Raw genomic sequence first — 72,089 nt, 5'->3', positions numbered from 1 at the left:
CATCTGACCAAATGGATGAGGGGAGGGGCTGAAATGGGAATGCTTTATATAGGATTGAAATGTAACTTTGTTAGATTCCGTCTTGTATTGCCACAATCGATTCCATCCTAGTAAACATTTTCCTTTTGGACTAAACTTGCATCCAAGAGTTCTTATTTCCTAAGATGTGGATTGAGGTGGGTCCTGACAGTAGACGGAATCTGCTTTAAGAGTCAACCTGGAAGGGAAAACCTTACCGGGGGACTTTGCAACAAATACAATGTCTGGCGACGAAGCAAGAGAGGAGGGAAGCCCCATGGAGGGGGAGTCTTCCCCCCAAATGGAATCCCAGAGACAATGGGAAGCTGAAGCAGCATATTCCCCCGGGGAAGAAGCGGTGGAGCAGTATGACCGAAAACCCCGATGGTCGATGGGCGTTGGAAGGAAAAGTGAGTGGGAAAAGGCTTCGGGAGAAGCGACCCTGAGGCAGAGTAACTACCAACCGGAATGGAGGCAAGAGATGGAGAGTTCCCTGCATGCCAGTGAGGAGGAGCGGATCCTGGAAAAGGCCATTGATCTGATGAAAGCAACCCTGAGCTCACTGAGGGAGGAGAGAGCTGAAAATCGCAACCGAGGCAGCGCCTGGGGACGTAACTGGAAAGGTAACGGGGGGGATCCAACACCTGAAACCCCAGGGCCGTCCAATGGAACAGGAATTGCTGCCTAAGCAGTACCCACCCACCCCAGAACCACAGACGGGGACCAGGATGAGGAGCGATACCGGCCCCGGCGCAGACAACGCTGCAGCCAAAGACTCCCGCCCCTGGAAGTCAAATTCAAGGGGGAGCCATCACGACTGGGATTTTTCCTAACCCAAGTCCTCAGCTACATGGAAGAGTACGGACGGGACATCCCCAGTGACAAAGCACGCATCTGAATTGTGCAATCTGCCCTGGATGGGACGGCTGCAGACTGGGTGGTGAACTTGCATGACTCCAACGCCCCAGAACTCAACGACTTCAACCGATTCATGTCATCTTTGAGGCGGCGGTTTGAGGATCCTTTGGCTGACCGTAAGGCCCGGGAGAGAATCAAAACGGTGAGGCAGGGAAGGCGAGCAGTGGCTGATTATACCCAAGAATTCTGAGCCATTGCTAGCAAGCTGAACTGGCCAGAAGACATCCTCCTCAGCCACTTCAAAGACGGTCTAAACTACGACCTGTATGACGCTTGCCTGCCTCGAGGAGACCCACCCCATCTCGACGACTGGTACATCCTGGTGGAGGAAGTGGAAATAGACCTACTGAAGAGACACCGCAGAGGAAAACCATGGGGCCGCCTGCCACCCGAGCAAACACGCGAGGGGGAAAAACCACCAGCCACAGCCAAAAAATCAACAGGTTGCTTCAACTGCGTGAGAGAGGGCCACCATGATGCAGAATGTCGTTCAAAAGCCCCCCCACGAAAACCAGAGGCATCATCCTCCAAGAAGCCGGGGAAGCCCCAAGGCAACACAAAAGAATCTTCCATGAAGGGGACAGAGGCTGTAGAGTCCACAATTCCTGCCAGGAACTGGGATTGGACTCCGGCCTGCACCGCAGGGACGGTGGACAACTTGGAAGACAGCTCAGAGGGAGAACCATTGGTAAGTGGACCCCTTCCACCCATACTTAAGACAGTCACTATATTAGCTTCCCCTATGCCTGAAGCAGCCAAAATAAAAGCTCTGATAGACTCTGGGTGCATCCGCTGCCTTATCAGCCCAACACTGGTGGAGAGATTGAGCATCCCAGTGAGGAGGCTAAAACAACCAATCTCTTTTAGTCAATTAGATGGGACAATAGCAGGGGGAGGACCAGCCACCCTAGCCACTTTACCAATCCACCTATCACTGGGGCCCCATGAGGAGGACATAACGTTTATAGTGGCCCCAGGCATGGAATGCCCAATGATTCTAGGACTGGAATGGCTGAAGAAATGGAACCCCGGGATAAACTGGAGGACAGCAGAACTCAATTTCCCAAAGGGGGGGCAGAAGAACTTAGACTCCAAAAGCACCCCCCCAACCCAGAGGGAGGAGACAGCAGCGGTGGGGAAAGAGAAGGGGTTACCAGAGATACCAGAAGAATACAGGGACCTGACTGAGGTTTTCAGTGAGGAAAGAGCAGATGAGCTTCCCCCCCACCGCCCCACAGACTGCACCATAGAATTCAAACCTGGGGCAAAACTCCCAAAACCCAGGATGTATGCCATGAGCCCAAGGGAAATGGCAGAAATGGAGAGATTCATAAAGAAAAACTTAGAAAGAGGATTTATTGAGCCTGCCAAACCCAAAGTGGCCGCCCCGGTTCTGTTCAGGGAGAAGAAGGATGGGTCTTTTCGCTTGGTTGTGGACTATAGAAATTTGAACAAAATTAGTGAATGTAATCTGTACCCCCTTCCCCTAATGAAGGATATGCTATCCCACCTATCGAAAGGAAAGATTTTTACCAAACTAGACCTGAGGGAAGCATACTACCGTATTAGGATTAAGGAAGGAGACGAATGGAAGACTGCATTCAACTGCCCAATGGGGTGCTATAAATTCAAAGTATTGCCATTCGGACTGCAAGGGGCCCCCGCAGTCTTTATGCAATTAATTAATGACGTGCTGAGAGAGCACCTATATAAGGGGGTCCTGGTTTACCTCGATGACATCCTTATCTTCACAGAAACCAAAGAGGAACATATCAAACTAGTCAGAGCAGTCCTGAAGAAGTTGCAAGCTGCCCATTTATATGCTAAATTATCGAAGTGTGAATTCCATCAGGAAAAAATCGACTACCTGGGGTATCGCATATCTCCAGAGGGCATTGAAATGGACCCTGAGAAGGTCAGGGCAGTACTAGAGTGGGCACCCCCCCACACACGGAAGCAATTACAAAGTTTCCTGGGCTTTGCAAATTTCTACCGCCAATTCATCCCCGCATTTGGCCAAATAGCCATGCCCCTCACAAATTTGTTGAAAACGAAGGGGGGGGTCACCCGTGAAACCCAGCCAGCCTCTGAAATGGTCAATGGAATGTCAAGTAGCATTTGAGAGGCTAAAGAGACTTTTTTCTGCTGAACCTGTCCTAAAACACCCAGATCCCGACAAACCTTTTGTAATACAGGCAGATGCGAGTGATGTAGCGGTAGGAGCCGTACTATTACAAGAAAATGATGGGGGGACGTTGCAACCATGCGCATACACATCTAGAAAACTCACAGAAACAGAACAACGCTGGCCAATATGGGAAAAAGAGGCATTCTCGTTGAGGTGGGCATTACTAACATGGTGCCAATTTTTAGAAGGAAATAAAATACCTTTCCAGGTCTGGACAGACCACAAAAATTTGGAAGCACTAAAAACGCCCAGGAAGCTCACTCCTAAGCAAGCCCGCTGGTCCCAACATTTTCACCGATTCAATTTCACTCTCAAACACTTACCAGGGGGGAAGAACTTCCTGGCAGATGCATTATCCCGCATGCCCCAATATAACAGCACAAGAGTTACTGACTTTAAACCACTTGTACCGGAACAACAACTGGCAGCACCAGTCACCACCAGGGCACAAGAAAAAATGAAGCCGAAGGTAGATAGCCAAACTGGAATATAATTCAGGAAGTCTTTGGAAAGTGATGAATGGTTCCAGAAAAATAGACATGTGTGCACAATTAAAGATGGACTGCCATGGGTGGGGGAGAAGCTATATATACCTGCCACACAGAGAATCAATTTCATGCAACTGTGCCATGATACAAAATCAGCAGGACACTTTGGCTTTGTAAAAACCCTACACTTAACTAAAAGGCAATTTTGGTGGCCATCTATGAAAAAGGACATAGAAAGCTATGTGGGTAGCTGTCAAATTTGCGCGATGGCCAAAAGACTGCAAGGGAAACCGCCAGGTCTGTTACAACCAGTGGCAAACCCCTCAGCCCCATGGAAAGAAATAGCCATGGATTTTATCGTAGAACTGCCAGAAAGTAATGGAAACACCGTAGTCTGGACTGTCACAGATCTGTTCTCTAAGCAAGTACATTTCATACCTTGCCAAAAAATCCCGACCGCAAAAGCATTAGCAAAACTTTTTGTACAGCATATTTACAGATTGCACGGGGTACCACAACGCATCATATCTGACAGAGGGGTGCAATTTACGTCGGCATTTTGGAAAGAATTTTTATCCCTCTTAGGAACCACCCAAGGACTGTCATCTAGTCACCATCCTCAGACAGACGGAGCTTCTGAAAGACTTAATAATATACTGGAACAATATCTGAGATGCTTTATTAATTTTCAGCAGTCCGACTGGGCGGACCTACTGCCTTTTGCAGAAGTAGCATATAATAATGCAGTCCACTCAAGCACAGGTTACACTCCTTTTCAAGTAGCTACAGGCCAGAGTTTCAACCCAATACCAGAACTAACCCCAAAAGAACCGGTTATCCCTGATCTGAAGGAATGGATTGCTCAATTACAAAATACATGGCCAATTGTTAGGAAAGCGTTGGAAGATGCCAGAAAAGCATACAAGACACAGGCAGACAAAAAAAGAACCGATCCCACACCATTTAGGGTAGGAGAGATGGTATATTTATCCACAAAATACCTGAAATCACTCCAATCCTGTAAAAAACTAGGACCAAAATATATTGGACCCTTTCCAATTAAAAGAATCATAAACCCAGTAACAGTTGAATTAGAACTACCCAAAAATCTTAGACGAATACACCCAACCTTCCACTGCAGTCTATTAAAGAGAGAACAACAATCACGAGCAAAAATCCCACCACCACCACCCCCCATCATGGTGGAAGGAGAACAACATTTTGAAGTGAAAGAAATCTTAGATTCCAGAAAACACCATGGAACGATACAATATTTAGTGGCATGGAAACACCTCCCCTCCTCAGAAAATGAGTGGGTTAACAAACTCCATGTTAAAGCACCTAAGTTGCTTAAGAGGTTTCATACAGAATATCCGAACAAACCAGGCTAACATTTATATGTTTCTTTCCCCACAGATGGACTCATCTTTTTCTGAAAGGAGAGCCGAATGTCAGAATCCATTTATATCACATTTCATAAATGTATAGGTAGAACAATGTGCTTATTCTGGGGATTCTGCCATCTCTCCGAAGGGGGGGGGAGGATAGACTTTAGGCATCTTCAAACAACAGGGAACATTTGAACAAAAAAGGAAGCAATAACCATAAAACCAAGGAGAGTTCCCTTTCCCATGGAAGGGCCTGACATCTGACCAAATGGATGAGGGGAGGGGCTGAAATGGGAATGCTTTATATAGGATTGAAATGTAACTTTGTTAGATTCCGTCTTGTATTGCCACAATCAATTCCATCCTAGTAAACATTTTCCTTTTGGACTAAACTTGCATCCAAGAGTTCTTATTTCCTAAGATGTGGATTGAGGTGGGTCCTGACAGGTACATAATCTATCAATCAAGGCTGTTTAGAGATGTGCATATTGGGCTGTCTTAATCTGTGATCAGGCTGGTCCTAGAGAAAAAAGAAATAGTGACTGATGTAAGAGGCATGTTATATAAAGCAAGGTAACCAACAAATTTAAGGACATATCTAAATATTATAATGTGTTTCACATTTTATTTACTTCATTTGAAAGAAGCATAACAAAAGATTGATTTGGGCTACAACATGACCCCAGGTTGTAATATTATTTTTGGCTTTTCTTAAGTAACCGATTAACCGCCATGTCAGGGAAAAGAGCACAATGAAAAACAAGAATTATTGCAATATAGATATCAGTAGAAGCAAAAAAAAGAGAAAGCGACAGCATAATTAAAAACAGATTCTGTGAAATCATATGATATTGTGACATTCGCAATATACAAGCTATTATATGCCAACTTGGCGCTCTGGTTCTTAACAGCTGGAGACCAGTGACTGACTGAAACTTGCTAGCTTTAGTAAAACAGTTGGTGAATCCTTTCCAGTTATTAATGTGTGCTTTGGTGGAGTTTTTCCACCTCAGGAGTTACATAGCTCAAGCACTAGAGAAGCAAATAAAATAGTAACCAAAAATATATGGCCAGAGAATCATCTCTGTACCTGGAATTGTGATTATAATTTGTCTCCCCTTAGCAATTTTGCAAAGAAAAGGCCATTTCTATTGTTTTCCTTTCTGCTAGCCTTTGATGTGTGAGAGAGAAAGATTTTGCCAGCATCTTTCCAAACGGTAAAAATCTCAAGGGACTTAAAGTAGTAATCCTGTTACCATCTCCAGTTGGCCTGAGCTGCCCATTCAGAGTAGAGAGAGATTATATCATCTTACATTTTCAGGTTTGATTACAGACCTCTGTCTACACATTATACTGATTCCTTTGGAAGAGAAATCAAGATGCCACCTTCCAGTTTTCAGTGAGGTTCTAAGTATTATTTTCCTTTGTTACCCTTCCAAAGATAATAATTTTTAACTAGTGATCCCAGCAAGGACATTCTGCATGCAAAGCTGTATTCTGTCCCTCAGCAACGATTTTCTGTTCCACCACTTTTTAGTAAAAAAACAACAAAGAATCGTATGCAAAAGTGCCTGCTCCTGAGTCATACCACTGATCCATCTTGCTCAGTTTTTGATTGACAGTAACTAGCAGAGGTTTCTCACAATATCATGTAGGAATTCCTCCCCACCACCTTAGAAAAATAAGCATACAATGTTTAAACTGTGAAACACTTGCTGGTTTTAGCTTGGAACTGTCTATCTCTCCCCAAAAGTTCTGGCTCTATATCAGAGATTTTTTTTTTTTACAAAAGAAGACAAGGACTGAACATTGCACCTTTCATTTGAGAAGCACTTCTTCAGTTGCATTGTAAGGTATATCAGATAAGACTGTTAGTCTTATCTACATTATCTGGATCTAGATAGTATCTAGATAAGTAGATAAATATCTAGATGAGAGGTAGACTTTTTCTTTTAGCTACCTTATTGCTACCTCTCTTTTCTTCTGGGTCCATAACTCCTTTAAAAATGCGGGCTTCGGCAACTTGCCAGTTTTCTCTAAAAATGCTTTGCCAGCTTCCTTAAAAATACATAGTACGTAAATAAAAGGAATTGGAGAAAAACAAATGTAGTCAAGAGGAGCCAGGAGTTTCATTGGGAAAGTGTTTGAGGGCGCATTGATTTCCATGGGTTGCATGCTGCAACTTACAAATAGTAGAGCAGGGGTGTCAAACTTGCCGTGTCATGTGACGTGTCGGGATGTATTGTGACTTTCCCCCCCTTGCTGGAGCTGGGATTGGAGCAGCTTCTGCAGGAAGCATCCGGCCCATGGGCCGGCAGTTTGAAACCCCTGTAGTAGAAGATCTTCGGTATAGTAGCGCTTTTTTGGTCCATCTCTATATGGCTGATACTTTTGCCAGGAGATGTCATAAATTGGACCTAGCACCTTCTGCATTCAAAATCTGCCTGCCAATCTTGCAGACTTTCATGGCAAGGCAATGTGTATCTTGTGTAATATGTTGTGAATTCAGCTGCAGTATACAACCTACCTAGTCCTATTTGCTAAAGTGGGTATTTTCAATGTTGTTGTTGTTGTTAGTTGCGAAGTCGTGTCTGACCCATCGCAACCCCATGGATAATGTTCCTCCAGGCCTTCCTGTCCTCTACCATCTTCTGGAGTCCATTTAGGCTCACGCCTACTGCTTCAGTGACTCCATCCAGCCACCTCATTCTCTGTTGTCCCCTTCTTCTCTTGCCCTCAACCTTTCCCAGCATTAGGCTCTTCTCCAGTGAGTCCTTACTTCTCATTAGGTGGCCAAAGTATTTGAGTTTTAGCTTCAGGATCTAGCCTTCTAAAGAGCAGTCAGGGTTGATCTTCTCTAGGACTTCAATTCTTTGGCACTCAGCCTTTCTTATGGTCCAACTTTCACAGCCATACATTGCAACTGGGAAGACCATAGCCTTGACTATACACACTTTTGTTGACAGGGTGATATCTCTGCTTTTTAGTGTGCTGTCTAGATTTGCCATGGCTTTCCTCCCCAGGAGCAAGCATCTTTTAATTTCTTGGCTGCAGTCCCTGTCTGTGGTGATCTTAGAGCCCAGGAAAATAAAATCTGTCATTACCTCCATTTCTTCCCCATCTATTTGCCAGGAATTGAGAGGGCTGGATGCCATGATCTTGGTTTTCTTAATGTTTAGTTTCAACCCAAGTTTTGCACTCTCCTTCTTCACTCATAACAAGAGGCTCTTTAGTTCCTCTTCACTTTCTGCCATTAGAGTGGTATCATCTGCATATCTTAGGTTGTTGATATTTCTCCCGGCAATCTTAATTCCAACTTTTGATTCATCTAGCCCTGCCTTTCTCATGATGTGCTCTGCATATAAGTTAAATAGGCAGGGTAACAGTATACAGCCTTGCCGGACTCCTTTCCCAATTTTGAACCAATCAGTGGTTCCGTGTCCAGTTCTCACTGTTGCTTCTTGACCCGCATATAGGTTTCTCAAGAGACAAATAAGATGGTACTCCCATCTCTTTAAGAACTTGCCACAGTTTGTTGTGATCCACACAATGAAAGGCTTTAGCTCCCTAGCTTTCCCCATGATACAGCGTATGTTGCCAATTTGATTTCTAGTTCCTCTGCCTCTTCGAAATCCTGCCTGTACTTCTGGTAGTTCTCAATCCACATACTGCTGGAGTCTAGCTTGTAGGATTTTAAGCATAACTTTACTAGCATGAGAAATGAGTGCAATGGTGCGATAGTTTGAACATTCTTTGGCACTGCCTTTCTTTGGAATTGGAATGTAAACTGATCTTTTCCAATCCTGTGGCCACTGTTGAGTTTTCCAAATTTGCTGGTAAATTGAGTGTAGCACTTTTACTGCATCGTCTTTTAAGATTTTGAATAGCTCAGCTGGAATACTGTCACCTCCACTAGTTTTGTTGTTGCTCAGCTTTCCTAACGCCCATTCCACTTCACATTCTAGGATGTCTGGCTCGAGGTCAGTGACCACCTCATTGTAATTATCAGGGACATTAAGCTCATTCTTGTATAGTTCTTCTGTGTAATTTTGCCACCTCTTCTTAATCTCTTCTGCCTCTGTTAGGTCCCTGCCATTTTGGTCCTTTATCATGCCCATTTTTGCATGAAACGTTCCCTTCTTCTCTCCAATTTTCTTGAAGTGATCTCTAGTCCTCCCTATTCTATTGTTTTCTTCTATTTCTTTGCACTGTTCATTTAAGAGGCATTCTTATCTCTTCTAACTATTCTCTGGAATTCTGCATTCAATTGGGCGTATCTTTCTTTTTCTCCCTTGCCTTTCACTTCCCTCCTTTCCTCAGCTATTTACAAAGCTTCCTCAGACAGCCATTTTGCTTTCTTGCATTTCTTTTTCTTTGGGATGGTTTTAGTTGCTACTTCTTGTACAATGTTACGAACCTCCGTCCATAGTTCTTCAGGCACTCTGTCTATCAGATCTAATTCTTAAATCTATTTGTCACCTCTACTGCATATTCAACAGGGATATGATTTAGTTCATACCTGAGTGGCCTAGTGCTTTTCCCTACTTTCTTCAGTTTAAGCCTAACTTTTGCAACGAGAAGCTCATGGTCTGAGCCACAGTCAGCTCCTGGTCTTGTTTTTACTGACTGCATAGAGCTTCTCCATCTTTGGTTGCAGAGCACATAGTCATTCTGATTTCTGTGTTGACCGTCTGGTGATGTCCATGTGTAGAGCCGTCTCGGGTTGTTGGAAAAGAGTGTTTGCTATGACCATCATATTCTCTTGACAAAATTCTATCAGCCTGTGCCCAGCTTCATTTTGTACTCCAAGGCCAAACTTGCCTGTTATTCCAGTTATCTTTTGGCTTCCTACTTTAGCATTCCAATCCCCCATGATGACAAGGACATCATTTTTTGGTGTTAGTTCTATAAGGTCCTGTAGGGCTTCATAGAGCCGGTCAATTTCATCCTCTTCAGCACTGGTGGTTGGGGCATAGATGTGGACTACTGTGATATTGAATGGTTTGCCTTGGATTCGAACTGAGATCATTCTGTCATTTTGGGGATTGTATCCCAGTATTGCTTTTCCTACTCTTTTATTGACTATGAGGGCTACTCCATTTCTTCTGAGGGATTCTTGCCCGCAGTAGTATACCTGATGGTCATCTGAATTAAATTCACCCATTCCTGTCCATTTGTATTTTCAATATAACAGATTTTTTTAAAAATGTAGTTCATTGCACATTGAAATCCCCAGGACAGCTTTTTCACATTGGCTTCTATAACACAATCATTGTACCAATACTAATTCCAAGAAAACCACAACAGTGATTGCCAAAACAAAAGTTTCTCTTGCAGCCCATTGATTCAATCAATGGTCTTGAGAACTGGCCGATGCAGTCAAAGACATTGAAAAGTTTCAAATTAAGTAGTTAGATTTACAAACCAACAAGTGGTGTTTCCATGGGGCTACAGGGCTGATTAAGATTATGGACACACCATAAAGAAGTAAATATTTTAAAAGCTGAAGATCAGTAAAATGAAAATATACCCAAATTTCTGTCATGCCAGTGTCATGGGAAGATACCAGGGCATGAACTACAATCCCATGTTCAACATTAAATTCACAAATAATTCACAGAAATATTGACCAGGTTGGTACCTGGATCTCATTTCAACCATGGTGACAGAACAGCATCTTCCACTGCTGTTGAGGACATTTTTTTTTAGAAAAGGAAAGATTACTTCAATACTTCGCCCATATTCCTTGCCCATTCTCCTCTTGCCATTTATTGTGGCTTAAGATACACCAGAATCGATAGACTAATTTACAGAAATCCAATAGCAAGAAGTGTAACAACATAAAATCCTTGGCTCAATCAGGGCTTTTTTTCCTCACAGAACACTCAGAACGGCGTTCCGGCACCTTTTTCTTTGCAAAAAAAAAAAAAAAAAAAGCTCCCTCTATTGGCTTTCGAAAGCCTATTGCAGGGATAGGCAATCTTGGCTCTTTTATGACTCGTGGACTTCAACTCCCAGAAATCCTGAGCCAGCCATGCTGAGGGGAAAGAGAGAGGTTTCCAAGCTGAGCCATGCTGGCTCAGGAATTCTGGGAGTTGAAGTCCTTGAGTCATAAAAGAGCCAAGGTTGCCTATCCCTGCACTAGAGGAGGACATTAAAATTATTTACAAGGTTACTTCTTTAGGAACTAAACTTTTAGAATCTAAAACAGCTAATTCAAAAAAGCCAACAGGAAAGAACCTCACATTTTTCATCTGCTTCTGTCTTTTGGAAGGTAAAATTAGTAACAAAATAATCTATTTCCTATGTTAACATCTCTGCAATGAAATCAATAAAGGTAACAGGAAAGAAATGAGAAACATTTTTCTCAATGTAATATGTCTAATTTAGCTGATATTAGAAAAAAAGTATCTTTTGTACATACTCTTGAAAACTATTTTGAATCTATTACAACTAAACCCCTTTAAATTAAACAATTCTTAAGAATGAAATATTCTTAATTTGGACTTTACTTTTACTGTCTGGACTGTTGTGTGTTTTGAAAAATAGATTATTTAGAATCTAGTTATGTTGCACTTCAGTCTTTAAAGAATTAACCTAGTATATACATAACAATATACAATGTTTTCCATGGTGAGCTTAACATCAATAACAACATTTATTAAAAAGGCTAAAATAATTTCTGGTGGTATTATCTGTACATTAAAATTTTGTTTAGTCACAATCTTTCACTTTTCACATTTTGGACAAGCAGTGGTCATGTATCCTAGCAAAAGATGTTACATATGTGCATAAGCATAGTCAGTAGCATATGCCTTTTTAAAAATATCAAACATGCAAAGAAACAAAAATAAGTCCAAAATATCAGTATTACATCCAGAAATGCCAACTTTGCAACCAATATTTCTCATTCATAACTATGGCACCCTAAGGATACCTGCATACATGCAAATGCTTCTCTGGGATCAGTAACCCAGCAGGGATTGCTTTTTCCTTCCAGTAACAGATTGCTGGGAAATATCAAACATGGCCTTGAAAAATCCGATGTTTGTTACAAATTTTTCTGGATGTGTTTGGAAAGAGGCCTAGAAATGCCAGCACAAATACATCACACTTGCTGAACATGCACACGCAACTAATTACAATCTTCAATTATATGTGATATATCTAAAATGAGATGGGCTGTCTCAACTGCAACTTGCAAACCGTTCTGTTTTGTGGCAAAACAATCCAGGACAAGCTGATCAGCAGAGCTTAGAGAGGACTCATTAACACAATTTTGGGGAAGGAAAGAAACAGAAGGATAGTTTAACATCTTCCAGTTGATGTTAGGTTATGTAACATCTTCTGGGAGTTGAACTCCACGAGTCATAAAAAAGCCAAGGTTGTCTACCCTTGGCCTATTGGCTTTCAAAAGCAAATAGGAATTGCTGCTGAGCGCGCCAAAAGACCTGGCTGGCAAATGTTGCACAGGCAAGTTGTCTGCAGCGAAGGCAGGAACTTTGCACCCCTCCCTGCTGCCCAACTACACCATCTCAACTAGGTAAGTAAGATATTATTTGCAAATAGGATGGCAATAAACAATTTAGGCTGCATTTACATCAGGGCTTTTCAACCTTTTCAGAAATTGTACCACTTTTAGGACATGACAATATTCAAGTACCACCAGTGCTTAACAAGGTGTTAAAAACTTGATGACTAAAAAAAGGGGGGGGTATTTTGGGTTTCATTGGTTAGATTCATTTATTGTTATAGAAATGGCTAGTTTATAATATTATAGAAAAGCAAAAAGTTGAGGTTCAGTGTTAATGCTTCCTTCTACTCCTGCGACAGAGGAAGTCAGAAGTCAGTGCCTTTTCTTTTTCCCTTCTCCCCCTCACTTTTCCCTTTTTCTCTCACCCTTCACTCCCAAAAGCCCCCCCACTCACTCACACTTTGCTCACAAAAGCCTCCAGTCACTCTCACTCACTCCTCCGTCTCTTTCAAAGACACCTTGTTCAGTCTCTCCCTCCCTCACTTCCTTTCTTTTGAAGGCCTCTTCCTCACTCGCTCACTTACTGCACTGTCACTTCCAAATGCCATTTGCTCATTCACACACTCACTTACTGCCCTGACGCTTCCAAACGCTTCCAAACGCCACTTGCTTGCTCTCTCACTTACTGCATTTGGAAGCGATGGGGCAGTAAGTGAATGAGTGTCAGTGCCAGAGGCCATCAGCTGTTTGGCGCTGGAGATCACTGCCACGAGGCACAGAGCTCTGGGTTGGGGTTTGGAGCAGCGGGGGTTCATCACGGGCTGCGGCATGGCAACCGCGGGGAGGGGAATCCCTGCAGTGGCTGTGCGTAGGGGAATCCCCGCAGCCTGTGGCTCCAAGCCCCAGGGGTGGGGGTGTAAAGGACAGATGGTGATGCCGTAGCAAGACACCGGCATCGCTCCCGGTGACAACACCTCTGAGTTCCGGCACCTTTTTTTTTTTTAGAAAGAAAGCACTGGGCTCAACTGATAGAGCAAGGACATAAATGTAAGATCAATCTTTACTAGCTATGCCATACTTAACATTTGCAGTGGATCAGCAATTGTGCTCAATTGCTTCATGATTCCCTTTGTGAAACATTACTAATCTGCTTGATTTTTTTTTAATCTCCAGAACCTCATCCATCTTGTTCAGCTACCTTGATTACAGAATATAATGAATATCTAGGGACATGCTGAGGAAACTTTGTCCTCAGGACAAAGGAATGAATTGGAGAAGACCATTGTGACTGGCTTTGAAGAAATGAAGAATCAGAGATAGATTTTACCTCAGTGTCTGGATTCATGCATTGCCTCAGACTTAGGTTCCTCAACTCTTTTGGAATAGCGTACAGGGATGGGATTTTTGAAATTATATGGAAATTTCGCAAATAAAGGGGAGTTGGTGTTGGGCAGACAATCCCATTAACAATCTACCAGCCATAAAAGCTTAAGTGATTAAAAGCACTTATTTCCTATAGGGTTACTGGTCATCCCTTCTAGTTCTTTTGCACGAATTGTTCTCTGTTACCATTCCTACTTTTCATCTTTTTCTGGGCAACTGGTTTACTTCCAAATAAAGTACTCGCTGCAGGCCAACCATCATTTTATAACTTTCTATAAACCTTTTGGGGCCATTTGGAGACCAGACCATTGTTACAAATAAAGATGATGCTCGCAGCTGATTCTTTTCTTTACAGAATAACGGCCTTTTGAAATTTAAAATGGAATATGAGATCCTGAGCATCTGAGCACCTTGGGCACCATGATAACAGCAGTATCAATATATCATCAACCCATCAGTAATAATATCAATATACTAATAGATAAGTGCTTGCTCAAATAGGATAATACTAGTTGAGAAAGGAAGCATGTGACAGATAAGTTCCAGTTATGTCAAGCAGACTTCTGTTTCTGTAGTGGGACGTTTCTACTTACTATAAAGTTTCCAGTCTGTTTCAAAAGACTGGGAAACCCTCAGCAGGGATCTCTGTGGGATGTCACCAAATGAAGCAGGAAACCTTGTATGTGCAAAAAAAAAAAAAGTTCTCCTAAGCACAAATCATCCAGTTCACGAGTCTGGAAAAGTAATATTTTAAAATGTATTTGGACATAGGGCCTCAGTGGCTTCCCTTTCTGATAAACATTGCATCTTGTTCTTAAACTGGATCCTGATGGTCATTTGGTTTTGGATGAAATGAAGGTTCTTATACCTGTTGTCATTTGCTACAGATGGTTACTAGCAACACTGGTAGAACATTGGCTGGGAAAGGCTTTTATTCTCTCCGTACTGGATCTATTTTTATCTGGAAAGAAAAGATGTTTAACATTTTGTTTCTAGTACGTGAAGAGAAAAATTTTACTGACTAAACTGAAAGTACAGAAAGCAATAAAGTTAAACAATGGAACTGTCAGATTTCAGACTGCCTATTATCTTCCACTAAGAATCAGAAATGGCCTTATACAAAAAAAAATTAAAGTAAAAAAAATATCTTCCTTTCTAGTTATCCCAGGAAATCTTGCCAAATAGAATCTTGTCTTTCATGAAGGCTTGAGTTTTAAAGACAATTTCCTTCCATTGTACTCACGCATGTTGAGTCAGGAAGCTTCAGTCAAAGTCAATGTACAATGTGTTTGCTTTTAAGATTCTGGATGATTTATACATCCAGTGATTCATAATTTCCATCCCGTCTGTTTGCATTTCAATTTACACACAGGCTGGTAAGCTGTCCTGTTCAAGATCATGAAGCCATTATAACATTAAGGTCTCAGTGTAAAATAACCTTATTGGGAAGGGAACCCAAGGTCTTACGTTTGCCTTGTAAGTCTTTCACTTAGCCAGAAAACACATTTACATAATCCAGCTCATGGAAGGGAATTTATTTTAGCTTGCTGTTCCATTTCCAGGTCTGATTCTTCCAACAGAGAAAGACTAAACTTCCATTGTCCTGCAGGGAACTTGGCTTGGTGGGGAGGGCAGGAGTCAAAGACTTGGCAACCAAAGAGTTTCCGAAATACAAATGGCTGGCAGACCACCCTCTTTGTGTGTGTGTGTGTCAGTATGGACTTCTGGAGATGCCTGGATGAGTCCCTGCAGTTTTCATGGCAGGATTTCAGAAGTGGTTTGCCATTGCTTCCTTCTTAGGGCTGAGAGAAAAGGATTGGCTCAAAGCCCCCCCCCCCCACCAGTTGGCTTCATGTTAAAATTGGGACTAAAATTCACCATCTCCTGGTTTTTAGCCTGGTGCCTTAATCACTACACTAAACTGGTTCTCAGGAAACCACTCCTTTGAAAAAAAATATATCCAACTATGGGAAATTCAGCCCATGATTTAAAAAAAATGTTTTACAGACTTCCTAAGGTGAAGCAGCAGTACCATACCTCCTCAATAATGTTTTCTTAGAAGCAGCCGAGGGAAGAGGCTGTTATCTTCCAGAACCAAATAGATGATAACCAAAAGCAAATAGGGAACCACCATAGGTACAAGCTGTTAATCTCGTTCAGTCTTGTTCTGATTGAGGAACAACTTACTGGAGCTGGCGTGCTCGCTTATTCAGGATTTTCTTTGCTTATTTTATACATTTGTAAACTGCATGGTATGCATTTAATCCTTCTTGCAGTAGCTCGACTATAAGACTACAATTAAAACAAACAGGAAAGCGTAACAAAGTGCCAACAATTTACAAGCAGTTATGAGCAAACAGTGCAGAAATTAAAAGTAGATAAACCATGAAAACCAAAAGCAGATAAAACTGCAGCCTTAAGCAGGTTTTGAAAATTCTAAAGGGGATGTGGGATGAAGATAGAAAAACATCTTCTTGAGAATGAGATTGTAACTAGCATTTTTATCCAGTTTTTCCCCCCACCCTTAAGACAGTATATGTGGCTCTTCTGATTTCATTTTCATAACCTCATAAGAAAGGGCATGATGAGTAATATCAACTGATATGCAATGTCTGGTGGCACTGAAACTTTAATTTTTATGGCTTCAGTCTTGATTCCCATCCATTGCATTAGACATCAGGTGTAGCATATTGGAGAAGAGAAGAGCAGTGAAACAAGAACTTCTGGTTTGAATCTCATCTCTGCTTGAATTTAGAAGTAGGCCCCCTGCTTTCATCCTGGAGTCTCTCTTAAAGAATAACTTCATATTTAGGATTCCCAATACAGGAAGTCAGTAACTTACAAGAGTTTATTTAGTAACCATTTGAAATTACAACAGCACCGGAAAAAGTGGGTTATGACCGTTTTTCACACTTATGACCATTGCAGCATCCCCGTGGTCATGTGATCAACACTTGGATGCTTGGCAACTGACTCATATTTATGATGGTTACAGTGTCCTGGGGTCATGTGATTATTTTTTGTGACCTTCTGACAAGCAATAGGGAAGTCAAATTCACTTAACAAATGTGTTACTAACGTAACAACTTCAGCGATTCACTTAACAACTGTGTCAAGAAAGGTCATAAAAACTCACTTAACAACTGTCTCACTTAGCGATGGAAATTTTGAGGTCATTTGTGGCTGTAAGTCAAGGACTATCTATAAAGGAAAAATTGAGTGCCACAATTGGCTGAGGATCTAGTGTTGTGGTCCACCAAGCTCCCTGCCCCATTCTACTTTTTAAAACTATTCCTTAAAAAAACACACACACCCCCAGAGAATTAAAAATATGTTGGCATGTCTCAAAGCTAAACATTAAGCCTTGTCTTGCACCATTGTCCTAAGGGCTGAAAATAGAAAATATATTTACAGCTCTGGAACAATCTACTATATGACTATTAAATGTATTGGGTACGTTTGATACAAGTGAAGTGGGTGCTATTTCAAAAAGCATGAAACTATAACCAACAAGGGGACTATTGCATTCTTAGCCTCAGAATTAAGGCTCAGTGATTGTTGACCATCATATAGATCAGGGTAAGGCAACCTTGGCTCTTTTTATGACTTGTGGACTTCAACTCCCAGAATTCCTGAGTCAGCTGTGCTGAATTCTGGGAGTTGAAGTCCACGAGTCATAAAAGAGCCAAGGTTGCTTACCCCTGATATAGATGAATGTGTTTCTGAAAGCACTGGAGCTCCCTTGCTTCCCAGAGTAAAGAAAAACAAACCTGTTGCATCACGTAACCTGCTCCAGTTGCCTCCTCCAATGTCTGCAATATTGGGAAACTCTATTAGTTATCCCAAGACTCTATTAATTATCCCAAGTGACAGAAGAGGCTGTAAGGCAAGTCAGTGAGATAAATCAGGGCTGCCCCATACACTTCACAGTCCTAGCTGGATGAGTATGGATGAATATTTGAGAAGGATCTTGTTCATTAAGATTTAGCCATTCACACAAAGATTTACATCATGCCTTCAACCACAACAAATCAAATGCAGCCATGCCTTAAGAGATTTGAGGCAGCTTTCAATCATGGCCTGAAGTTACGGCTTCCAAGTTGAGCTGGGCTTGCCTATCGCCCATATGGAGATGGACTCTTGTATGCTATCTCTCCCATCCCCCATAGACTCAGGAGGACCCGGGGTGAAGAGTCGCTGTGAGAGGGCGGCTCAGTTTCTTTTCATCTACAACCTCTCCGGATGTGAGAGATCCGTGAGGGGTATGTTCTCTCTCCCTGGATGGGGTTTCCATCTGCCTCCCAGATCAGCCTCGAGGTCGGGGTGAGAGATCGACTGCTGACTGTTTCTGGGGTATCCAGCACAAGTGAGAGTGGTGCTGGACTGGCGGTTTTTAGACTCATATACTCCTCCTGATATGACATCATCTTTCAACATCTGACTGCCACTTCCCGAACTCACATGGCCAGTTATGGCATGCTTACGTTATTCTGACACGGACTTACTCGCGCTCAGGGGTGCCCCCCCCTTCCTGGGTGCGACCCGCCTTCATTTCAACCTATCCTCTTGATGACGGGCCCAATTACTGGGACCCTGAGAGATGGTTGGGCAAGGGCAAGGACAGGAGCCTCCACCACAAATTTAGTAAGAGGCCCCTGGTGCATTTTTTATCTCGATTTTTTATGGGGTTAGGGAGAGGGGAGGGTTCTAAAAAGGTTCGGTTGGAGACTGGGGGGGTTCCACCAACCGTTTCTCAGACCAGGCCGGGGATTGCTCGCGCCGCGGTGGGGCTTGGGTTGGGGGCCTACGGGGCCCCGGAGTGGGGTGTGGGATTGCCTATTCCCATGGCGGTAGGGAATGGCCGCAGGTGTATGAACAGAGGGCCGTATCAATACCCGGGAGTGCGTCCCCGCTGTCTTCAAGCGGTGATGCGCTCCGACCCTCTGATTTCGGCTCGTGGTACCGGGAGCAAGGATGAGCAGCCACCTGAGCTCAGGCTCGTGTATTTCAATGCCAGGTCCATAATGAATAAGGCTCCTCTCATTCAGGAGTTGATTGAGGAGGAGCATGCGGACCTGGCTTGCATTACGGAGACCTGGTTGGGCCCAGAGGGCGGGGTCCCCTTGGTTGATCTTTGCCCATCAGGCTTCCGGGTGCTGCACCAGCCTCGGGCTCAGGGTAGGGGTGGTGGAGTGGCAGTAGTTGCAAGGGAGACCTTATGTCCGCGGGAGGCCACCATGGTCCAGATAGTCGGGTGTGAGTCCCTCCTCCTGAGATGTGGTCCCAGAGCTCAGTTGGGCTTGCTGCTGGTGTATGTTTCACCTAGACAAGTGGCAGCAGCCCTGCCTGAGCTTCTCGATATCCTCTCAGGGTTGGTGGTTGAGTTCCCCAAACTTATAGTTTTGGGTGACTTCAAACTACCATCCCTGGGGGGATCATCTGAGTTAGCTCGGGAGTTCATGGCTTCCATGACGGCCATGGACCTGAAGCAGGTTATTCTGGGCCCAACTCACGGGGGGGGTCACACGCTCGACTTGGTTTTTCTATCCGGACAGTGGTTAGATGATCTTGGGGGGGGTTTCTCCAATTATTTCACCCCTGTCATGGACCGATCATCATCTCCTGCGGATGGTCTTCTGTTTTGCCACTCCCTGTCGTGGGGTTGCTGAGCCAATAAGATGGTTCCGCCCTAGACGCCTTATGGACCCTCAGCGGTTCCAAACGGCGCTTGGGCCCCCACCTGCCTCCTTTGCTCACAGCTCGGTCGATGCCCTAGTGGAAGCCTGGGAAAGGGCAGCCACGGAGGCACTCGACCAAGTTGTACCCATGCGGCCCTTGACCCGACGCAGATCTCAACGGGCCCCATGGTTCTCCATGGAGCTCCGCGAGATGAAGCATCGGAGACGGGGCCTAGAGAGCTGTTGGCGGTCCAGCCGATCCGAATCCGACCGGTTACGACTAAGGTCGTTTACGAGAACTTATCTCGCAGCGTTGAGGGTGGCTAGGTCTAACCACTTTGCCACCCTCATCGCGTCCGCAGATAATCGCCCGGCCGCCCTGTTTAGGGTAACTCGCTCCCTTCTTAATCAGGAGGTGAGGGAGGAACCCTTGCAGGGTCGAGCCAAGGAGTTTAGTCGATTTCTGTCAGACAAAATCGCCCGGATCCGGACCGGTTTGGACTCCGACTGGGCAGAGTCTGACGAAGAGGATACGGGCGGCCTTGTCGATTTAATCTGGGAAGAGTTCGATCCTGTGACTCCTGAAGAAGTGGACAAGATCATGGGGAAGCTGAGCTCCACCACGTGTTTGTTGGACCCGTGCCCCTCCTGGCTGACTTATGCAGCCCGGGATGGGACACGAGGCTGGCTCCAGGCAGTGATAACTGCTTCTCTGAGGGAGGGTAGTTTTCCCGCCGCCTTGAAGGAGGCGGTGGTGAGACCCCTCCTCAAGAAGCCTGCCTTGGACCCAGCAATTTTAAACAACTATCGTCCGGTCTCCAACCTTCGCTTTTTGGCGAAGGTTGTTGAGAGCGTGGTGGCGCAGTAGCTCCCTTTGTTCTTGGATGAAGCTGATTACCTAGACCCGTACCAATCGGGTTTCAGGCCCGGGTACAGCACGGAGACGGCATTGGTCGCGCTGGTGAATGATCTCTGGCGGGCTCGGGACAGAGGTTGCTCCTCTGTCCTAGTCCTTTTAGACCTCTCAGCGGCTTTTGATACCATCGACCATGGTATCCTGCTGCGACGTCTCAGAGGGTTAGGAGTGGGAGGCACAGTTCTCCAGTGGTTCTCCTCTTACCTTCTGGGACGTTCGCAGTCGGTGTTGGCAGGGGGGCAGAGATCGACCTTGAGACCTCTCATTTGTGGAGTCCCTCAGGGATCGGTTCTCTCGCCTCTCCTGTTCAACATCTATATGAAGCCGCTGGGTGAGATCATTCGTGGTTTTGGAGTTGGGTATCACCAATATGCTGATGATACCCAACTTTTTATTTCTACCCCAAACCACCCCAGCGATGCCCTCGACGTGATGTCCCGTTGCCTGGAGGCGGTCCGGGTCTGGATGGGGAGGAACAGGCTTCGACTCAACCCTGACAAGACTGAGTGGCTGTTCGTGCCGGCATCCCGGGAAATTCCGATCATTCCATCATTGGCCATGGGGGGTGAGCTATTACCCCCCGTAGATAGGGCTCGCAACCTGGGGGTCCTTCTAGATTCACAGCTCTCTTTGGAAGAGCATATTGGAGCTGTGACTAGGGGGGCCTTTGCCCAGGTTCGCCTGGTGCGCCAGTTGCGGCCCTATCTAGACCGGGATGCCTTGCGTACAGTCACTCATGCGCTCGTGACCTCTCGTCTGGACTACTGTAATGCTCTCTACATGGGGCTGCCCTTGAGGTCCACCCGGAGACTTCAACTGGTGCAAAATGCAGCCGCGCGAGTTGTCTTGGGGGTTTCCAGATACTCCCATGTTACACCTTTGCTCCGCGAGCTCCATTGGCTACCGGTTGCTCTCCGGGTGAGGTTCAAGGTCCTAGTGATGACTTACAAAGCCCTTCATGGCATGGGTCCGGACTACCTACGGCAACACCTGCGGCCGGCGTCAACTTCCCTCCATCCAGTGCGCTCCCACAGAGAGGGCCTCCTCAGGGTGCCGCCGATCAAAGAATGCCGATTGGTGACCCCCAGGGGGAGAGCGTTCTCTGTGGGCGCGCCAGACCTTTGTAACCGCTTACCGGTTGAGCTCCGGATGGCCCCCGACCTTCGCTCCTTCCGGCGCGATCTTAAAACCTTCTTTTTCGAACAAGCTGGCCTGGTCTGATGGGATGGGGTTGGGTTTTTATAAATAGCTCTAATTTTAAGATGTATTAATTATTATGGGCATAATGGTTTAATCGCTTTTAATTTTTGTATTCGGTTTTTTACTATGTATTGCCCTGTTCACCGCCCTGAGTCCCTCGGGAGAAGGGCGGTATACAAATTAAATTATTAAATTAAATTAAATTAAATTATTCAAACTAGAATGGCAAATCAGCAGAAACCAATATTCTTTAAGTAAAAGGTTCCCCCGCACATGCGTGCTAGTCGTTTCCGACTCTAGGGGCCGGTGCTCATCTCCGTTTCAAAGCCGAAGTACCTCATAGTAATTAATACAGTGAGGAATGGAATAAAAACTTACTCTGAGGTTTTTGTTTTTTTTTAAAAGCCAGTGGTAGCAAACCAGATGCAACTCTGGAGACGGAATTGAAAAGATGCAGCCCGCGCCCTCCCGGAGAAGCCTTAACAGAATAATAGAGTTGGAAAGGACCTTGGAGGTCTTCTAGTCCAACCCCCTGCTCAGACAGGAGATCCTGTACCATTTCAGACAAATGGTTGTCCAATCTCTTTTTAAAAACCTCCAATGATGGAGCATTAACAACTTCTGAAGGCAAGCCATTCCACTGATTAATTATTCTAACTGTGAGGAAATTTCTCCTTGGTTCTAGGTTGTTTCTCAATAAGTTTCCATCCATTGTTTCTTGTCCTGGCTTCAGGTGTTTTGGAGAATAAGTTGACCCACTCCTCTTTGTGTAAAGGTAAAGGTTCCCCCGCACAGGCGTGCTAGTCGTTTCCGACTCTAGGGGCTGGTGCTCATCTCCGTTTCAAAGCCGAAGAGCCAGCGCTTGTCCGAGGACATCTCCGTGGTCATGTGGCTGGCATGACTAGATGCCAAAGGCGCACAGAGCACTATTACCTTCCCACCGTAGTGGTCCCTATTTTTCTACTTGCATTTTTATGTGCTTTTGAACTGCTAGGTTGGCAGGAGCTGGGACAAGTAACAGGCGCTCACTCTGTTATGCAGCACTCGGGATTCGACCCGCCAAACTGCCGATCAACAAGCTCAGCGTCCTAACCCACTGAGCCACCACGTCTTTGTGGCAGCCCCTCAAATATTTCAACACTGCTATCATGTTACCCCTAATCCTTCTTTTCACTAAACTAGAGATACCGAATTCTAGCAACCTTTTCCTGGTCCTTCTCATTTTAACTGCTTCTATAGACAAACTAGAAAGTAGAAATGGATTTGCAAATCTTTAACCCTTGGACAAACTCAAAGATGATGGTGGTGGGGGAATGGCAGAACTTACTCTCATAAGTCTGGAAAGGCCAACCTACCACCTGGGAGACCTTTTTCTAAAATTGTCTGTTTCTGACTTGGTTCTGCACAAGGATGAGTTTGCAAAGTTATTAGAAAGTCATTGAGCTATATCCCATCTGCTTCCAGATAAACAATCATAGGGGAAATATATTTGAAGCTTGAGCTACCAAGTAATCATTTTCTTGCTGAAAATCATATTATACAGGGAATGTATTTATTCAGCTGTTTGCAGAAAAACAAGCAGCTGGAAACCAACTCCCTTGCTAACAGGAGCAGAACTACCGAGGACTCATTTATTTGCTATTAAAATGTATGCACTTATCAGGACATCTGGTCTCATTTTATTTGTCAAGACCAAGTACCTAGGAGGCCTGGCTTTTGGAATAATCGGTGGGCTGTTTAAGATGCATGAGAATATATCATTAGCGTTATGGAGGTCCTCACAAAACCTTATCTGGCACCAATTGGAGCTGAGATATATTAACATTGCATCTTGCTGCTTGGAAAATATTCATCACACAGAATGCACTCTGCTAGTTGCTGGGTTTTTTTTTTTGTTTTTTTAAAAAATTGCTTCAGAGGAAGATGTTGCTTTCATTTGCTTTATCTCCAGGGAAAAAGTAAGATTGGCAGAAGGTTCATTCAGGTGGTATCGTCTCTTAGCTGGCAATCTTTAATTGCATTCGGTTCACAAACCCTATTTACATCACCAAAATGAATATATAAAAGAGGCCCAAAGCTCTCAAAATAAACCACATCTGATGCTGGTATCCAGCATGATTCATCTGTTGTGCCAAAGGAGATGAGCGTTTTCATTGTTTTATCATGTCCCCAAGCTGAAACGCTCTTGAAATATTAGGACTGGGTTCCCATTTACCCCAAGGTTGGGATGATTACTTTATTGGGGGATATGTCAAATTTTGGATTCTTTTTAAAAGAATCTGTTGAAGAATATAAACTAACAGTTCTGTCAGAAACTGTGATTTTAGAGCCAATTTTAGTCTTCCTTAGTGGAAAAGGAATAACAAGAAAAAGTAGCCATCAAACTTTTCATATTTTAAATAACGGGCTTTCTCACTTGTAGTTCCCTTCCTCTGAAATAGCTGCCCTCAGGTTGGGATGGCTCCTACTATGTTAACGTTTAGGAAGGCTGTGGAGATGATGATTTTCTGAAAAGCAGAAGATGGTACTTAATGGGAAGCAGCTGCTGTGGCCCTGTATTTAGATAATGATGTCATTCATTGTTCTTATGATTTTTATAAATTGAAACTACCTAGAAATGGTTGAACGAATGAATAAATGAATGGAGTGTGCAACCTGGTGAATGAAATGAAGATTTGAGACATGTGCTGTCTTTTCTTAGGTGGCATTTCCAGACCCATGTTGAAAAAACCATTGTAAAATGCCTGGTGCAAAATTTGTGGATGTCACTCACCACCTAGATGGACTGCTAGATAGATAGATAGTGCTTCATGGGCATCATGGGCATCAATAAAGAAGCTTAAAGCCAAGACCCTCAGGGTAGCTGTCTCTGCAGTGTTACCTGTTCCACACATAGACTCTAGACAGGCAGAGTTGAAATGTCTCAATGCATGGATAAGACATTGATGCTCAGAGGAGGACTTTCTATTTATTAGGCATTGGAGAGTATTTTGAGAAAAGCTTTCAGTTCATAATGTTGAGTATATGCACAGAGATTATTGTATACAGAGATGATAAGATTCAACATTACCCACTATGGAGGAATGGTCGGTATATTTGGTATATTTTGATGAAATGCAAAAGATTGATTAGAGAAAAGTCATCATCTATATTTATTGGTGAGTGGAAGCATCTTTTGGACTTTTTGCATAAAAAAAGAAAAAAAGAGCTTGTGATTTATGGTTTTAATGTTTAGATAGGATAGATTACACAAAGAAGAGTAATATCATGTAATTTTACAGACAGAGGTTAAAGTGTACTTACAGCTGCAGTGAAAAATACCGAAAGCCACTTTTTAATATTTTTTTCTTTTATATTTTTCTTCATATTTTTTCCTTTTCTTGCAGTTTTTGCTTTTTCTTTGATGCGGTTTTTCTTTTTCCCTCTTTATATTAGTTTGTATTAGTTTTTATCTTCTTGTTTAAACGTTGGAATAAAAATTATATACAAAAAAGTGAGAAAAAGCTGTATCTGTACAAGATGGATAGGTTCCACTTCAACCAAAATGCGATCAAACTGCTCGCCACTTTAAAATTAAAAATGTAGCAAAGCATCTGTTTAAGAGAGGCAAATGACCATGGTTATTCCTGGTTACAGACTCTATAGGAAAAGCATGGAAGGGTTTACTGGAGAAGGTGTTGACTTCTCTGTCTAAGATACCATGGAATCAAATTAGCTCGACATTCTCCAAGGAACAGATCATTGAAAAGAATCACTCTGGGTAAAAATATCAGGTCATAAAGGCAAAGTCCTAATGGAGATGTATTATTCTCCCCCTAATCAAAATGCTCAAAGAGATGAAAATGAAGACAGAAGTCAGAGAGGCATCCTAAAAAGGAAGTATTGTCATTAACAACAAAGGTTGTGTTGATCACTTTCATGGCATGGGTCTAGGTTACTTGAGGGACATATCACCCTACTGGGATGACTAATATGGCTTCACCAAGGCAAATTCTTCTTTAATCAGCTAGGGATTTTTGTGGGCATTAGTAAACAGGTGGGTAAGGATGACCTAGTAGACATCATTATTTAGATTTTTCAAAAAGCCTTTGATAAAGTTCCTTATAAAAAAAATCCTCAGTAAACTTGGAGTAAAAGGGCAGGTCCTCTTCTGGGTAAAGCAACTGGCTAAAGACTAGAAAACAAACAACAGGAGCAAATGGACGTTTTTCAAAATGGAGGGTTGTGACTATTGAGATTTCCCAGGATTCCTTCCTTGGCCAGATGCTTTTTAATATATTTATAAACAATCTGGAATCAGGCATTACTAGCAGAATACTTAACTTAGCTTAATCAGATTGGTTAAAAACAATAGACAGCGAAGAACATATTAGGAAGTGAACATCAACATGAGAGATGTCATTCAATGTGAGCAAGGGTAAAGAGATGCGAAAAATCCTAACTACTAACACAGACTAAAGGGATCAGAGCTAGCAGTTCCTGATGAGGAAAGAGATATTAGAATAATAAGAAACAGTTCAACGGTGTTGACACAGTGTGCATCCACTGGAAAAAAAAAGCATGTTAGAAATAATAAAAATGGCACTGAAAATACAGGTATCATATTGCCCTTGCAGAAAACAGGGGTGCATCTGGAATATTGTGTATGATTCTAGTCACCATACATCTAGAAAATGTAGTTTAGCTAAAAGAAAGTTAAAACAAAAAAGAGGACAGCTAAGATGATCAGTGGGCTGGAACAGCATCCTTATAAAGAAAGGTTGAGATACTTGGGGCTTTTTAGCCTAGAAAGGGGGTGAGTGAGAAGGGACAGGATTATTGTCATGTGTATGAAGTGGACAAGAAGAAGCTGTTTTCCACTGTATTGGTGCAATGGTTAAGGCATTCAGGTAGGAATTAAGAGACCATGAGTTCTAATCCTGCCTGAGGCACAAGACCAGCTGGGTGACCCTGAGCCAGTCTCTTCCTCTTAGCCCTAGGAAGGAGACAATGGAAAGACTACTGAAAGATCTTACCAAGAAAACTTCAGGGATTTGTTCAGGAAGTGTCTGAGAATCAGACACAATTGAGCAAAGGGGAAAAAAAATCTAGAACCAGAGGTCTCACAATAAAACTCATTTTCAGAAAAAAAGAACAAAAGGATTTTTTTGCACAACATAGAATTAAACTTCAGAATGCATTACCATGAGATGCCTTGTACAATACTAATTTGGCTTGTTTCGAAAACGTGTTGGACCAATTCATAATAGTCATGGGGATCCACGTCTATTACCCTTAATGGGAGTATAACTGACTCTGAAGACCATCTGCTGGGAGACCAGTGGGGCTCCTTGTGCAGTTGGCTGAACAATATGAGAATAGGCTGCTGGATGAGATGGGCCAGGGGCCTGATCCAGCAGGGCACTGCTTCTGTGCTTCTGTTCTAAAAATTCCCCATCTTTAAATCTATTAACTCTGTTAATTTGTAACTCTGTTTTCAAAGTGAATTAAGTTATTTCGGATACATTTCTCTCACATAAACGAACAATATCCTACATATTGTTCAAACTGTTTGCTTGCCTTCCAGGGATATTTGTTTTCTTCAAAAATCCAGAATTAAAAAGCTCTGTTTTTGTTTGAGTTTGGAATGTTTCACCCATCTGGATTGAAAGCAAGGCAGGAGGGGAGGGAAAATGCACTTGTGACTGACTGTTCTGTGAAACAGGAGATCATAAATCCCCCACATTCTCTCATCAGGCAGGTGGCATACAACAACAGATGAAAAATAATGGAAGCTGCTTCAATGTTCTTGAGATCTGGCCACCATTGGTTACTTTAGAAACACACTGGTGAAAACCTCTTTGAGAAAACCTACACTAGATGTTTTCTTTTGATTTACTTAGGACTCAATTTAGTCTGGCAATGTCAAAATCCTGGGCATATTTCTTTGGAAAGAGGCCCACAAGCTTTATGTCTGAGTGGAAGTGGGCTGTGCCTAAAATGTTAGAGTGGTAGGTTTAGCAAAGGGAAAACAGCTACGACTGAACGAATATGAGGTTGCACAAAACTGGAAATGCAACCTTATAACCCCAGAAAATAGATAATAGTAAGGAGATTAGTCTCCTTTGAGTCAGCTTGACATTTGATGATTGCATGGACATATCCAAGGAGTTTTCTTGGCAACAATATGAAAATAATTTGGCATGGCCTTTTTCCAGGATGCTTCCCCTCCACTCTCCCACCCTAGCTTACACCCTGGGATTATTAGCCCTCAATTCAAGTTTTATCCAGATCCATTCTGCTTAGGGTTTTAAAATCAATCAGGGTAGGCTAAATGGGCCCATAAGACGTACTTCTATGTAGATACAGATCCAACTTGAATGAATGACTGCGATTCACTTGAGGGGTCTTCAAAGGAAATAATTGGCTATAATCATGAACATGAAATGTCTACAAAACTTTTCAGCCTCCTTGAGTGTCCTGCTCTACATTCTGCATTGTTGTTGTACTAAATATTTTCCCTTCCCTAACCTATTAATGGGGGGGGGATTGAAAGAAAAAACCGTTTTGATTGCATCACACTATACTTTTAAAAATCTACAGTAGCATGTCTGTGGAGATTCTTAGTCATCCAGGTCATAGTTATTCCAAAGGTGCTTTTTCAAAAGACAACTGGACTGTTTTTTCCCTTGAGGAAGGAGAAGATATATGTTTCACTTCTTATCAAAGAAGCTTCATCGGCTTTGGGAGAATGGTGGTGGGGGGAGATGTCAGGATTCAAGTGGCCTCAAGAGCTCTCAGGGAGAGTACTAATGACCAGATGAATGCAAAGAAATATGATCCTTCCAACTTCCCCCTCCCCATCCTGTCACTATCTATGCTTTCACCACCCCATCATCCTCCCCAAACCGATGAAACCTCTTGGAAGAGAAGCAAAATGTCTTATTTTTCTTCCTCAAGGGAAAAAAAACAACAATCCAGTTGCCTTTTGAAAAAGCACCGTTGGGACTACAGCAGCATGAGATTTTTCCTCCCCCGCGCCCCTCCCCTCCAACCTGTTCCTTCTTACTTTTATTCTAATTTCTGCCTCTGTGTCTTGACTCCTGAAGAAGCACTTGTTTTTCTGATGCAGTTATTTCATAATGTGTTGTGACAAAGTAATGATCAATTTGTCTAGCTATAGATTTTTTAAAAAATATATTGAGGAGTTAGATCTTAAAAGAGCTCCTGTAAATAAATATTCTGAGAGCTGAAAATGTACCTTGAAGAGCTGTAAAATTGATAAAATTGAAAGCAAGGGATTCTGAATATGGGGAAAACACCTACTGTGTGTGATTTATGGACTCATATTGAAAAGAAATCAAGAGTGCATCCATTCCCCTTTCTAATTTATTGTGTTCTGCTAAGCAACAAAACTTGAACCAGCTATGAGCAGTGCTAAAATGTTCAAAATGAATAGAAGCTTCCAGCACCGTACAATTCAACAGTAGCTTATGTGAAAAAAATCCACATGTTGTATAGGTTGGTTTGGAAAAAACTTGAGATTGCTCCATATATCAGAGTTACAATACAGCCCAATCAGATAGGATGCATTGGTGGGACTTAACCAGTTTAAAAGCTAATTTGGTAATATGACTAGAAATAAAACAAATACAGCTGAATGCATGCTGGAGAAGGTTGGTTGGATCACTATCAAATTTTATAATGTTGCACTTAAAAGATGCCAGAACTAAAATATCACTGAATGTAGGACAGCAGAATGGAGAATACCACTTTTCTCCATTCTCTATGCATTTAGCTAAAGGTGGGAATGACCTACATTTGTATACTGTAAGGATTTTGCTTTCACAATCTGTTCCTCTGACATGGCATCCTATTTTCACCTATAGCTGGCAAAGAATGTTGGAAACCAGTATGCAAACTGAGAGGAGAAATTGACTTATAAGTATCATCCAATTCCACATTTCCAGTAAAAGTCTAGATATTAATTATTCCACTGTTTGGCAGTAGGTTGGGCTACAAGGACATGCAAGTCCCAAATATATTTCTCAATCTCAGCACAAGCCTAAGGGCAAACTATGAGGTAACCACTAGGTAGCCGTAACATTAAGCTAATATACTAGATAATATTTAAAAAAAAGTCCTTGAGCTAAGGTTAAAAAATGATAAATGTTTTGCCAACTATAATAAGTGGGAATTTAACATATGGCAATTTACTAGTGGTTAAAAAAGATATTTCTAATATGTTCAAGAAAAGGGGAAATTGTAATAATGCTACTCTGGAAATTCAATATCTCCCTAGTTAGGAAATAAAGATCATATGTAAAATGTTGTAGGGTGTGAGTCATGGCATTTATGGTTTCTTGGTATTCAGAACCCCCCCCCTTCCCAATTTTTCTAAATTAAGATGGGAATTTTGGAACGTGACTTTACATATGGAATTTTTCAACATGACTTTCACTATTGGTGGAGAGATCAAGTTTATGAAATCAGTCAAGATCTATCATTGAACCATAATAGTTATTCTATAGCACTTAGTCATACTGGAGAACTTAAAATTGTTTAGGACAAATAAAGGCTTATAGTATTGTTTAGACAATAGGAATTAGAAGTTGCAAAGATGGATGGATGGATGGATGGATGGATGGATGGATAGATAGATAGATAGATAGATAGATAGATAGATAGATAGATAGATAGATAGATAATTTTTTCAGTAGTGGTTCAGTCTAGTTCTTGTCTACTTGCATTTTAAGTGAATGATCACATGAAGTTGTGCCAAAAACTAATGTGGTGCTAAATCATAGAAGCTTTTATGCTAAAGTTGAAAGTGAGTTCATAGATCAGGAGATAATAGGATAAGATGACAGTAATTAGGGTGAAGAAAATCAATAAGGGGAGTCATGTAGTCATATGTGGCTTTGAGAAATCAACTCCCATCAATGATGGGTTTTCTTTTCTGCTGACTAGCATTGAGAATACCACAGCCATTCTACTACTTGGCTGTCACATGGTGAACCAGGAAAGATTGACTATGACTCTTACTCTTACGGAGTAAGAGATTCATTTTTTTACATCAACTATAATGATGTAAAGTCAGTCAACTCCAGTTTTCATTTATGTTATATTTTAATCAATTAATCTCAGAATGGATCATTTAATAATAAAAAAGCAAGTGATAAACTTTGTAGAGAAGCAGAACTTCAACTTCTGATGTCCTGTGACATCATTATCATCATCTCATAGCTAATGGGCAGCACAATGAATGAGAATGGATTTTGACTTCCAGTTTTGCATCATAGCGACACAGCCCACAGCTGGTTTCGCCCTGCCTGGGGACCCTAAATGGGTCTAAGGTTGCCCCAGAGAGGCAATGAAGAAGGAGGAAAAGACGTCAATCATGGAAAGATGGTGGTTGATCTGTTTGATCTAGGGGAAGCCCTCCAACCCAACAGGAAAATGGTCAGCTGCACTCTGGTAACTAGCCCAAGCTACTGGCATCTGAAGTCCAAAATCACTAATTAAGAACAACTGTAAATAGAGTGTTGGAGCTGGGTGAGAATATTGATCTTCTCTTCTCTATTTTGAAACTAATTTCCTGAAAAAGAAGCAAAAAAAAGAAGCATAGCTGACTCAGGAATTCTGGGAGTTGAAGTCCATGAGTCATAAAAGAGCCGAGGTTGCCTACCCCTGCACTAGGCTATCTATTGCAGAATGAGAAATAAAATTATTATGAAAACTGCTGACCTTCCTGGATTATAAACACTTACTGAGCTGTGATATTCAAGTTTAAGAATCATCTGCAGAGAAAGAAAAACTTTGACTTTTGGCTATTCTTCTAGGAGAGAAATTACGGGATTATATAAGACTATAGTGTTTGGTATTTAAGACTGGCTGGTTTGATGATAATGGAGCTTGTATATACCACTATAGCACACAACTATAAACACACAATATTCCTTTCTAAAATTCCCAATCTGGAACATCAGAGATCTGCAGGAGTATTACTTCAAGACAAGACAAATATTTTTCAGGAGGAAATGTATGCTATGTTGCAACTAATTCAAACGACAATTGATTCAAATCATAATGAGATTAAAAATAATTTTGATGATATAAATGAGCACATTCTTGAACTAAGCTCACAATCAAAAAATTCTCAGAAAATGGTGACAAAGGATGAACAAATAAACAAAAAGTAGAGGAAAGTGACCCAAAGATGGAAGCTACAAATGAAGAAAATTACAGCTTAACACAGACACAGAAAAATCTGCAAGATTTGGAAATGGAAAAGACATTTTATCTCTCAGAACTTCAAAACAAGCCTGAAGATAACAAAGAAGTTTTGATAAAATAGACAATAGAGCTGCCAGGAGAATCACCAGAGTTTGGGAGACAAAAAAATGAAAAGAGAAATCAAGGGAGAAAAAAAGTGGAAGTTTCTTAACGAATATAAATGGGCAAAACTCCCCCTCAAAAGCACCTTACTCAATTTGTCTTTCCCATTCTTAACAACACTTATAAAAATACAGGAAGAATCCCATGGCAAGCTGAATACACTGACTTGGAAAGCTGCAAGACAAAGAAGATGAAAGCCAGACTCAAGAGAGATGACTTGACCTACCAGATGGAGTACTATATGACTAAACACTTGTTTGAATATGGTTAAAAGAATAGTTAAATTTTGGAGATGAATGGGTTCTGTAGTAAGAGAGATGTGATTCAAAAGTAGTATAGTATTTCTTTATGATATGGGAAATGTAAAAATAATGGGATGACTTAAACAAATGAAATGTTTTCAATATTCAAATGTAATTAACTTGGAGAAAATTATAACTGATAAGAAACATTCTGAATACTGAAGAGAAACTAAGCTTAAATAAGATCAGGCGAGAGCCAGACTCAAGAGAGATAACTTGACATACCAGATGGAGTATTATATGATCAAACTTTTGTCTGAATATGGTAAGAAGAATAGTCAAATTTTGGATATGAAGGGGTTTTATAGTAAGAGAGATGTGATTTATAAGTAGTATAGTAATTTTTTATGATATGGGAAAACATATCAAATAATAATAATAATAATAATAATAATAATAATAATAATAATAATAATAATAATAAGTTGGAAGGGACCTTGGAGGTCATCTAGTCCAACCCCCTGCTCAGACAGGAAACCCTATACCATTTCAGGCAAATGGCTGTCCAGTCTCCTCTTAAAAACTTCCAGTGTTGGAGCATTCACCACTTCTGGAGGCAGGTTGTTCCACTGGTTAATTGTTCTAACTGTCAGGAAGTTTCTCCTTAGTTTGGGATGATTTAAATGTATGAAATATTTTGGATATTTAAATGTCATCAATTTTGAGAAACCTATAATTGACAAGAAATGTTTTGAATACTGAGGGGAAATTAAACTTAAATAAGAGTTATGAAAACAGGACTTATAGTGATTTATATAAGATGATTTTTTGCAAATGCAAGTGTAAAATAAGATGATCAGAAAAGACATTACATACTGATGTTATTGTTAAAATACTAGAAAAATGTTTATATTCAACTTCGTATGTACTGATAGTACTAAGATCTATATTTGTTCAATGTTGGTAAAAGGACAATACTATTGGAAGAAGAGAAGAGCAAGGAAAGGTATTTCTAGTTAGAATGTTGATTATGAAAGCATAGAAGGTAACTATTATTGACTGTTGTTAAATATATGAACCTAGACACATTGTTTACTAAGCACTAAAGATTGGTTATTCTAAAAAATCAATAAAAATATTTTTTAAAAAGAATGAGAGTGGATTTTTCCGATGTTTATGGAGATGGATTTGAGGCGTTTGTGTTTTTTAGAGGTGTCACTACTTTTTAGTGGTTCTCATCCTGGTTTTGTTTTTTATTTTTATTTTTGTTTGTTTCCATTCAGAAGATCACATTGTTCTTATGCTGATGCAAGGGAATAGCTGCCAATAGTAGTATTGTTGAATCCCAAACTTGAAAACACAGGATGTTACTGTTCACACAGTGCTAGAGCTTCTCATCATCTGGGCAGGTGATACCAGCATGAAGTTTCAGACATGATTGGATGCATGTATTATCACACATTTTATTTATTTTATTTAAAACTGCATATTCACACTCCAAAAACACATTTAAAAAAACCAGAACTTTGTGTGAATTGTTGCTTGGCAAAGAGCACATGTCAATCATTGCTAAGAATAAATGTAAAATAATCTCTACAGAATTGAAACCTGTTGCTGCTGAATCCGTGGAAATACCCATGTAGTTTTCTTGAGAATAGAATGGTCTGTGTATATATGTGTGCGTATTTACTACAGTCTGGATATTTCATGGTGTTATTAATAAAGTCTGACTCGGCTTAGCTTTGCTAAAATCATCCACTTAGCTGGGCTTATTTTCAAAAAGGATCAGGAGAGGAGCTGCTTATGCCTGCCATTCACCCAGACAATCAAGTTTGTTATTTAGGCATTGCCATCAAGCAACTATACGGTTAAATAGAATGGAGGTATAATTAATTCTAATAATCTAAACTCTAAAATATGTGCAATGAAAGTGCAGATCCCTATCAGTGCCCTATATTCAGGCTTTTCTGTTCTAGCTTTCCATTTTGTTGTTGTTTTAGTTAAGTACTGCAAATGAAAGATCAGGATGTGATTTTGGACTAATCCTTTTTAGTAGACACCTTTCTGTATGTCATGTAACTTTATACTTTTTCTCTGGGGAGCAATACATTTTCCTTCACTACATACTTAATTTAAACACAAGTAAATTGAATACATTTTTTAAAAAATTGTTGATTTTGTACACAGCTTTCCTAACTTTACCTCCAGCTCAGTTTCCAGGAACAAGCTGAAAATTGGGCATGTGGGGGAGGAAGTTCCTTAGCTTTTGTTGCCTTGATTTAGTTATCCCTCCTTCTGCTTGATTGATATTTTACTGCATAAATTGCATAGGATTTTAATATATTTAATGTATTTCATTTTAAAATTTAATTCTTTTTAGTGCTTTTAAAGAAGAAACAGGATAAAAAATGGTAAATAAATACATATACAGGTGGTCCTCAACTTATGGCCACAACTGAGCCCAAAATTTCGGTTTTTAAATGAGACATTTGTTAAGTGAGCTTTGCTCTATTTTATGGCTTTTCTTGCCACAGTTGTTAAGTGAATCACTGCGGTTGGTAAGTTAGCAACCCGGTTATTAAGTGAATCTGGCTTCCCCATTGACTTTGCTTGTCAGAAGGTCGCAAAAGGTGATCAAATGAATTTGGGACGCAGCAACAATCATAAACATGAACCAGTTGCCAAACGTTTGAATTTTGATTACATGATCAAGGGGATGCTGCAAAAGTTGTAATTGTGAAAAATGGTCATAAGTCACATTTTTCAGTGCCATTGTAACTTTTACCAGTCAGTAAACGAACTGTTTTAAGTCTATGACTACCTGTATTATATGCTGCTTCATATGAACTCTTTCACCTGTGAGTGGACAGCACTAAACTCAATTCATTGTTGATATTGCTGCTTATCTGAAGCTTATTTTGGCAGATCACTTTGCGTCACCATTAAATAAATCTGTGATTGATGCTCTTTACTTAATACAGATTGTAAGATTTGATTCTGAACTACTTTAGAATACCAGTTGCAAGCAAGGCTGACTATCAGAGTTTGGGTCTTTGGGCTCTCTGCCCTCTGCGTAGTATCCATTGCAGTCTGGAATAAACTACTTGTGGTGGTTAATGTAGATCAGTGTTTCTCAAACATAGCAAATTTAAGATATGTGGACTTTAATTCCCAGGATTTCTTAAATCAAGTTGCCAGGATGAGAAGCACTATGGTAGACCATAGATATCCACTGGCAAAGATAGAGGTACAGCAAAATATACTGTACATGCAAATACCAGGAGTTACATGTCAGATATTGGGACTCTAGTACAGGGGTCTTCAAACTTGGCCCTTTTATGATTTGTGGACTTCAACTCCCAGAATTCTGGGAGTTGAAGTCCACAAGTCATAAAAGGGCCAAGTTTGAAGACCCCTGCTCTAGTACATGATGGTGACATTTTGAGTGATATCACTACCCATATTGGTTGCTGCAGATAAAATTTGTGGAGGCAATTCAACAGTGCATATTAGATATGTATTACTATGTGGTACAAGATATATGGTTTTAGAAAAACATTTGGGATATGCTGTTCCTTATTCTTATTTTAAAGCATGGTGTCCAACCTTTTGGCTTACCTGGGCTGCACTGATTGAAGAGGAATTGTCTTGGGCCACATATAAACTACTGTATATGACAGTGGTGGCCAACCTATGGCACACATGCCAGAGGTGGCACTCAGAGCTCTCTCTGTTGGCATGCTCGCCATTGCTGCCAGCAGCAGGTCCATCAGGCCGCCCCCGCCGCCCAGAGCAGGAGCCTCACCCAGCACAAAGGTGGCGAAGCAGCCGACTAGCCAGCTCGAGTAGAGGTGGCAGAGCAGAGATCACCAGCCATTGTTGATTAGTGGACTGGAAGAAAAAGGAGGGGGAAGCATTTTACATATGTGCATGTGTGCACAGGGCCAAAAGCACGCATGCACTGCAAATGGGGAGGGGCTAGTGCCTACGTGATACTCACTAGCCCTGCCCCGTTCTTGTGTGGTGCAGCCCCTTGTATCTACACCCCACAGTCTGGCAGCGGCCATTTTTGCGCCTTGCAGCACAGTGGCCCATTTTTGCGCCCCCGGTTTTTGCATCCCAGAGGTGGCACTCAGAGGCACCTCCCTGCCCCCCCCCCCCGAAGGCACCACAATGCTGATGCACTTTGCAATAAATAAGTGGGTTTTGGTTGCAGTTTGGGCACTTGGTCTCTAAAAGGTTCGCCATCACTGCTATATGATATAGTTAATGCATATAAATTGTATAATAAGGTTAAAAGTTTACAGACTTGTGGGGCCACATTACTAGCTGTCCAGGGCTGCATGTGGTGTGTGGGCCATGCATTTTTTAAATTGTTCATGGGTTTTGTTGGAGGAAATTTGTTTTTGAGCATGAAGACACAAATCTAGTTTTACATCTATGCCCATGAAAAACTGTACAAAGTAAAATAAGGTAGAGGATTACCGAGTCCTAGGCTTTCTGTGCATGTTTCTCTTTTATTCACTTCAGCCATCTGAGCTTTGGAGATGAGTGGAGGTTTAAATCTTCTGCTTGAATGCCTGCTTTTGTCTAGTCCCCCCACCCTCTGAAATATACCAGAACTAGTGCTTTGCAGAGCAACGTGAGCCTTTCATTGTAAGAACATTCACTTGCTTGCTCTGACTGTACTATATATAGTAGCCAGAAGAGACTCTGTGCATGCACAGCATGAGTGCATCAACCTCTTCTTGCTTGAGGCTGTGTCTCTGCAAAACGTTGTGCTGAATTTGTGCTATACAAAGCCTTTATACACAGCAGCCATGCAGAATATATGAAGTCCAACTAATGATATCAATGAAGACAGGGGATATAATACAGTCAAATCCTAGTATAATGCTGTTCAGCCTTTGGGCCAAAATACGCCCATTTGATATATCATGTTCTAATGGACATAAAATTGCAAATTGATCCTTCTAGGGCTCCTTCAAATTATTAAAAGTGGAGACAATCTTTTATGCATTCAGCCAGTTAGGTATTTCAAGAGCTTGCCTTTGCTTTTTAAAATCCAAGCTAACATTCTTCCATCTGATCTAACTATGGGACATATTCAGTAAGTTACTAAATCATGTTTCTCCTGTGGTTTAGCAACATTCTGAACCATTATACTTGTCCTTCTATATGGCTATGCGGACTTTCACATAGTAATTATTTCATCCATATGTTACACCTTTCTAGTTGCTGAGAAGCTTGTTAGGTCTCTTTCCTTTTAGTGGAGAAACATGCTGATATCACCTACAAAGTTGCCAAATATTCTCTTTATGATTGCAGAACCTGTTGTATGTTCTAAACCAGTGTTTCTCAACCTCTGCAACTTTAAGATGGGTGGACTTCAACTCCCAAAATTCCAAGCCTGCGGGCTAGGGAACCATGTTAAAATTGCAGAGGTTGAGAAACCTGTTCTAAAGGAACCTCTGTCTATTGGAAATTTATGTTATGATATTTCTATTGCATGCACTATTTCACATGTGCTCCATGCTGTAACAAGCAACAATTTCTTCATCTCATTTTCAGTTTGTGTAAAGCACTTAGAGTATACCAGTAATACAGACCAGTGCAGTGCAAATATAGTTAATTATGATTAGCTGTGGTAGGCCCAATAAACAAGATTCACTTTGGACCTTCTGAGTTGTTTTGAATCATTTTGGTGAAGGCCCACATAATTTCAGATATGAATATTTTTAATGCATTCTTGTATTGTGAACCAACAATGGTATCTTCCAAGAGCTTTCCTGGAAGTGTGATCAGGCTGAGACCCTATGGAGCAACTGAGGCCTTACAAACTGGACAAAACTCTGACAAAACGCTTCCCACTGCAAGGCAGCAGAATAGGTAATCCATTTTGACAGGGATGAATAGACAGCCCATTAATACTTATGGTGACTTCTCCATGTGAGGAACCACATTATATCTGGTGCTGGTGATGACCTATAAAGCCCTAAATGGCAAGGGTCCGGATTATCTTAGGGAGCACCTGCTGCCAGCATCCACTTCCCATCGTCCTGTGCGCTCCCACAGGGAGGGCCTCCTCAGGGTCCCGCCGGTCAGGGAGTGCCGGCGGGCGATCCCCAGGGGGAGAGCATTCTCGGTGGGCGCGCCTGCCCTATGGAATCAGCTGCCTGTGGAACTCCGGATCGCCCCTCACCTTCGCTCGTTTCGCCGGGACCTAAAAACTTGGCTATTTGATTTAGCCGGCCTGGACTGAGGGGTTTTATGGTTTTAAATTTTAAATTTTAAACTGTTTTGGGGCTATTAATTGAATTTTATTTTAATTTGTACATTGCACTGTTTTAATTTGCCCTGTAAACCGCCCTGAGTCCTTCGGGAAAAGGGCAGTATATAAATCGAAACAAACAAATAAATAAATAAGTAAATATGTTACAAAACGATCCATCTCAAAGCTTATACTTCATGAAGACTTTCTTGGTTTGTTCCTTGAAAACGTTTTGTTTCTCATCCCAGAAGCTTCTTCAGTTCATGGATTCTTGGACAAGAAGAGATTCTTTTGGTCAGGAGTGAGTTTTCTTTGTAACTGAAGGTCGAAGGACCAAGAATTTAAAGAACCACATAAAAGGTTGATTCCTAAGTTCTAAATGCATGACACATAAGATAAATGGAATGTAATACCTTCTCACATCCTGATACACAGCTAATCTATTTATTATTTCCATAACCTGCTAGTTACAAGTAGTCCTCCACTTACAATCACAACTGAGCCCAAAATTTCTGTTACTAAGAGAGACAGTTGTTAAATGAGTTTTTCCCCATTTTTTTGACCTTTCTTGCCACATCTGTTAAGTGAATCACTGAAGTTGTTGAGTTAGCAACATGGTTGTAAGGTGAATCTGGCTTCCTCATTGACTTTGCTTGTCAGAAAGTCGCAAAAGATGATCATATGACCCTAGGACACTCCAAGCATCACAAATATGAGTCAGTTGCCAAATGTCTGAACTTTGATCCTATGACCCTGGGATGCTGCAACAGTGGTAAGTGTGAAAAATGGTAATAAATAACTTTTTTCAGTGCTGTTGTAACTTCAAACGGTCATTAAATGCTCTGTTGTAAGTCGAGGACTACCTGTATTTATATTTTTTATTTACTTTCTCTTCGCATGCAATCCTGAGGGATTGGGGTTGTTTTTCCAGAGATACAGGGAGGAAATATTATCTTGCATGTAACTGGATCTCCCAAACAGACCATCTCATGGTGAGTCCTAGGAACTGCTGTGAATGTGCTGTCACATTGATTTTATGTAGCAGCATTGCCATTACTAAGTGCCTGACAGGCCTGACAACTCGATCAATAAGTGATTCTTCTCTTGCAGACCTGCAGGTGCTTTTTGTGCTTTCCCCTCTGGAAGATGACAATCAGACTCATTAAAGGCAACACAAAACATTACCAATGACATGTTTCTTGTCAGATGGATACAGATGGGCCCCATTATGATTTTATCGGGCAAGTGACTGATTTAATCAGCTTTGCCAAGACTTAGCCTATTGTTAATAATGCAGTTTAAAATCCTTTCTTCCCTGTTTTGCATTGGGCTATCTCAAATGTAAATGGAGAAAAGTGATGCAGATAAGTTCTTAGCACCAGTCATATTATGTTTTTTTTTAAAAAAAGATGGCCGACTCAGGCCTGCGTCTTTGACATTCACTGTGAGGGAGCATCCCATTCTGGTTTAGAAACCCTTCCATTTAAGGCTAACAAACAAAAACAAAAGCAAATAGATAAATAATATTCTTTAAAAAAAATCAGGGCCATCATAACAAATGTAGCCATTTTAATTTGGTTTTTCGATTTCAGCACATATCATATTTGAGTACTTTTGTTATTTTCTGTAATAGAAGAAACTGAGAACTAGAAATGCTTTTGTAGATTTTTTTCCACCCTCTCTAACCACTTCAGTTCTGATTGGCCCTAGGAAGACAACTGGAGGAGGATTAATTGTTTAAGGAGGAGGTTTTTATTTTTAAATCTCAGTCTACCTGAAATGACAACAAAGTGCATTAACAGAGGGATAGAATCAAGATCAAGTGAAGTACTAATACCACTTTACAATGCTTTGGTAAGGCCACACCTGGAATACTGCATCCAGTTTTGGTCACCACGATGTAAAAAGGATGTTGAGACTCTAGAAAGGGTACAGAGAAGAGCAACAAAGATGATTGGGGGACTGGAGGCTAAAACATATAGGGAACGGTTGCTGGAATTGGGTATGTGTAGTTTAACGAAGAGAAGGGTGAGGGGTGACATGATAGCAGTGTTTCAATATCTCAGGGGTTGCCACAAAGAAGAGGGAGTCAAGCTATTCTCCAAAGCGCCTGAAGGCAGGACAAGAAGCAACGGATGGAAACTAGTCAAGGAGAGAAGCAACCTAGAACTAAGGAGAAACTTCCTGACAGTTAGAACAATTAATCAGTGGAACAACCTGCCTCCAGAAGTGGTGAATGCTCTGACACTGGAAGTTTTTAAGAAGAGACTGGACAGCCATTTGCCTGAAATGGTATAGGGTTTCCTGCCTGAGCAGGGGGTTGGACTAGATGACCTCCAAGGTCCCTTCCATCATCATCATCATCATCATCATCATCATCATCATCATCATCATTATTATTATTATTATTATTATTATTATTATTATTATTATTATTATTATTATTATTATTATTATTATTATTAAAATCTGGCCTCCACTTCTCCCCACAGTATAGCTCTGCAGAATATGCAGACGGTCTAAAAATGTTAACTTCTTAAATCGACGTATTAAAAAGCAAAGTCAAAGTATACAAGTGAAACAGAAGATTAAGCATTCCAATAAGCCAGAGCTTATTCAGAAACTTAATAGTGTTCTGCTCTTCTCTCAAAATAGGACAATATGGTTGAGATGAGCCAAGCATGTGTGTAAGTGACTTTGAAAAGAGTCTAGGTTCTTCCTCTCAATACATTCAATAGTAGGAATGGGCAACCATTTTATAGCCAGAGAATACACTTAATAGCTTTTGTGAGGAGGAGGCAGCCACAGAATAATAATGCAAAGAGGGTAAAGTTGTGTTACGCACACAGGCAGAGCAGGGCTTAAAGTATTTTCCTGGAGTTTGAGAGGTTCACTGAGGTTTTTTAAATGTCTATTTTAGGGCTTGCATCATTGCTACTAAGTGTGTTTTTCAGCTTAAAATGGGATTTTGCCACACATTGCTTCGATCTTTATTGCTGGCCTGAATTCTTAGGGGATGCAACAAACAAGACTTATGGGGGGGACGGGGACATATCTTTACAGTTTTAGATTATCCTCCCCTAAGATATAGGATTTTACCAACTAACCACATATACTGAGCCAGAAGAAACGACTGACTGGTTTCATAGCTGTGTGGATCTTACTGACAGTGTAGCTACCTCTGAAGGCCATCTGTTGGCACTCTAGTAGGTTTCCTTGTGCACTTGGTTGGCCACTTTGTGAATGGACTACTGGGCTAGATAGGCCAGAGATCCAATCCAACAGGGCATTGCTTATGTTCACCCAGCTGGGTTCTGTGCCTCTACAGCAGGCCTGCATGACATACAAAGGGAAAATATGTACTACATTAAAAATAATCTCAGGCCTCAAAGGCAGGTTGTTCCACTGATAAATTGTTCTATCAGGAAATTTCTCCTTAGTTCTAGGTTGCCTCTCTCATGGATTAATTCCCATCTGTTGCTTCTTGTTCTGCCTTCAGGTGCTTTGGAGAATAGGTTGACCCTCTCTTCTTTCTCTATAGCAGACCTGGGAATTTTACAGCCTCTGGGCTACATCCAGCCCTTTGGCTGCCCCTTTCCAGCTCACGTGAGTTCAATTGGAAATTGGAAATAAAATGTAAATAAGTCTACGTCATGCCCACAACACAACTGCATTGCTTTTATTTTGAAGGTAACTGCTATATTTTTTTTCAGTTTACATATGTCCATGTGTGCCTGTGCACCTTCACAATAGTATGTTGGTTCTATTGGTTCGGCCTTCCACAATGGGAAATTTAATTGCCCACCACTGCTTTATAGGTATGCTATGCTAGGAGAACTGCAATCTAACTAAGTGGAGGCTGTTTGATTGAGAAATCACAAAATCACCCCACGGGGGTGTTATGATGGGGCCAGAGTAAACTTTGCAGGGCAGAAGAGAAGAAAGAAAGAAAGAATAAATCCAGCACTTGCTATTCCTTGTATTCTTTGTGGTGAAGTAACACGGTATTATGGCAGCTACAAATAATCAAGTGTCCTAAAACTATAAAGCAACGTAGATTGTATGCAGTGCCTTTTTTAAAAAAAATTAAATGTGTCATTTCTGCCGACAGTACCGTGATTTGTTAAAAGGTGAAGCTAAAGTTTTTCTGTTCCCTGCAGACACTGATTTGAAATACTTCTTTCTCCCTAAGAATATTGTGATATATTTACACGTTTTTGATTACCATGTTTCTTTCCATGCCACGCTGAAACTTGTCATAATAATATTCAGTTCCTCTAGAAAAAAACTGCCTTAATATCGTTAAGACACTAAAAAAATCATGCCTTTGGAATTTAAACAAGCCCCCCCCTCCATTTTTCTTTCTTTTTTTAAAAAAAGAAAAATAGTATCTGATTCCTCCTTAGGACATATACTAATAGAGAAAGCTTTTGTAACAGAAGTGCAGTTGTGAATTTACTCAGCTTCTGGTTTTGGCAAAATGCGCTCTGCATCTTCTATATGCAAATGACTACAACTGTCAGTTATAGACTGGCAATGCAAAACCTGACTCTCTTACTGTATCAGTTATCCACCCACCCCTCTGTGCAATATTGCAGCAAGCAGAATACGGAAAAGATTACAGAGTTCAAATCACAGATGATTTTGCTCTTGTTGTGTTATTTTTGGATGGATTAGGACAAATAGCTCAAGATGGTGGAAGCATCCTTGTGGGAAAAAAACTGCTCACTTTTAAACTGCTTGCAAAATTGTCCACCTGTTATCTATTGCATCAGCAGTCTTACACATATTTATCTGAAAACTTTATTTCTGAATAGACTTGTGTTAAATTGCCTGGAGTTGTTCTTGATACAAGTTCTTTATAGACAGGAATTGATGTAGTTCCCTGGTAGACACATAATATAATCCACAATAGACTTTCTCCAAATTCCATTAAACAGAAGATATATGGATCAGATTTGATTCATATAAAATACAACTCCTGCCTCATGTCAGCTCCTTCAGCACTACAGAGTAGCATAGTGGTTTATGGAGTAGGATTGGAGAGTTCCACAGTGAAGTGATGGATGGTTACAAATAATTTCTTCTTCCCATCTATAAACAAATCCTTAAAAATCCTTGTCATTTCATTCCTGATCAGCTAAAGTTCAGTCTTTAACAAGCCTCTTTTGTAAATCCAATGTAGAAAATCCAGCTGACTTTCTTGATTTGCTATTTGTATATCCCTGTTAATTATTAAGATATCAGCCGGTTTCTTTTGTACATCCAGTATATCATATTTTTTCCATATCAGTCTTGTAGCTTGTCATTTTAAAATGCATTTTCAGATCAATCTCAATCTTGTCCGGTATAACCTGCTCCTCTTTTATGGCATTTTTAAACACAATTTATCTATAGAGGCAGACAATCTTAAAATTGACTTCTCTGTCCATTGTTCAAAAATATCTTTCAATGTATCCAATGTTAAAACATTTTGCTCCAATCTCTATTAGGAAATCAATTTTACCTAGTCTTCTTTAACCATTTAACTTCTTTAACAATCTTTAATTCCTTCTAGTTCTCCTGAGTGTCCAAAGTCACATCCTATCATGTTTTTTAAAGAATTCAAAACAATTAAAAAAAATTCCCACAGGAAGGATTCTTATAATTAATTCCAAAATCTTATTTCAAAGGAGAAGGAGAAATCATTTGGACCTTTAATCCATTTGTAGCTTTTCAAAATCAAAGCTCTAATCACCCTTTTGCTGTTTATTAAAAATATTTTCAAAATTCTTAAACTTGTATTTAAAATGTCTTTCACTAAGGACTGAAAGATTTTCATATAGTATTTTCCCAAGCATCCTAATAGTTGAAAAACAGTTAGCAAGTACGGAAAGTCACACACACACCCCGAGGAAAAAAAATATTTTGGGGGAATATTAAAAGGTAGAATATAATAATTTCCTCAAAGGATCTTAAAGGCAGAAACAACCCCCCCCCCCCCACACACACAAAGTCTCTCTGCCCCAAACAGAAACCAGGTCTGCAGAAATGCAGATGTAATAATCTTGTCAGAAAGATTGGAGCCAGGAAGCTTGGATTAGAAAGACAAAGATCCCTAGAATCAACAATCCCTCACACCAAAAAAATCCAACACAGGACATAGCCATCAGCCACACTCCCAGGGAAGCAGGATATGACCTTTGGGACATACTAGGATTAACTCACCACAAACAAAATACCAGAAAGGCACACTCAGACTTAGGTCAAAGTTCATGCCTCAGGAACAACTCCAAACAAAAGCCCAAGAAAGTATAAAAACCCATATGTGTATAAAAACCCATAAGTATAAAAACCCATATGTATAAAAACCCTACTATATGTGGTCAGCTTTCCCAGAGCCATCTTTCTGACTGGCTCTCCTCTTCAATAAACTACAACCTTCTTTCTAAAGCTTGGACTTGACCCTAATGAAGATTTTTCTTTCAACCCAAGCAACTTCTGAAAGTAATTAGAAAAAGGAAATATGCAAACCCAGTGTTCTTTTAAAGGTGCCAACTGTGGTTTGACCTTTCTCTTGTCTCCCAGATCGCTAAACCCACTGGAAACTGCTGTCCTATATGGAGTGCTTGTGGGTGATCTCAAGTTCTCACCTTGTCTGGCTCTTCATTCTGCTGAGGTCATCAAGCTCTTCAGTTTGCTATTTCTACTTCAGAAATCCCAAACAGCGAATTTGTTGAAGATGATTGGAACTGATTGGGAGGAATAGACTTTAATCATTCAGTCCTCACCAAGCTGCTTATGATGAAGATTGTTTCTCTATTGCTGCTGGCAAAAAAAGAAATAATTTCTCCACCCACAAAAGAGATAAAAGATCAGCAATGGAAAAATAGGTAGGGCTCTGAAAGCGTGAAAGTTGTGTGATTAATATCTAGAATATTTTCACTAGTAATTTTTTTCAGCATACATAATGATAATGTAGAGGGGAACAACCGCACTCCTACAAATGGCAGTGGTAAGAAAATTTTAGGATGAGACACATTGTTTTGCAAATGAGACATACGGTACATGCTTCCTGAAGGATTCATTCTCAGAGGAGGAGGGAAAATCAGAGGAATGCTTAGAGCTTGGTAGAGGCCAGAACTGAGGCCCAGCAGAAAAAGTAGGGAAGAACTATCTTTTACTGGGTTTCCTGTAGCTCCTGATCAGGACTCCCCTGAATATTTTCCAGATTTGGGAAAGGAATAGTGACAATGGGTCAAACAAAAGCTAGAGGGGTGAAATGTGCAGAATCATCAGGCTACAGTAAATGATTCTTAAATTTAATTTAACAGTCTACCCAGAAATCACTAGTGTTTCTGAGTAGACCAACATTCTGACCACTGTTAAACAGTTTTAGGGTGGAGGGTTTATTTATTTATATTTATTTATTAAATTTATATGCTACCCATCTCAGGGTGAAGCCTAGGATATAAAGTTGAGCAATGGGAGCTAATGCAGTGTTGAAAGAAATATATTTATTAGGGGGTCTGTTGTTTCAGAATGTGTGGAACTGTAGTATTTCTTTACAGCAACTGCATTTTTTCAGGGTTCTGCAAGAACTTAAGAAAAATAAAAATCAGACACCATTTCAAGTAATGGAGTCCTATAGCAGCTACTGTATATCTGTTTTTAGGCTAGTGCAAAAGTCTGAAAAAAAGGCTTTATTAAACAGGCCTTATGCTTGACTTCTGTGTTTTCCAAAGCGCTTCTTCTGAATTATTTTTGGAAAATGCACAACCTCAATCCTGTCTGTGATCAGCTACTAGAACCCTTCTCTTCTACATTAGGACTGATTTCTTAAACCCAGATGGAGTTTGCATCTGTACTTTCCTATGAACCAATTTGCGACCTAGGAAAGTGTTTATATGTGTATAGGAGGGAAAGGAAAAATTAGACCTTGCCATAATAATAATAATAATAATAATAATAATAATAATAATAATAATAATAATAATAATAATAACAACAACAACAACAACAACAACAACAACAATAAAGTTGGAAGGGACCTTGGAGGTCATCTAGTCCAACCCCCTGCTCAGGCAGGAAACCCTATACCTTTTCAGACAAATGGCTATCCAGTCTCTTCTTAAAAACTTCCAGTATTGGAGCATTCACCATTTCTGGAGGCAGGTTGTTCCACTGGTTAATTCGAGTCCCACCAGGCTCAAGGTTGACTCAGCCTTCCATCCTTCCAAGGTAGGTAAAATGAGGACCCAGATTGTTGGGGGCAATAAGCTGACTTTGTAATAATGCCGCTTGGGGGGGGGGGGCGAAAGCCCTAATAAGCAGGCATATACATAGAATGAAGGCTATTTCTAAGCACATTGATTTGTGCTTTAGATTGTAAGCCACCCTGAGTCTTCGGAGAAGGGTGGGATATAAATGGGATTAAATAAATAAATAAATAAATAATTGTTCTGTCAGGAAGTTTCTCCTTAGTTCTAGGTTGCTTCTCTCTTTGGTTAGTTTCCATCTGTTACTTCTTGTCCTGCCTTCAGCCACTTTGGAAAATAGCTTGACTCCCTCTTCTTTGTAGCAGCTCCTGAGATATTGGAACACTGCTATCATGTCACCCTTCACCCTTCTCTTCATTAAACTACACATACCCAATACCAGCAACTGTTTGTTATATGTTTTAGCCTCCAGTTCCCCAATCATCTTTGTTGCTCTTCTCTGTACTCTTTCTAGAGACTCATCATCTTTTTTTGCATCGTGGTGACCAAAATTGGATGCAGTATTCCAAGTGTGGCCTTACCAAGGCATTGTAAATTGGTATTAATACTTCACGTGATCTTGATTCTTGTTGTTGTTAGTTGCGAAGTCGTGTCTGACCCATCGAGACCCTATGGACAATGTTCCTCCAGGCTTTCCTGTCCTCTACCATCTTCTGGAGTCCATTTAAGCTCACGCCTACTGCTTCAGTGACTCCATCCAGCCACCTCATTCTCTGTCGTCCCCTTCTTCTATTGCCCTCAATCTTTCCCAGCATTAGGCTCTTCTCCAGTGAGTCCTTCCTTCTCATTAGATGGCCAAAGTATTTGAGTTTTAGCTTCAGGATCTGGCCTTCTAAAGAGCAGTCAGGGTTGATCTCCTCTAGGACTGACCGGTTTGATTGCCTTGCAGTCCAAGGGACTCGCAGGAGTCTTCTCCAGCACCATAGTTCAAAGGCTTCAATTCTTTGGCGCTCAGCCTTTCTTATGGTCCAGCTTTCACTGCCATACATTGCAACTGGGAAAACCATAGCCTTGACTATACACACTTTTGTTGACAGGGTGATGTCTCTGCTTTTTAGTGTGCTGTCTAGATTTGCCATGGCTTTCCTCCCCAGGAGCAAGCGTCTTTTGATTTCTTGGCTACAGTCCCCATCTGCAGTGATCTTGGAGCCCAGGAAAATAAAATCTGTCACTACCTCCATTTCTTCCCCATCTATTTGCCAGGAATTGAGAGGGCCAGATGCCATGATCTTGGTTTTCTTAATGTTTAGTTTCAACCCAAGTTTTGCACTCTCCTTCTTCACTCGCAACAAGAGGCTCTTTAGTTCCTCTTCACTTTCTGCCATTAGAGTGGTATCATCTGCATATCTTAGGTTGTTGATGTTTCTTCCGGCAATCTTAATTCCAACTTTTGATTCATCTAGCCCTGCCTTTCTCATGATGTGCTCTGCATATAAGTTAAATAGGCAAGGCGACAGTATACAGCCCTGCCGGACTCCTTTCCCAATTTTGAACCAATCAGTGGTTCCGTGTCCAGTTCTCACTGTTGCTTCTTAGCCTGCATATAGGTTTCTCAAGAGACAAATAAGATGGTCTGGTATGCCCATCTCTTTAAGGACTTGCCAGAGTTTGTTATGATCCACACAATCAAAGGCTTTAGCATAGTCAATGAAGCAGAAGTAGATGTTTTTCTGGAACTCTCTAGCTTTCTCCATGATCCAGCGTATGTTAGCAATTTGATCTCTAGTTCCTCTGCCTCTTCGAAATCCTGCCTGTACTTCTGGTAGTTCTCGATCCACATACTGCTGGAATCTAGGTTGTAGAATTTTAAGCATAACTTTACTAGCATGAGAAATGAGTGCAATGGTGCGATAGTTTGAACATTCTTTGGCACTGCCTTTCTTTGGAATTGGAATGTAAACTGATCTTTTCCAATCCTGTGGCCACTGTTGAGTTTTCCAAATTTGCTGGCAAATTGAGTGTAGCACTTTTACTGCATCGTCTTTTAAGATTTTGAATAGCTCAGCTGGAATACTGTCACCTCCACTAGCTTTGTTGTTGCTCAGCTTTTCTAAGGCCCACTTCACTTCACATTCTAGGATGTCTGGCTCGAGGTCAGTGACCACCTCATTGTGATTATCAGGGACATTAAGCTCATTCTTGTATAGTTCTTCTGTGTAATTTTGCCACCTCTTCTTAATCTCTTCTGCCTCTGTTAGGTCCCTGCCATTTTGGTCCTTTATCATGCCCATTTTTGCATGAAACGTTCCCTTCATCTCTCCAATTTTCTTGAAAAGATCTCTGGTCCTCCCTATTCTATTGTTTTTTTCTATTTCTTTGCATTGTTCATTTAAGAAGGCATTCTTATCTCTTCTAGCTATTCTTTGGAATTCTGCATTTAATTGGGCATATCTTTCTTTTTCTCCCTTGCCTTTCACTTCCCTCCTTTCCTCAGCTATTTGCAAAGCTTCCTCAGACAGCCATTTTGCTTTCTTGCATTTCTTTTTCTTTGGGATGGTTTTGGTTGCTACCTGTTGTACAATGTTGCGAACCTCTGTCCATAGTTCTTCAGGCACTCTGTCTATCAGATCTAATTCCTTAAATCTATTTGTCACCTCTACTGTATATTCAACAGGGATATGATTTAATTCATACCTGACTGGCCTAGCGCTTTTCCCTACTTTCTTTAATTTAAGCCTAAACTTTGCAACAAGAAGCTCATGGTCTGAGCCACAGTCAGCTCCTGGTCTTGTTTTTACTGACTGTATAGAGCTTCTCCATCTTTGGCTGCAGAGCATATAGTCAATCTGATTTCTGTGTTGACCGTCTGTGTTGACCGTCTGGTGATGTCCATGTGTAAAGCCGTCTCTTGGGTTGTTGGAAAAGAGTGTTTGCTATGACCATCGTATTCTCTTGACAAAATTCTATCAGCCTGTGCCCTGCTTCATTTTGTACTCCAAGGCCAAACGTGCCTGTTATTCCAGTTATCTTTTGGCTTCCTACTTTAGCATTCCAATCTCCCATGATGATAAGGACATCATTTTTGGGTGTTAGTTCTATAAGGTGCTGTAGGGCTTCATAGAACCGGTCAATTTCATCCTCTTCAGCACTGGTGGTTGGGGCATAGACTTGGACTACTGTGATATTGAATGGTTTGCCTTGGATTCGAACTGAGATCATTCTGTCATTTTGAGGGTTGTATCCCAGTATTGCTTTTCCTACTCTTTTATTGACTATGAAGGCTACTCCATTTCTTCTGAGGGATTCTTGCCTGCAGTAGTATACCTGATGGTCATCTGAATTAAATTCACCCATTCCTGTCCATTTTAGTTCGCTGATACCTAAGATGTCTATGTTCAGTCTTGTCATCTCTTGTTTGACCATGTCCAGCTTTCCTTGATTCATGGATCTTACATTCCAGGTTCCTATGGAGAAAACATCTTTACAGCATCGGACTTTCCTTTCACCACCAGACACATCCACAGCTGAGCGTCCTTTCGGCTTTGGCCCAGTCGCTTCATTCTTTCTGGCGCTACTAGTACTAGCCCTCTGCTCTTCCCCAGTTGCATATTGGACGCCTTCCGACCTGAGGGGCTCATCTTCCAGCGTCATATCGTTTTGCCTTTTGGTACTGTCCATAGGGTTTTCATGGCAAAGATACTGGAGTGGTTTGCCATTTCCTTCTCCAGTGGATCACGTTTTGTCAGAACTCTCTGCTATGACCTTTCCGTCTTGGGTGGCCCTGCACGGCATAGCTCATAGCTTCATTGAATTACGCAAGCCCCTTCGCCACGACAAGGCAGTAATCCATGAAGGGGGATCTTGATTCTATCCCTCTGTTAATGCAGCCTAGCCCTGTGTTGGCTTTTTTGGCAGCTGCAGCACACTGCACTAAATGCCAAAACTGCATAGTTAATTGGTACAGAATTTTAGTTCATGTGCAGTTACAAATGTCTTTTATATATTAATTTCAGATACTTTCCATCATTCTTGGGATGTTAAAATCCTAATAGTCATAATATAAAGCAATTATAAATTTAATCATATTGTTAGATTGATATGATCATTCATCATTCTACACTTCTTGGGAAATAAAGGTCAAGGTAGGTTTACAAATGTATGGATTGTGAAAGGTGAAGAAACGAAAACACCAGGAGCTTTGTTTTTGGAGGGGGGGAAGGGCCTTTATGATCCACATAACCTTAGCTTCATTAAGGTGTGAGTACGGTAATAGACAGGTGGTGGAAGGACAGTAATTGATTGCTTAGTTGAAGTTCGACAAAGACAATGGTTTGGAATGGTTTTGATCAAGCAACTACCTAGTATTCCCCCCCCCATTTCTTCACTGAACTGAATGAAGCTCAGAAGTATTTATATCAGAAAAGCAATTATTATTACAGAATTTACATGCTGTCAGAATCAGCCCGATGACAATAAAGTAAAAAATAAAGCAATGTTATGTCTAAAATGGTAAACAACAACAACAACAAGGTGCCAATCTCAATCACTAATAAATCTTTAGATGCTCTGCATATCAATTGCATTATTTGTCCATATTATTGGACAACAGTATGAATAATTTATCTGGAAATATTCACTGAAGAGGACCTCTGAAAACCAAAATATAATTATGACTTTTCTACCCCTATAATAGTATGAAGGATTTCAAACACACATTTCAGTAGCAATGAACTGTGTAGTAAAGGATCCTGTAAATACACAGGTCTTCAGCATCTCTTGAATGGTATTCTACTGCCTTACAAACCTGGCTACCATCTAAAAGCATCCCCTGACCTTCGCTCATTCCACCGGGACCTGAAGACTTGGCTCTTTGAGCTTTCTGGCCTGGACTGAGAGTATTAATTGGGGTTTTAATTGGATTTTAATTGGGGTTTTATATTTATTCAAGGTTTAAATGTAATTATTTTAACTGTTCTTAATTTTTGTAATTGTTGTATTGTTATTTTAAAAACCTTGTGAACCGCCCTGAGTCCCACGGGAGAAGGGCGGTATATAAGTCTAATAAAGATAAAGAAAGATCCCACTTGTACATTATCTCCTCCAAACTGTGAAAGCCCGCAACTGGTTTTGCAAGTAAGGCAAGAAGGAAAACCTGGTCAGGAAGTTTATTGGCTCATGGAATCATGAAAAGCTGATGTCAGAGAGATCCAGTTATAGTCACCATTTTGAGGAAATGTTTAATTACCATTAATACACTGACTGTAAAGATTTATAGCAGGAAAAGCTCAAATGTGCACAGTTTCAGGCTACAGCTTTGAAGTTGAAAGTACTTAGCATTTAGCTTCACAAGATTTTGGCATACCATCAGCTGATTTAAATCAGAATCAGAGTTCTGATTAGAAAAGCACAGCTTGTTGTATCCTGCACCTACACTTCAGGTGAGCAAAATGAGGAGTTACCTTTTGCTGGTACAGGCTGTCAGAAAAGGTACTTGTTTTCAGTTCTGACCAGTCCAAGATGGATGCCTTACTACACCTTCAGAAGAAATAATGGTTAGGAAATCACCTCTGCTTTCATATATTTGCACATTATTCTGCCTACATTGTATTGGCAAAATCAGCAGTATGGAGGAAGAAGAATTAAAGGCTCATTGTTTTTTTTTTTTACAAACCATGACATTGATTAACTCCATGTTAATATTTGGGGAATTACTCAAAAAGCTGAAATGTTTTACTTTTCAAGTAGATACCTTATACTGTTAAAAGAGCTTATTATTATTTACCATTATTTAGCATATGATGAGAACACGACAGAAGAGAAGTAAATATATAGTCCTATATACGCTTCCATAGGGTTATGGCAATAAGTTTAATAGTTTGCATATCAACACCACAATCGCAACACAGGGAATCTTTCCATCCCCATTGATACAGGGCAGAGGCCCTTCTTCCAGTATCACACCTAATTCTGTTCCATTTCGACCAAACGGAGTGAGGCAAGTCAAAACCAGGTGGTTCGATAGAGGGATCATTAATGGTCAGGCCACAAGAAGGTACCTTGGACCATTCCCGTATCCAGGCATTCTCTGGGTTAAACTGGGTAGACGTTAAGTGAACGGCCATTTTCCAAGTTGGCTTATGAATTTTAATCTTGTGATGGGCTGTGCTTTTTTCCTGGTGAATAAGGAGGGCCTTGTAGTTCAGCATCCTTGACCATAGCTAAATGAGAGCTTGTTGTCTTCTAATGTGAGGTGGTATGATGTTGCTAAGTAATGGTAACCAGTGCACACAAATGGGATGCAAAGTGCTAGAGTTGGATATTAACCATTTGGGTGTGGGCATTGTTAAGCTACATACTGGCACAATATTGAGCCGTGGAATAAACCGAAGCCAAGGCTGTTGTTCGTAGGGTGTTAGCATCAGCGCCCCAGGACGTTTCAGCCAGTCTGTTCAGCAAATTGTTGGGGCTTTTCCATTTTGTAGCTTTTTCCAGGTGTTGCCAGAAGGCTAATGATCTGTCCAGTGTAACCCCAGATACTTCAGAGAGTTGTTACATGGTAAAATATGGTACTGGAACTTCACTGAAGGCTGGTAATTTGTGTACCTATTGCTGAGATGGAATGTAGCTACTTTTGTTTTTGTTAGGCTTGGTTGGAGGTGCCAGTTTGTGAAGTAATCATCTAGCTTCTGGAGATCTTGAGAGAAAATGTCTTCTGCTTATGATTATATAACTGGGTTTTTTTCTCAGTGACCAGATTCAAGAAATGAATAGAGTCATTATGAATAGAGCATTTTCAGTTCTGCTTCCAAATTGTGTCAAAGATACATTGAATAATATAACTTTTGCAGCACGTTCTATATACTACCTCCTGTATAGCACAAAGTTATTCTAGTGCTACTAAAAATAACACTGATAACTTCATTACTCTGTACTGTGTAAAATAAAAAAAGTGTAACAAGCATCAACTGTCTCCATCAGGTACTCTCATTTTAGTTATGGACCCAGTAGAAGAAGCAGGTATAAATCTGCCATCTTGCCATACAAGTGTTTTTATTAACCACACATCCACAAGGGAAGATTTTATCTGCTATCTGGAATTAATATTCTTTGTGGTTGTTTTTAAAATCTCCCTCATTGGTGTTTTCACCTTTTGCAGGATGAACTGCTTCCCTGGGAAGCTCTGATCCAACCATAAATGAATAATAATAATAATAATAATAATAATAATAATAATAATAATAATAATAATAATAATAATAATAATAATAATAATAATAATAATAATAATAATAATAATAATAATAATAATAATAATAAATCCATATGCTGATTGACACTGTAATTCATTGTAGGTGCCAATAGATCAAGGAGCTGGAAAGTTCTCTCACTGACCAAATAATGTGTGCTGGACTGATGAAATAGAGCAAAAAAAAAAATGGAGCAAAGTTTTCCTCTCCCTCTTCCTCCATTCACCCTACCTTTCCTGATCCTTCATTGGCCAACTAGGTTTTTTGGAAGATTTATCAATTGTATTAGCCTGAACTTTTATAAGTTATCTTCCTAACTTAGTTTCAACATTCTAGAATACTATTCCATTGCCACTTGCCTTCTTCAATGAAAGGGTTGGAAGGCCTCTTAAAATTTGGAAGTCTGGAAAATGTCAGGCTATCAAAGGCTATTGTATATTTAACTGAGTTGTCATTAAAGATAAAGGTAAAGGATTCCCCTGTCCAGTCATGTCTGACTCTAAGGCCTGGTGCTCATCTCCATTTCCATTGTCAAAAGACATTTTCATGGTCATTTGGCCAGGATGAGTATATGCTGAGAGCACAGAATACTGATACCTTCCCACTGGGGTGGTACCTATTTATCTACTCGCATTTGCTTGCTTTCGAACTGCTAGGTTGGCAGGAGCTAGCACAAGAATGGGAGCTCACCCCATTGTGTGACACTCAGGTCTCAAACCTGGTTTGTCAGCTTTCCAGCATCTTTGACTGCTGAGCCATTGCAGTAATCACTAGGAACATATAAATCTTTCAGTTTCCATTCTCACAGGATAAAAGTTATTTTTAAAGAAGCTAAGTGATTTCTGTACTGTTTGAGAAAATAAATACTAAGTTTTTGTTAAGTTGTTATTTAAAGAATAAAGTAAATCAAACAAAATTTTCAGAAACCATTTCTAATTAACTAGCCCCAGTAGTTCCCAGCATAGAGAGAACCCTTTTGTACCTCTCTGCCATGAATGCTTTAAAAATAAGGCAGCTGTTAGATGTTAGATTGGGGTAGTAGCAATGTTTTTTTTTACTAATTGCCTTTAGCATGTACAGATAATCATCACTGATGTCTTGCAAGGATCAAATGTCAGTTTAGCTATAAATCTCCAAGTGGCATTGAGCAAGCTTCTCCTTTGGTTCGCAAATCACAATATGGTTAGCTTGATTTTGGTTTATTGTGCGGTGTCAACCCCTTCACTGTATTTATAAAATATGGCTTGTACTTTAATATTATTTTGAAGGCAACCATTATGGTTTATTCAATAAATCAGGATTCAAACCATTTCAAGTTTCTACCTGATGTTTAAGATATAGCAAAGCACACAATGCAATATCTACCTTGTGATTCAGAATATTAAATGGAAAATTGGTCTGCACTTTCAAGATATAATTATACATGTTCAGGTTCAAACCTATATTTGTTTCATAGGGAGTTAAAACTGAGCAAGAACATTTAAAACATTGATTAATTAGCACACTTCTAAGTATGACATTCCTCAGCTCTCCTTCATCTGAGGTTTCAAAAGTGGGATGGCCATCTGCCAGAGATGCCTGCATGGAAGAGAAGGAGGTTGGACTAGATGATCTCAATTTCACTTCCCACTCTATGATTCTAAGTAATGGCTCTAAACTGGACAAAAACAGTTAAATACCCTGTTTGTAAACTAAAACTATGCTTGCCAACCAAAATTTTAATATCCTGAATTAGAGATCTTGAGGTGTTTAAGCACAGAAATATTTGGGATCATGTAACTAAGCAGAATGCAATGGATAGAACAATAACATATGAGTGACTTCTTATTTTCTACATTTACTCCTGTAAACAAATGGGGTGACCATGTTATTAATTAACCAGTCAAGAAAGCAATTATTCCCCATTATTCTAAAGTGTTTTACTATTATATTCTACTTCACTATATCTCAAAGATGGGCAAAATGAGGAGGGGCCAAGGGGGAAAACAATCTGAAAAATTGTTTTCTTGGGGAAAAAACCCATGATGTATAATATTAGTCAAATGGAAGGAAATAGAAATAGAATAGAAAGAGCTGTTTCTATACAACCAGCTTTGCAAAGCATCTCTTAGAATTTTGAGTAGAATTAGTTGTACTGAATTTGCCGTCACTCAATAAATGTAAAATGCAGCTTTCTGCTGTAATTTACATTTTTTGTGAAGGCATTAATAAGAGCTGCTTTGAGAATTCTGAGAATAGAACACTATTCCTAGAATGGCATTAATGCTGTGTGAGCTGGTTGTCTGGCCTAAGAGACGATTAAAAGCAAAACAAACAGCATCCCAGTAACAACCAAATTGTACTGTGCCTATAATCAAACATGATTATGTAATATCTCTGCAGAACATAAGCTTGTCACAGCTGGAAAGAACATTTCGAACTACTGTTGCTGAGGAGAGGTTTTTCATTATATAACTTGAGACCGCTTCACATAGATTCCGACAGCTCCAATATAATAGGAAGATTCTTTTTGAGGCAGAAGGGAAAATATATCCATCAACCAGAAAGAAAGAAGAGCCTTAGTATAGTGCTTTTCAAAATAAGACTGAAAGTAAAAGACATTGAAAGTACTTATAAAATGAGGATGGTCAAAACTGAGGGCTTTACTGGCAAACACTAGAATAGTTTTGATCTTGAGTAGAGTTTCTTCTATGGATTAGGTCCAATCTGATTCATTGTCACTCTAGGTCAGGAAATCAATCTGATTTGATATCCTAATTGGGAGAGCTGAATTGGGTTCAGTCGGTTAAATTCTCTGCTTCTCAAAATTCTTCTTCTCCACACACAGGGTATACCTTTTTATTGTCTGAATCAAATTGAATGATTTAATTAAATTTGATGAATTGAATTGATTCATCAAAGTATTTGCAGTGTATATTTTTTCCATAACTAACATTCAAAACTATTATCAAAATATGCACAAAAAGAGGAAGTTGGATCATTATAATTTGATATAAATGCAGAAACACAAATGTGCCTCTAGGTTTTTCATACACTATTTGGACCACATGTAGGCAGTATTCCCACAATATGTTGACCGTGGCATAATTGTCTTAGTTCTCACAACATCCTGAATTATACAGGAGCCACCTTGCCTGGCTGCACACATCACTCTATCCACAGACTAGAAACATATATTTTAGCCTAGTCCCTTTATTCAAAACCAGCTGCTCTCACTTCTTAGTCTCTGGATTGGGTGAAGAACTGGTTCTGCCTTTTGTATCCTTTGGGTTGTCATGATCAATGAAAGTTGATGAATCTTTTTTGATGGGTTCTTTAAGAAGTTACCAGCTACAAGTTACTGGTTACCTAAGAATTTACACACGATTATGGCTTATTTTGAATATCATAAATACAGAACATTCTAAAGTGATTTGCTATTGTTGATTTTTTTTCCTTTCTGTTATGGAGGCATAGAGGGCTTTCTGAGATTTTCTGAATCATGTGCCCCCATAACCTTGAGTTTAATACAGTTGGATTTCTGGATGTAGGAGAAACAAACGTGGCCCTGTCTGCTTCTGCATTCTAGGGATAATCCCATCTATTTTGCTTTCTATAAGATTTGCATTCTCTTGAAGCACCAGGATATTCTGTTTCTGTAAGATTTGCAAAGGATTTGCTTTCTTTTTGAAGACCTGGTGTAAATTTGCATTAAAAGTCAACATGCATGAGGAAAAAGGCTACAAAACTTTCATCAAGGGAGAAAGCTGCAAATATTATATGCCTTCATGGCACAGAAGACTGCAGAGACAGAACTGAGGGGACGAGAAGAAAGGAAGGTTATCAAATTTGTATATGTCAGAAAGCCAACAAAATTGTTTTTTTTAAAAGTACTTTAATCTTTTGGGCTATAAACTTTAGATTTTGTCAATGGTACAACTGGATTTTTAGAAACAAGAAACACTATACAAAACATCCTGCTTTAGCTTACTGTAGAAGGTAAATGACTGAGGTCACACTATCTCTTCCAAGCCTCTTTCATTGCATCTGGCATATATTTGTGGATATTTTGGTAATTCTGCTTTAAGAATGATTCAACCTGAGGAGAATTTTCCCTCCGGGGATATACATAAAAACCCTGAGAGATTTTGTTTTCCTTTTGAGCTATTATTAAAGGTTGGACAAGCAGTGCTGTACCCCACACCATCTAGTACTGTTTTCCCCCATGTTTAATTTCCTGCCTTTGTGTGTGGGGGTACATATTTGGCCATCTCACTTTTATTATTCTTTATCCTATATATGGTACTAGAGTGCACATTCACAAGGCAGTTAAGAAGCTGGGCGATTAAGCAGAGATTTTCCTCTGATGACAGAAATTTGTATTACAATTGCAGTTTAGGCACTGTGGTGTTTAGGCCTCAGTGCTTGGAGAAATCATGTTTCTTTTCATAGAGCAAGACTGGTTGACAAGTGATCAGAGAGAGGACAAAAACCTTTCACAGCTTCTTGATTTTGAACCATGAGAAAGGGAAGCTATTTTCTCAGTTTAAAGCTAGACATGAGTTCTGATCACATCTGTTGGCAAAGTGCCCCTCCCCCCAAAATGTAGAAGCTAGTTTTGTAAAAGGATTTTTTTAAAAAAACTACAAGTACCGCTGTATGCTTACTAGCTTTAGGGAGAACTAAAGATTTAATTTCACACGTAAGCTAAAGCATAGTTTAACTATGGCTCGTTGAGGGCTGGACTAGATGTTTTTAGTTAAATTCAGCCTCTGCTGACAGAAGACTGAGGGTTTTGCCTCCCCCCCTTTTAGGAGGTAAATATGGAGATAAAAGTAAAATGGCTCCATTAGGATGATGACAGGATTTTAACTATTATAATGATCACAGGACTAATGTAGCAGGATAAGAAAAGAAGGGCCCTGCAGAATCAGGTGAACAGCCCATCTAATCTAGAATTGTGTGCTGAATCAGTCAGTTGCCTTCAGGGAGGTGACAAACATCGAACTGGTATTGATAGGTTGTTGGGTTTTTTTACAGAACAACTATAGTTCTTTCTTTCTTTTTTTTAAACGTTTATTGAATAAACATTTAAAAACAGGTTGAACACAGTGTGACTTTTCTGGCTGTTATTTTGCCATACATACTATACCATATACCGTATACCATATATCTCCCAAGTCGTTGATCTTTTATACCATTTACATATTGCATTTTATACTATTTACATACATACATACATACATACATACATACATACATACATACAGACACAGACACACAGACACACGCACACACACACACACACACACACACATATATATATATATATATGTGTGTGTGTGTGTAAATTACTAACAAAGAATTAAAGGGAAACTGAGATGCATTTCTGACTAAGGAGTCAGAAATGCATCTCAGTTTCCCTTTAATTCTTTGTTAGTAATTTACACAAATATATGAATTGTCCGGTGTGACTACTGCCTGTTTGATAGCCTTCAAGATAGGCTGAAAACAGGAAATAAAGATTTGCCCCATGTTTGGGGCCTAGCAAGGTAATCTAAATAGTTAACATTTGAAACATATCTTCCCTTGCAGAAAAAAGCTAACAGAGCGAGAGGGACCTTGTGGCTTAGAGGCAAATAACACTGCCTTGTATGCAATCAGCCCAGGTTCGAATCTCAGAAGGGTATAGCTGACTGATGACGACTAAGGAGTCAGAAATGCATCTCAGTTTCCCTTTAATTCTTTGTTAGTAATTTACACAAATATATGAATTTGAAAACAGGAAATAAAGATTTGCCCCATGTTTGGGGCTATATATATATATATATATATATATATATATATATATATATATATATATATATATATATATATATATATATATATATATATATATATATATATATATATATATATATATATATATATATATATATATATATATATATATATATATATATATATATATAGTATTTGTTAAGTATTTTAGAATACCTTGCAGGGCCCAAATACAGGCCAAATCTTATTGCCTGTATCAGCCTAACCTAAGGCCATCCACAAGCTGTAGTCACAACTGTGACAACTCATTATTTGTGTAAATTTTTTTGGATTGCTAACAAAGAATTAAAGGGAGACTGAAATGGCCATATCAGTCTCCCTTTAATTCTTTGTTAGCAATCCAAAAAAATTTACACACACACACACACGCACACACACATATATACTATTATAATGATCACAGGACTAATGTAGAAGAAGGGCCCTGCAGAATGAGGTGAACAGCCCATCTAATCTAGAATTGTGTGCGGAATCAGTCAGTTGCCTTCAGGGAGGTGACAAACATTGAACTGGTATTGACAGGTTGTTGGTTGTTTTTTTTTACAGAACAACTATAGTTCTTTCCTTGCAGCTTGTGTTTTAAAATGCTGTCTATTATTGTAGTGAATCCCACAATTTAACTCTGTTTGTACAAAGAACTCATATTCTTTTTATTGATACTAAATCTTTCTGTATTTAGTTTTAGTTAAAAAAGCCATTCCCCATTGGGTCATTGTTTGAGAGATATTTCTTTACCTGAACAGGGAAACAGAATCACCACAGGGGAGCAAAAAAAGCCCAGTGGGAGTGGGAGCGACTTCCAACTTTTTGCCGGCTTCCCCATTGAATTTCCTTGTGGGAAACTGGCAAGGAGCATCAGAAATCTTCCTCCCTCCCTCTCTTCCTCACTGTTCCTCCCCCTTCCTTCCTCCCCCCTTTCCCTCCCTCCCTTCTTCCTTCCCCGCTTCCTTCCCTCCCTCCCCTCATCGCTTTTTTGTCAATTTGCACTTCTTTTGTTGTGTTACTTTCTGTTACTTGGGGAAGACAATTTTTTTTGAAGCAACTGTGAGTTCCTCCTGGGTATACAATATGCATTCCTCTAAACCAGGGGTCTTCAAACTTGGCCCTTTTATGACTTGTGGACTTCAACTCCCAGAATTCCTCAACCAGGCTTGCTGGCTGAGGAATTCTGGGGCTTGAAGTCCACAAGTCATAAAAGGGCCAAGTTTGAAGACCCCTGCTCTAAACATACATTTTTCTAACTTTGAATAATTTTCTGTCTCCATCATGCTGCCAAATATTGCTATCTCAAGAAGCTCCACCCTCAAGGTTGTACTTTTCATTTTTTTTCTTAATTATTCTCGATCAAATGATTGAAATAATTATTTCAAATTGTAATAATTATTGATTGAAATAAATACAACTGACTCAGACTGTATAACATGCTGAGGTAGAAAGTAAGATTAGAAATGAAACCAAACTAAAAACCCACAACCCCATCCAGTTTATGTTTTAATGCATCCGATGTGGGAGTTAAGATGATGGTGAATGGTTTTTTTTTAATGTTGTTGTAATGTTGTTGTTTTTAATTCAGTTGTATGCTAAGTGAAACTGTTTGCTTATATTATTAAATAATGTTCAGTTATCCTGCCTAATCAGAAGAAACCTATGGTATAATTAATGATGTATAATAGAAACTATGGCGTTTGAACCAATACAGAAAAATAAGAAACAGAATAGATAATACAAACAGGGAGATGAAAGAAAAAGGGAAAGAAATAATGAAAGTAGCATGGCTTAGGGGTTTGTCGGTAATGTAATTGAAGTAAAATATAAATTAGAAAAAAGATTAACCTATTTAGGGCTCTTTTTTAAAGAAAAGTTATTCTAATTTTGTCTTATCTATTCTGTTTCTTATTTTTCTGTATTGGTTCAAACACCATAGTTTGGAATTTTATGGCTTGAACCAAATTTCAGCCAGAAATTAACCTATTTAGGGCTCTTTGAAAAAACCAAACTCTCTTAAAGGATATGAGCCCATAATTGCACTTTTAGTAATGGTATACCCTTGAAATTACTTGTCACATTTGTTTAGGATCTCAGCCAATTTGTGTTTGTGTATGGGGCAGAGTGTTAATTTCTTAGTTGTAGACCACCTGTTCTATGAGAACATTTATAAGACCCAATATGATGTGAGCTAATATTATGGAATCTGGGACAATTAGAAACTTCTTACTTGCAAAAAACCTAAGAGGTCCAGTATAAGTATTTCTCTTCATTATTTTTTTATTTTATTTATTTATTTTAATTCCATTTATATCCCGCCCTTCTCCGAAGACTCAGGGCGGCTTACAAGCTTAGCAGTAGCCTTCATTCTATGTATATGCCTGCTTATTAGGGCTTTCAGACACCCCCCCAAGCGGCATTATTACAAAGTCAGCTTAATTGCCCCCAACAATCTGGGTCCTCATTTTACCTACCTCGGAAAGATGGAAGGCTGAGTCAACCTTGAGCCTGGTGGGATGCGAACCTGCACTAATTGCAGGCAGCTGGTGTTACTTAAGGAGGCATTAGCCCACTGCTCCACCAAGGCTCGTTAGGCTGTAATGACCTTGACTGACTACGCCTTACTTATCTTTCTTGACCAGTTCCTCCAGATAGGTATTTCACAAGATGTTCCTTCTTCACTCTGCAGTAGCAGAAAACTTTCCTGTATCAGGTTGTTCTGTTTGTCCACAGAGCTTGGAGTGCACAGTTGTTTTGAGCCGAAGGGCACCTTTGGAATTTGGAGCACACTAAGGGCGCTCTCTCTAAATGGCTGGCATTCTTTTGGGAAAGGAAATGAAACTAGTGAGATTTCTTCCCTAAATCTCCCTCTCTTTCCTCTTCTCCCCACCCCTCGACTTTTTTTGGCCACTTGTGTTTACTTTTACTTTTTGTTGGGTAGATGGGCACGTTTCCCTGCAAAGCAAATAATGGTAATTTCCTGTGATTTTTGTTTTCTAAGAATGCCTCTGGCTTCTATGTGGATCAGAATACATTGCTAGAATTATTGCTTATGCCCGAATCTGCTGTTCTCTTTGCAGCATGCTAACTTCCCATTAATTTATTCTTACAATTAAAAGAATCTAAGTAGATAAGGTTAAATGAAGCTGAGAACTTTATGGGCAGTTAGATAAAGGGTTAGAAAATTGGGCACTGAATGGGAAGAGTGTTAGAAAGCAAGCATTTCTACATAATAAGCAAATGCAAAGAGAGTTTTAAATCTGTGATAGCATTTCAGATTAATAAAAACAGAACATGTCTAAACTTGTAAACATCTATGCCACTGTTTTCAAATGAAGTATGAAATGAACAATAGTTTTACATATTTTATTTTGTTTTGTGTAATCATCTGGCAGTCTGTGGGAGTGGGGGCTTAATTCTGTTTCAATCATTTGTGAAATATTTCTGTGTTCTTTATTATTTATAGTTTCCTTGATATTGTAATTCAGCTTTGCTGATATTCTGTGGGGCTTTAACTGATCTGAGTGTGTAAATGTAGTGTATGGTAGTGCTTTAAAATTGACCATCCCTACCATAAATTTGACTATAGTTTTGGTTTGATTATAAGTAATCCTTTATTTCTGAACCAGTTTGCATTTTTCCAGAGAAATAGTTCTAGTCACGTTTCTATTAAGTTTGATGATCTTTTGATCAATGCATCCAAGCATTCAAGCAATCCAATTTTCTGAACCAGACTCTAGGTAATTAAAAAGCTGGATTTTCTCTAATGCAGTTTTAAATGGAACTAGGGTTTTCAGATACATCCAGGTAGAAAGCTCCTTGTGATAAAAAAAAGAGAAAAAACCCCTTGTCTGTAAGCTTCAAAAGAAATTTCAATTGGCAGCATATTAGTCCTTTTTCTGGTGTGTGCATATCACTTTCTATCTTAAACCTGCATAGTGGATGTATTAAATTATACATCAAATATTCAAGTGAGCAGTATATTCAACAATGTTGTCCCCTACCATTTCGGTATTCTCCATCACACACTCTTTTTCTGACGTTTGAAGCACCCATATACAGTAGGTATGTTGAATATACCATTCACTCTTACCTTCATCGCCCACTATTGCTGTACTTGGATTCATTATTCAGTTTTTCTATCAGGAGAAAGCATTTACATATTTCCCTCTCTATTTTTTTCCTCTTCAAAACAATCCTGTGAATTAAGTTAGGATGAGAGATAGTGTCTTGCCCAATTTACAGTACGGAGCTTCTGTGGCTGATGTTGGGTTTCAGTCAGAGTCTCCCCAATCCTAATCCCACACAGGAACCATTGTATCACAGTTGTTCTTTTGAATGAACGTGCATGTGTGCTGATGGGATGTGGCTGTTGCACTGATGTTATTCTCCAGCACATTAGCTGGAATCCAATCTCTGCAGAAGAATGTATATAGGAATTGCATGAGTGTCTCTACTCTTCTTAACAATTTTCTGGCTCAGAATTTTCTCAACTTCTCTGGAACCATCAGCGTGCACAACCAAAATCATACTGAAATAATGATTTTGGTTGAGCATGAATTTGATTATGCCTTCAACCCTGGATATTTCCTGAATGCCTTCCACAATGTGATGGCAGGAATGACTTAATGATTTAATATTTCTATTATAGGGGGGAATAGAGCCCCTTTTGTGTGATCCGGCTTTCAAGTCACCTACACCATCTGAAGTAATAAAAAACCCCACCAGCTCCTGACTATTTTGATTTCTCCTGTCACTTTTTACTGACAGTTCTTCTTGCTCACCTCTGCATGATATCACTTGAATTGGCATCCCTTCTGCTCAGGATGATACTCTTGGAATTATCATTCCATACTGCAGATTACTAAAAACAAAAACTGTTTGAGTGCTATTTCTGTATGCATATTTATGTCGCAGAAACATGTTTGCACAAGGGTCAGGGTGGAGAGATAAGGAAGAAACAGACAGGAGGAAAAAATGTGCAGAATGAGAATGATTTAGCAACACTTTTGATAAGTAGAAAAAGAGATCAGAGCAAGCTGGGGACACAATGCACTTGTTTTCTAAAATCTACATGGCTTTGTTAGCTATCCAGGAAATCAACTATCTAAGATACATAGAACAATTTTATATAGTCATGTTTTGTGAGTGTGCATATGTGTGTATGTGTATGATACAGATACATACACATACATACACACAGAGAAAATGGATAATTAGCAGAATCAATGCTGTGTTAATTTGAAGAATTTGAAGATGGGAAGTCTGGGCTCAGTTCCTCACTATGAGGGTCACAGAATTTTTGGAAGATATTTCCAAGATGGCAGTTCTGCATCCGCTTATTTGGAATGAACATGTTGTGACTCAGGGCCAGCCTGTGGGTCCGGCAGCCGGCTCAGATGTCTCGGATGACTCAGATGAGGGGGAGGAGGAGAATGTGGAAGACGAACTGGTTGATGATGGCTTGGAGGCTTCGCAGAGCCCCCAGCCGGGGCCCTCTTCTCAGCTGCGTGAGCCCGATAGTGCGGAGGATGATGACCCACAGCTGGCCCTGTTCAAGGACGCCCGACGCAGGAGGCAGTCGAGCAGGAACAAACAGAGAAAGGCTGTGGGACTCCTCGGGAGGAGGCACAGGGAGGCCACGCCCTGAACTCTAAATAAAAGGAGTGTTTGGGGAAGGGCTGGTTGCTGAAAGCAACCCTTCCGTTTGAGGATTCAAGTTCCAGTGTTTTTGTTTCTTGTTCTGTTGTTTGTGTAATAAATCTTGGCAGACGCTTTGCAGCCTCAGACGCTCTCCAGTCTCTACTGTTTGAACAGGGGTTTGCCTTATTGCAAGGCCGGTAGCAGGCTGGTTCAGAACAGAACATTACTGGATTCAGGTGCACCTTTTGCACACCATGCCATGCCATTGTATGTTGAATTATAGTGTGTTGAATAAACCGCACCAAATAATAAACTCTGGATTACATACCACGGTGGCTGACTTCACGGAACCCAGTCAGCCAAATGCAAGCCACTTGGGTGCAGATATAGCTTAGTGTAATGCTCAGTCACGGATAAGTGTGCTTTAAATCTAAACGGAGACCTCATAATCTTACAACCAAGTTATTGTTGTAAGATTATGAGGTCTCCAAGCTGCTGGGAGGAAGGATAGAAGGAAAATAAAACTGTTCTGCTCGCCTTGCTGTCTCGTTTTATAAGGAAAGGACAGACCAAGGGAGTTGGTTATCCCTCTTGAAATCCACTCTCTTTCAGAAGAACTATTGTTCTATAAGTATTGCTGACATACACAGACATACACTATATACATGCATACATGTGTGTGTGTGTGTGTGTGTATGTGTATGTGTGTATGTGTGTGTTATTCTGCTGGCTTTTAATAGAGTTTAAATGAAGGGTTGTATGCTTTAACCCTGATTGTAATTTCAGTTTTAATTCTGTTTGTATTGGCATACTTTGCAGGGCTGCACGAAAACTGGAAGGGTTCCTTTACTTTTGTGACACTTTGAGTGCAATAACCTTTCAAAGATGCTTTGTAAAGCCATACAGTTGCCGCTGCTTCTATAAAGTGAGCAAAGGTCTGCCACTTTGCTTTGGTTTGCTTCTGAAGCCTCTTTTGCTAATGGATGTGCTGGGGGAACCAAGCATCTTATCAAGGTGAAAGATATCACCATGGGGTCTCCCTGAAGCAAGTTGCGTTCTCTTTGTAAAGCATTTTGTTGGCACAAAGTTCTGTCACCATGCAGGTCTAGTATATTTTAGTTTGTAAATCATCTCAAGAGCTCTTGCGTGGGCTGAAATGTCTTAATAAATAGAACTTGTCTGTAGCATTCTAAAAGAATGGCACTGTATTATTACATCCATTGTTCTGAGCAAAGCCTCTTGTTCTTTTATTGAAGTGATCTCAAAGTACCAGAAAGCATTTTGTCTACCGTTTGATAACACAACTTTGACCACCAAAGTTTCTCCTATTTTAAATCCTATTCCTCCTTTAGCACAGCTCTGTCTCTACTTCTGTTCTATTTTCTGGGTTTTTCATTTTTATTCTTCTGCTTATATGCATTAGACACTGCATAGTGATTAATACACTAGTGAAATTATTCCCAGAATCATTATCCGGTAACATCTATTTTAAATATCCATTTTGTTGGAAAATATTGAACAGATATCAAGCCACCAGACCATCTTCAGATGACATGTTCCTTGGATATGTCTATAGTTGATTTTACACAGGTGTCGAGCTAAAACAAAGGTTTTTCAAGAGTTGTTCTGCTTTCACCTCTTGTTTTAACCACCTGCCATTCTTTCCTAATGTAGACAAAGAAAGGTAATCTTTTCAGAAATGTTAAAATGCCAGGAAAGTTGCAGAAGGATGTGTGTAATGGAAAATCAAGTTTCAGAGTGCTCCCAATTAAGATAAGTTATCATACAGTTCAAAGGCAGGTAAGCTTCCCAGTGTTTATTTTTACATGTGATAAGTAACTTAATCTTTTCCCATAGCCTGAAACACTTACCAGCAAAAGAGTGTCTGATCAATAGCACTGCATTCATTCAAAACCCAGAATGTCACATTGTTTAGTGTGAGTCAGAGTTCATAGAAACCAACTTTACTGCGTCATAACTCCCGGCCCTTTTTTTCAATTTTGTAAGCCAATTTCACCTGCTTGCAGTAACTAACTAACCAACCAACTGATTCATTTGTCAGCCAGAACCAGGACAGTGAATTCAGACCTGTCAACATTGACAAAGCTACAGAGGAGAGTTACTGTAGATTCCGATTTAGACCTTTTCTATGCAGAGTTGGGGAAAAAAATATCCCAGAGGTAAAGAACATTTGCCTTTGATGAAATTTACATACCGGTTTCAGGAGTGAGGGCAAACATGTATAGCTACACGAAGACTCTGGATCTACTCTATCCAAAAGCTACTTCAAGGTAGAGGGATAGATCTAATCATTGTTGTAATCACGCGTACCATTGTCTTCTCCCTGTTGCAGACATGAGTTGTAAACAGCGAATGTTGCCGAACACGTGGCCAAATTTGTCTAGTGATGCTATATCAGACATCCCTTTTGATCACTAGCTTTCCACACCTCACAGATTCTGATCTTCTTTCTTGATAGCTAGATAGCAATAGCATTAGACTTATATACCACCCCATAGTGCTGTGTAGTACTCTCTAGGCTCTGGGCAGAATCAGCCTGCAATACTGTGGCACCAGAGCTCCTAGATAAAAATATAAGAACATAAACAGGGCCATGCTGGATTAGATCCCTGGCTCATCTAGTCCAATGGCCCATTCTCACAACCAACTTTTTACTAGTTTAAACAGCCTGCCATGCTTGCAACTGAATCAAATGCATAGCCAAATTCACCACCCTCGAGCACATCATTTTCAGACTTGTATGGAAAGAAAATCTGGGGAAAGTAAATGGTTTCTATAGTATATTGGTTATACTTCCTATCAAGACCAACTCCTGATTCCTTTAAGATGCTAATACCCAGAACTGGAAAGACCCAGCCTCTGGTCAATTCCAATAGACAGTAAGAATTGTGTACTGAATCCTAAAGAGCAGACATGTCAAACACAAGGCCCGGGGGCCGGATCCGGCCCGCGAAGTGGTTTCATGCGGCCCACAAAGCCATCCTGGAAACAGTGAGGGAATGGCCCTCACTGCCTTGGCCCTGGCCCAGAGACCCTCCTTCTGCCAGAGACCTTCAGATCTGTCCCACTCCTGTCCAGGCCCCCATAGGCACCCTTGATGCGAACGATGTAGAGCTGGCCATGCCCACCCAGTAGGCCATATGCACTCTAGCCACACCCACCCAGTAGGCCACGCCCATCCAGGCCATACCCTCTGAGGGCAACCACAATGCTGATGCGGCCCTCAATGAAATTGAGTTTGACACCCCTGCTAAAGAGAATCTAATACCCTATGTAGTCTTAGCTGCCTTCAAAAAAGATCCCACTTTCTGAATGAAATGGCCGGAACTCTTAGTCCATGTGATAAGATAATGTTTATTGTCATTTTTTTTTACTGTGGGCACAATGGCGCACATCAAAAATGAAATTTAGTTGCCCACTCTCAAAGTGAGACACATACATGACACCCCCCAAAAAACATACTACATACAACATATGTATAGATCCACACCCCTACATAGACATAACAATAAAATATTAAATACTGTCCAACTTGAATATATAACAGAAGGAGGAAGCCTGAGAGTTCACAAGGTTAATGCTGTATGGAATGAAACTATGGTTGAATCTGGGCGGGCAGTCAAAGAGATTGTGCTATTGAGAGTGAAGGAAAAGATCAGTGGCTCCATTAGTTCATGTTTAGAACTGCTTCATGTGGACAGACTTCAGATTTAATGTTTCACATTTTTATTTTAAAAGTTCAAGTGAGTGCCTGACTGGTGCTCTCTGCTCTTGAGTGTTCTCTTGGAAAGTCAGGATTGAGGAGGAAAAAAAACAACACAATAACCCTAGAGATCAGGAAGACTAAGGGTATTCTCTCAATCCTAGCAGCACTGCTGGACAGATCTCCCTCCTTTGGTTAAACATTCAAGGGCCCCGCAGTTCAACACTAGGAGAATAAGCTACATTTTAGTGTGCAGTGCAGGATGCATGCAGAGGCAGATGAGTTCTTCAATTACTCATTTGATAGTGCTTGCAGCCAGTGCTGGGCAAGATATTTTTTTTAATAATACTCACAATTTTGCACCCTTGCGTGTTGTGCACATGCTAATTGCAACAATCTTTCTATCCTGATTGTGTTGGAGAGAGGGTGGAAGCTTTGAAAATCTGCATCAGTGTTAAAGAGCTGATAGGCAATTATTCTATTGCTAAAGAAGTCCAAATATTAATCAAATGTTGAGCAGCAATATTCTGAGAATGCTGCCACATGGCCAAGTTAAACTTTTGCAGTTGTTGTTGTTAGTTGCGAAGTTGTGTCTGACCCATCGTGACACCATGGACAACATTCCTCCAGGCCTTCCTGTCCTCTACCATCTTCTGGAGTCTATTTAAGCTCACACCTACTGCTTCAGTGACTCCATCCAGCCACCTCATTCTCTGTCGTCCCCTTCTTCTATTGCCCTCAATCTTTCCCAGCATTAGGCTCTTCTCCAGTGAGTCCTTCCTTCTCATTAGGTGGCCAAAGTATTTGAGTTTTAGCTTCAGGATCTGGCCTTCTAAAGAGCAGTCAGGGTTGATCTCCTCTAGGACTGACCGGTTTGATCACCTTGCAGTCCAAGGGACTCGCAGGATTCTTCTCCAGCACCATAGTTCAAAGGCCTCAATTCTTTGGTGCTCAGCCTTTCTTATGGTCCAACTTTCACAGCCATACATTGCAACTGGGAAAACCATTGCCTTGATTATACAGTACTTTATATAAAATACTAATTCAAAACAAACAAGAAAGGGGAGGTAGAGCTAAAAATGAAGCATTGCATGGTGCACCTTTTCCAGAAATAGTATAAAGTTTGCCAGAGTCTAAATTTCAGCTATGCCTGACACTCTTCAGCCCCAGATCTTCTCAATAAACCAGAAATAAAAGCCAAGTCAGCTGCATTTAATGTGTGTTCTGCCTCCTACATTTTCCAGGAGGTCAGTCCCTCTTTTGTTTGAGTACAAAGTTGCCTGCCCACATCAGCTGTTAATGTAATCATTTAGTATCGAGATGATCAAACTCGGGCTCTCAGCAGATGTATAAAAGGGAGGAATAATTAGAGTGGTAGCATGAGCAAATCACTCATCCCACACAAGATGTTCTACCAACAATAATGGCCAGGGGTTGCAGTGACCCAAGCCAAAATGAATTGTGATGGAACCACATAATTGCTTAATTAAGTTGCAGAACATCAAATGGCCAGGACAGAAGAAAGAAGCCTCTGAGAGTTCCCTTTTAGATATAACAGCATCCACGGCTTGGGTAAAAGTGAGAATAACTTCTTGAATATACTTGTGACTCAGTACCATCATTTATGCTTTATTTATTGACTTTAAATTCTTCTAGTGGAGGGTTCAGATTTAATGTTTATGTGAAAAGAGTGGATTACCCTGTGTGTTCCAATGCCAGTGTTGTTTTTCTGCAAGGTGGAACTGTAATAGCTACCCAATTAATGTTGTCTCATCAGCGAGCCTGTTATTGTTACTGACAAGGCAGTGCTTAAATTAATGTTCCCTTCTAGGCCACTTCCACAACCCACTCTTTCCTTCTTCTTTCTCTCTTTTTTATGCCATGTAGCATTCAGTGTTGCTATCCTGAGCCCCTTTAATCCTAGCTTCCTTTTAACCTATGGATGGGATCAAAATAATGGTTCACTAAGTTAGGTGGTGCAAGGTGGAGGAGACTAGGGACCAAGAGATGCAGAAAGGTCCCTAGGCAAGCTTGTGGATTATGGGCTTTTCGAGTAATTTGTATGTGAAGTGTGAAAACAGGCCCACAACCGCAGAGCCAAATCCCATTCTGAATGAAGGTATATTTCTAGTATAAAAGAGAGAAGGAGGTCCAGGAAAAGCCACGTGATGTGCCTCACTTTTGATGAGCTGCACGGCATTCCTGGATGGGATGCTAGCAGTGCCCCCCCTGATCTCATTGCTTCAGAAGCAGTCATGCCCACAAATTACAGAGCAGTGGCCAGGAATTCTGCTAAAGCCCTTCTCTAGAAATTAATAGTTACTCATTAATAATTACCCTAGATGGTTACTATGGCTTTCTAGATTGATAACAGACTTTTGTGTTTTCTACTGCTTGCTGCCAGAGTACAACTTCAGGTGCTTCCTCTCCTTTTTGATTCAGGGTTGCATTTTCCGTGCCATATGTTTATAGCACTGTTGGTTTTATGCACCTTAACATGGGGATGGTGAGCATGACCAAACTGTAATGCCACAGCAGCATGGAAGATGCACCTAGAAACACACACAGAGAGATGATGCAGCTCTTTGCTTTGGAGTTGAAGCTGATGGATGAGTTATGAGTTACCCACCCTTTCTGCATGTTCTCCTTTATAATGAGAATGATGGCCAACTCCTTGCCACCAATAGGGCCACATCATAAAGCTGAGAGGGGAAGAGGAGGATAAGGCTAGATTCTGTGATCTTGTTTTGGACAGTCCAGTTATGATCCAAGGCTGTTGCCTGCCTCCATAGGGACTCTTGCTTTGCCTTTCTGACATTTCTGAGGATGCGTTGGGCTGGGCGCTGGTTTGCAAACAAGACAACTGAATGCAGTTTCCAGCTTGGTCTGGTTTTGGAGGCAGAAGGCCATGGTGTCCATGTTATGTAAACA

Source organism: Vipera berus (genome assembly GCF_964194415.1).
Source record: "Vipera berus genome assembly, chromosome: 1".
Lineage (NCBI taxonomy): Eukaryota > Metazoa > Chordata > Lepidosauria > Squamata > Viperidae > Vipera > Vipera berus.
Note: the sequence above shows the minus strand (reverse complement) of the source record.